The sequence below is a fragment of the Lactuca saligna genome, chromosome 1 (assembly GCF_052625555.1).
Source record: "Lactuca saligna cultivar CGN05327 chromosome 1, ASM5262555v1, whole genome shotgun sequence".
NCBI classification, from domain to species: Eukaryota; Viridiplantae; Streptophyta; class Magnoliopsida; order Asterales; family Asteraceae; genus Lactuca; species Lactuca saligna.
Genome location: NC_136417.1, coordinates 96,728,525 through 96,800,613, shown reverse-complemented (window position 1 = coordinate 96,800,613; position 72,089 = coordinate 96,728,525). Strand labels below are relative to the sequence as shown.

The following is a 72,089-nucleotide window of genomic DNA, read 5'->3' as shown; positions in this document are numbered from 1 at the left end:
CCAGGTTGTATGATTCCAAGTTTCTGTCCAACTGAAACTTGGGCGATGAGAAACTTTCCCTATTTGGTAAATTCTTGACTTTTCCACAAATAACATAATTAAGAATCAAATCCATTATTGCTAATAATAGAAACTTACAAACATCAATTTTTTCATACATGCCATTGCAAGGATAAATAAATAATATAAATCAAAATTTATTTTATTGTGGAAAAATTTATCCTTACAATGCAATTGAAAAACTATGTTGTTACATATTCCTAAGCAATCTATTCTAACTCCCAGTAGTAGCTTAAGAATCTAATCTTGAAGCAATGCGATCGAAATCCATTTCTTCATGATTAGATTCAACTCACTTCTTCCCTTAAGCTTCCTTTCATTTCTTCGATCCTACAAAACATCAAAATGTAATCTTATCACATCATGTATCAAGAATCTAGAGTAGGAACTTAAAAGAGTTAGTTGTTGGATCTTACCTAAAGTAGAGTCATACGTTTTGACTCTCCTATCTCTTAGATCTCTTAGGTAAATAGGGCAGCTTCGTCTCTAATGCCCCTTATGTTGGCAATAAAAGCAAATGGACTCTTTTGGAATGGCACAAGGAACTATCTCAGAATCTACCTTTTCTGGATCTCCAATGCCACCATTTCAATATCCATTGAAGTTTGGGAGTTTGATTTACCAGACAAATTTGCTCAACCAGCTCGCCAAATCATCGTTGATTCAGCAGCTATAAGAAAACAGGTCAAATCAATGAGGGTCAAGTCATGATCCATCATATAGTACGAACTTTACTATATGATTCAGGAAGCGACTGAAGAACCCAGTCAATAGCCAACTTACCTGAAATCTCGACACCCAACATCCTTAACCTATCAATGTGTGACTTCATCTCTAAGACGTGTACACACACAGGTTTCCCATGTTTACTTGCCAAAATGGCTTGAGTGAGCTTGAACTTTTCAAGCCTTCGAACTTGTGGGTTAGGGAGAATAATTGGAGGAGGAGGAGGAAGTGAAGCATGATCTCTTGTTCCTCGATCGAATCGTGGATCATCATCTTCATTTTGAAAGCTTGTTCCATGGAATTTGGGAAGACCATATTTGTCATACTTTGACATCTACAAAACGGGAGAAAATTCAAGTTAAGTTGATTAGAATACTCGATGTGACACCCAAATGATACATCAAGGCTAGGATCCAACACAATACTTTACAACCTAGAAGAGGGATGTCGTAATCTAGTTGCAGAATATTTGAAAGTAGGAAAATGATGATTTACCAATTTCCACCATGAAAAAGAAAAGGAAACTTAAGTTTTAAATGTATTGAAAACTCCTAGATCTTTGGAGATTCATTGAACTTTTCAATGGCATGTTTAAATCTCGACATGCCCATGGATTTGTGACTGGGATGCTGAGGATCACAAAACAGGGTATGAATAACCATGCAAATTTACATAGTGCCCCCAATGTTATAGTCACCTATTCGATGTGCTGGTTAACCACACACGCTCCACCGAACTATGACAAACATTGAGTCACCCTTTTCTACCTTTGCTTAGATCCATTTAGTGTGCCGGTTAACCATACGCGCTCCACTAACGTCTTCGCAAGGGCACAAAGTGTAATTTCATGGAATTGCATCAATTCACTTTTTCCTAAAGTAACTAAGATTGGGAATTTTGTAAAAACATTTAGTTACTTTATACTTCATTATACTTTTAATGGAAAGCGTTTGCTCTATCCTACTCGTTCGGCTAACGACCCTCCACCAATCAAGGAAGCGTTGGGTAAGAGTGGACACCCATTAAACGGCCATTTTATACGCCATAACCTTATACCCCCCTTATAGATCGGCTTCGTGAATGAGGCCTACTAACGGTAAGACTAGCATTTAAGTTATACATATATAATATTAGACTTTTAATGTTATACATAGTATAAGGGTGTGTTTTACACTTTTAAAATACTAGGTGGTTTAATTTTATAAATTACAATTTTAATTTAATTAAATATAAACCATATCATTATGGATTTATTAACTCTCTTTTAATTATACACTTAATTAATTTAATAAAACCATAAGGGTGTAATTTGAACTTTTCAAAATTAGGGTTTTAGAATTTAGACTTTTTCAAAATTAAACCTTTTAATCAAACAATTTAAATTCCAAAACTTGAGGGGAAGTTTTGAAACTTTTCAAAACATAAGCAAGAACATTCTAGACCAAATTTCAAATAATAATAATCAACCAATTAATTAGTAATTATCTAAATACGACCTAATTCAATTAAACAAATTTAAACATTTAAAAGATAATTACAAGATATGGCAATATCCAAATGCCTAAAATTTAGGATCTAATCATGTGGAAAGAGGCAATTTCGAAATTCTAGGGTTAGACAACCCTAAAATCGAAATCTTGGGGCCAAAGAAAAAGGTTTAGGAAATCTTACCAAAAATTTCGAAATCTAGGGTTTAGAAACCCTAATTTTGAAAATCAAGCCACCAGGGTTTATTAGCCATAAACCCTAGTATGTCAAGTTCATACATTTGAATAAAGCTAATTGAAAACAAAAACCAATGGCTTTGATACCACTGATGGGTTTATACAAACAATCCTATGTGTGCATGCAACCCTAGAGTTGGATCTATTTTTTCACTATTAGTTATACAACTTTATGAACACAAAAAGAAACCTGGTATGCTAGTACTATTTTTGAAATCCACATAGAAGAATAGAATACATACCTTTTGTTGTTATATAGCAATAATAACTAGTTCCTTGAATCTCCTTAGCTCTTGAAAGCAAGTACCACAAGTGTAGTACCTCTAATGGCTCATAAACACACTAGGTGAAAGGATGAATGTAGGAGAAAGGAGAGAAGGGTATCTTGCCCTAGATTTCGTCCCTTTTAGGGTTCCCCAAGGCTTGGACGAAATCTTAGTGACTTAGGGTGCTATTTATACTTAAGGCTAACTAGGGTTTCAAGGTGTAAACCCTAATCCCTTAGCTTAGGGCCTAAGCAAGTCCATGGACTACTTTCCTTAAGCCCTTGGACGAAAACTCTTAGATCCTTCTAGGATTTTCATTCAAGCCTTAATAAAGGTGATCCAATGGCCTAAAGCCTCAACTATTGAATAATTACAAAATAGCCCCTGCACTTTCAGTCAGTTCCTTTAATCCCAAAATTAATTCTAAATTAATTTCTGATTAAATACTAATTAATAATATGATTCCAAATTAATATATTATTCATATAATATATTAAAAAATCATACTTATACCCTAATTTATTATTCTTAACAATAAAACAGTCTCTCTCCTCAACAATCATCTTGTCTAGTCACCAGTGTAAAGGCAACCCAAAAGGACCATGCACAATCGGGTCAAGTACATACCAAAATAGTTATGGACTTAGACACTAATCCAACACATAAGCCATCAACAACCGAAAGGGTGGTTTCAGTCCATCACCCATCAACAACCGAAAGGGTGGTTTCGGTTCATCTTCCAACAACAACCGAAAGAAAAGTTTTAGTCCTCAAGCCTGCAAGTCTGATCTCAAAAATCAAGAACCTAACGTCTCTCCTAATTCTAAATCTCTTAATTCTAGTCCTTCTATCAAAAACTCCAGTTCTCCTAAGTCAACATAAATTAAAGTTTTCACCATTAAAAGAAAAGATGAAACCACTTTAATTAAACGTACATATATGTTTGATATTTCTCTTACTATACCATGTCCTATAAATGGCTCACAAGGACCCAAGAAACTTTGGGTTCCTAAATCTGCTTAATCTGTTGCAGGTTATAGGTGACGACCAGTTTGACGAAGAATGGTACATTGACAGTGGCTGCTCACGTCACATGACAGGAAGAAAGGAGGAACTAAGGGAGTTTCATTCTTTAAAAGATGGCAGCATTGTAAAGTATGGCAACAACTCGTTTGGAACTATTAAAGGCTGCGCAATGATCACTAATGGCGAATTCTCAATAAGGAAGGTAGCATACGTTGAAGGACTACAACACAATCTAATAAGTGTATTACAGTTGGTGGTTGGTACCGGGTTGAAAGTATCTTTCGACGATGAAGGATCAGAAATTGTCGAGAAGAAGTCAAGCAACGTTCTATTAAGATCCAAGCGAAAAGGAGAAATGTATCCACTGAACCTCAATCCAATACAACGTAAAACTGCAATCTGCTTACTCTCAAAGGCGCACTCCGACGAAAGCTGGTTATGGCACAGAACACTCTCACACCTGAGCTTTAAGGACATCAACAAATTAGTTCTAGGTGATCATGTTCGAGGGCTGCCAGTTCTGAAATTCGATAAAGAACATCTTTGTGCAGCATGTGAAATGGGAAAGCAGAGTCGACAGATCCATCCCTCAATAATCAACACCAAGGTAATAGAACCATTGGAGTTACTGCATATTGATCTATGTGGTCCATCATCCATCGAAAGCATTGGAGGAAACAAATATATTCTGGTTATAGTAGACGATTTCTCAAGATTCACACGGACCTTCTTTCTCAAGAAAAAGTATGAAGCAGTAAGAAAGCTCAATCTCTTCATTAAACAGATAGAAACGCAAATCAGAAAGGTTGTTCGAAATGTAAGGAGAGATAATGGCCTGGAATTCAAAAACAAAGATTTTGAAAGTTTTCTGGCTGAAAAGGGGACAACTCACAATTTATCAGCCCCCTATACTCCACAACAAAATGGCATTATTGAAAGGAGAAATCGATCCTTGTGTGAAGCTGCTCTTACCATGTTGTGCTTCGCATCCTTGCCATTTGTGACAACCCGAAATTTCCATTCTGAACAAACCATATCAATTCAATAGAAGTTAGAACAGTTACAGGGAAATTCCAGACTTAGGGTATAAGTTTGAGTATTTCAGGTTTAACACTTAAGGAGATATCAGGAGAGTGGATGCGCTAGGGTTTTGTGCAACACTTTTATTCTAGGAATAAAATATTTTCTGCCAAAAATCTCAGGACTATATATAGAAATCTGAGCCATATTCATTCATTAGTTACATTTTCAACTAGAGAAAAGCCATTTTCTCTCTCACGGATCTTCGGGTTTTAATCCCAAATCGTGAGTACCCCTCTCTAGTAGTTTTATATAGCTTAGATTGTGCTTATAACATCAAAATCATGACAGAACAGCAAGATTTGTGAGTTTACCGCCCAAGTACACCATGGGGAGTAAACTCCTTTTTAAGGGCCAAATGGTGCCTAGTCCTTCCTTAAGCCATGACATTAGTTTGGACTTGTACACTAATGAGTTTAGGGGTAGAAAACAACCTCAAAACACCAAGGAAATGGTGTTCACGGCCCAAGATCTTCTTGGACCGTGAACACTAAACTTAGGGCCAAAAGTGTGCCCAATGTCCCTCCAAACGTTAAAACTAAACCTAGAGACTACCCATTGATTGTTTAGACATCCAAAAGATATAGAATAAAGGGTTGAAAGTGAGTTCATAGCCAAGGAAGTTCTTGGGCCGTGAACTCCATTTTAGGGGTGCCAAAATGCCCTAAATGCCTTCCATAAGCCAAGAGACAAGCATAGCCCTTTACCATGATGTGTCTAGGACCCAAAAAAATCAAAATATCATCACCCATAAGTGTTTATGGCCGCAAACACATGACCAAATGGTCCATGGGCCATAAACTCAAGATAGAGGTGTTTTGATGCCACAAACACTTCCAAGGGCTTAGGCATGAATTTAGAATGCTTCTTTATGACCTTTAGGACCCTCATAAGTATATTTGCCCATGATTTTATGGTAGTAAACTTCTTTGGTCCGTGAACACCCCAAAAGTGCCAAAAGAAGTGGTCTTTCTCATCCTAGGCTAGAGCTAATGTCCCTAAATCATTCCCTAGCTTTCATACTTGCATTCCCACATGTGTAGCCATGAGTTTACGGCCGTAAACTCCCTTGGGCCGTGAACTCATGGTTGTAAACTCATGTGAGTGCCTTTATACCTTCCTATGTTGAATCACATGTGATTCCAACAATTGGTCAAGGTGTTACCTAGTCCCGGAAGGTGTTTCCTTTCATATAGATGTTATAAACACTATATTCATGTCAATATGTGTCCTTATATGTCATCTAGGACTTATCGTGTCTCGAGACTTCATTCGTGGAACTTCTCATCCCTACACGCGTACCTGCTAAAACCACTCACAACAAGTGAGTTCATACCCCTTAATCAATGTTTTAAATGATTTTAAATGCTTTAATGGGGGGGGGGAATACAAGTAGAAAACAGCATGTTATTAAATCATTCATATGTATTTTATAACTGTGTTTTCATCCAACATATTTTACATACTACAAAATGTGATGCATGAAATGGTTTTCTGTCTTAAAAATACTTTGTTATCAAATGTATTACTTTTGAAATGTTTAATTAAAATGACATCAATTCACTCTTTACTATTGTTCAAAACTCTTAGATATCTTACAAAACCATTTTAACCTTCTTGAACAAAACTATACTTATACACATATGATCTTGTATATGTATTGATGTTATAGTTTTCATCCTTCATTCAGTTTCCCACACTCTTGTGTAGCAAGGGTGTATAAACATACTTGAACAACCAATTACCTTTCAGTTAATTATCATAGGGATAGTTAGAAGATATAAAAGATTATTCCTATTACAAGGAATCACACAAGAGTCAGTTCATTCATGATTCTATACCAGTACATTACATGATACATGAGTACATTTACATAGATACATTTACCTGAATATGCTTACATGAATACCATACATGAGTACTATTACATAGATACATTTTCCTCTATACACTTACATGGATACTTGTACCTAGAGTTACGAGGAAGATTTATTAGTACCTTCTGTGTAAATTTTCCTGCCTATCCCAGTTCAACAGGATATCTAGACGGGACTAACCATTCCGAATCCCAGCTGATTAGCACTAGTGGTCGATGAACATCTACGGATGCCTAAGGTTACTACTTATATTAGGAGTCAATTACGGGCCTAACCATTCCTCGAGCCTACTGTTCTCTACAAAGGTTGATGACCATTTACGGAGGTCTAAGGTTAATACTTATATTAGGAAAACGTTTACGGGACTAACCCTTCCTCCCCCTGCTGCTGCTACAGAGGACAATTGGACAATCTTCGGATGTTCATTAGGTTATACAATTCTCTAATCGCGATGTCATGTTAGTCCTAGTACCAAAGGATGACACTTACATGATTATATTTTTCCTATTACTTTATTTTGTGATACATTCACATAAATGATGAGTTAGACTAAGTACTGTTTGTAATAGTCAAAAAGAAGGAAAAACTATCATTTTACTTACAAAACATTTGGGTCTTGGTAGAAGACTACATTGTCATCACAAAACATTCGGGTCTTGGTAGAAGACTACATTTCATACTAGTAGGAAACATGAGATTTTCTAGGGTTTTTCATACTTATATCAACTGTTTCATTTAAAGATTTACATGTCATTCATAACAGCTTTTCAAAACAAGACATGACACTTAAATACGTATGAATTCACCAGCTTTAGGCTGATACTCGCTTTCAAAATAACTTGTATTCTCATGTCACCGGTTAAACAGGTATGATGGTCAGGTTTTGAGAAGACGGAGCACAGACAAGACTCGTCTGATTTTGATTATTCATTTTATTGTTGTACATTATGAAAGAACACACATGTATTAAAACTTTACTTATAATACAATGGATGATGTTGTTTCTTGTTTACTACTTTGCACTGTTGTGATACTGTACATGACGTCCTCCACCCCGGAACGTTTCCGCCGTTCTTGGTTTTGGGGTGTGACAGATTGGTATCAGAGCATTGTTTATAGTTAATTAAGTATATCAACCTATAAACGATATACTAACTATAAATACGTTGGGATTAAAACACTCTGTCTAAGAGTTTATACTTCTAAAAATAATTAAATATTTAACAAAGTATATGTGCCTGCATTCATACTAAAATCCGTGTCACAATGACAAGAACAAAAGTATTGCGATTGTTGAATATAACAAGTAAACTCGGGGATGTATGGTCAGTCTTGGGAGTGGCATATCCTGATCAACTATGCTGTTCCGAGGAGTGATTAGCACATGCCCAAGAATGGTTGTGATATGGCAACAACTCTAAAAACATACCAACATTACCACAATGAGAATGTTATAACAGAACCTAAGTCTAAAATACCATAGGGGTGTTTTGTGTTACTATAAGTACTTTATACTTGAGAACTAAAATGGAATCTTCATTTCTAAGTTGATAATTGCTAAGTGGATACGCTAAAGTTATATGTAACTAGGATGTTATAGACTTAGAATCGGTGAAATTTTTGCTTTACCCCTATTCCTTGTGAATTTGGAGTTAAGGTCACTTATTCGAAGGCCTATCATATGTTGATTACATATAACTTGTATGCACTTTACAAATAGCAATGTAACTAATGAAGATTTCCTAAATAATTATATAGATAGTTCGTCTGATAATTATTTTCTTACCCCAATTCTCGCGTAGATAACATGGCTGGATTCCATCCCCACGATAACCTGTTCCTTCCGAACGAAGCGATTGCTGGAGGGTTTGGAGAAGAACCAGATAATGATCATCCGATCCCTCTGAATGATCACATGCTGACGACCTTTCAGACGATGCTATCTCCTAACCCGAGGTTGAGAACCTACCCCAGGAAGCTCCCTTTCTAATTCCTAACCCTCATCCGGCTTTTCATGGCCCAACGCCTCCATGGGTGGAATGTCTGGAAACATGGAGCGAAGATCAAGATCAACCTATGCCGTTCAATGGAGACCAAAGTTTCTACAACGTAAGTGAAGGGAGCTCAGCAGACAGATTTCTACCAATTCTGATCCGAAGAGTTACCCGAAATGAAATTCAAGGCAGGACAACTCTACAACATATCGCAGAAGTTGATACAAATGGAGGAATGCATATGCTTCGCACCAATCGCCTTGAACATACTCGTGAGAGGTCTGAGAGAAACCATGAAACCCTGCTGCAAGCACTGGCTGAATCACGAGCTGAAGTCATAGAGCTTCGAGTACGCCAGAGAGTGTACGAAAGAGACCTACTTGGTGTGGAACGCCAACTGGCTGAACTGAGAATTCACCAGAGGGATGATCGTCACCGGTAGTAGATGCCTTACTTTATCTTCCTTGTTAGAAGGGGATCGTTTTTCTATCTATGCCCGATGTGGCATTTTCTATGAAACTATCTTGTACTGTAAGTACTTTAGTTAGGTCTTTATACTGTCAGGAACTATCTTCTCTGGATATGATGTGAGACCTTTTTACAAGGTCATTTTCCCGAACTTGTACGTCATGAATATCCAAGATATTGATAGTCGGCTAATTACTGTGTCGTTCTTTATTCAAATACTCTTATCATACTTTCATTAGAGACTATTTGAAACATGCTCTAGTGAAGTCATTAGACTATAGCAATTTAACTCCAGAGACATCTCCACGTCTCTTTTAAATGGTTGGATCACGTTATTCGCCAACCAACGATACCTCAGTTCGAACGACAAACATCTTGAGACCATTTTACGAACTTACTTCCGATCCTTGCTAAGACTACATCATAGGGATGTAGGTCAAACCTTCGTGAACATACTTCCATTCCGTACTAAGACTACATCATAGGGATGTAGGTCGAACCTTAGAAAACATACTTCTATTCTTTTCATGAGCGATCGAACTACGTCTAGGTTCAACCATTTTCGCTCACAAATTCATTTTCTTTCCGTGTAACATAATCATGTCGCCGAAGAAAAACGATCAGCCCATCAACCACCCACCAACTCTTCAGATAGATGCAGCTACCTTTCAAGTTGCAGTCTTGGCTGTCGTGTCAGCTATTCTGACCCACCTGAACGCTAACAACGCAAGTGTTAGCGGGATTGTTAACCACAATTCCAATCCGAGTAACAATCAAGCACCTCAACGAGCAACAAACTACCACGATATCCCGAATTCCGAAGCCAAGAGTAACAAACGGAAGTCTTGGGCTAAATATAAGGACAAGTCGCTTCGAAGGGCGAACAGGAAACAACCACCAATAACAACTTTCACAGCCACGACATCCGTACCTCCTACTACCATCCCTTCGGGTATCTCAGTTGTCCCTAACCCAGCCAAGAAATATGCTGGAAATCTCCCAAAATACATCCAATACGGTTATCACCACCTTGGACCTTGTGGAGATATGTTGTACTCAAACCGCAACAGGAAGGGGCACACCAGACGTTACTGCAGGAGCCCGATAAGGCCGATCAACCAAGTGTCCAGCACCGGTGTGAACCAGGCCTGCTATGGTTGTGGCAAGGTAGGTCACTACAGAAGGAACTACCCAGGGGCAGCAAATGTTGGCATAGATAGAAGTATGCTACCGACCACCACCGCAGGAGAGTCTACTCCAGACCCACGTTAATGTAATGTAGGCGTTTCATTGGAACAGACTTATGAACCATCCCAATACTATTGCAACCAGAGTCTTATCTTTTGCAGGATCCCATCCGTTTAGGGATGCCCGTGCTGCGTATACTTGTCTTTTGTAGTATACCTTGTTCGCATCAATAGTCATGTAGTAAATCCTAAGTACAGTAACTCTGTTAAAAGTTGCACTGTTGTGTTTTGTCTGTAATGCCTTATATTCAAATATGATGTCTTTAGCTTCCATATGTTTCCGACTTTATCATACGACTCGAGTAAATTCGATCCTCGCAATACCAGCTTCATACGTACATCTCTTTCTCGGTAATCGTCTTTTAGCAAAGCCGTAATATCAAAACACCGAAGTACTGATACAAGGAGTATCTTATAGTTCTTTTCCTTTCCAAAAGAATCCCCACAGTATCACTCGTACAGTACGTCAAGTTCAATCCAAAGATTCATACGGTCGAGCTATCACTGAAGTATGTATACATGAGAGTATTATATAATCAAGGTTCTACAAGTTTAGAATTGATGATTCCACTTTAACTTCTTTTCCTCGATGGAATGAGAGCTTAAAGAAGAATCAGTTATTTGACTACTTTTTCACATTTTATTATATACGACTCGTATACACGAGATTGTGGTCGTTGAACCATGTATGAATTCTAATATGAACTTCAGGATGGAGACTGCCCAAGACTACGAGTAATTGCATTTGGCATGTGAACAAACTTAGAACCTAGTATGACTCTTATAACCAGATCGCCTTACCGTCTAAACAACTACGGAAATACAAGAACAACCCGGAAAACTCAGCGAACTACTCAACAATAGAATTGGAAGAATAGGTTTCTCACCCTTGAGAGCTCTGGTCTTATTCTTACCAGAAGTCGATGGAGTGCATCCTATGTACCTCGACGACCGGGGACTTCATTAAGATTTCCCTTAGAAATCATTGTCTCTACCTCACATAGATAAGTTGATTGAGCAAACGCAAGGACAGAATTACTTTCAGAAATGGACCTGAGATTCGAATATCACCAGTTCAAGTGTTAGGGAAGGATGTCCTAAAAACTACCCTCAAAACTCGATGCGGACACTTCGAGTCTGTAGTGATACCCCTCGGAGAGGACCAATAAGCCCATAGTATTCATGAGCTAAATGAGTGGGGTACGCCTTTCTTACTAGGATCAGTTCGTCATTTCTCCATATAATGACTTACTTATCTACCCTCGTAGTAAGAAAGAACCCATGGAAACATTACCCTCGGAGATACTTTTCGCAAAGTTCTCTGAATAAGAGTTTTGGAATCAAGAGTCAATTTCCTGAGACACTATTAGTGATGTGGAAATTCTTGAGTACTCTGTCAAATTATCCAAAACCATAGGGAAATTTGTCGGCACCGTAGTCACCGACGGAAAACTTGCCAAATTCTAGGTCTTACAGACCTACTATCATTGTCCATCCAGAACTCCTCGCAAATTTCAGAAACCCTTTCGACTTTGACCCAGCAAGGGGTGGCCCCTGACTGGGTAGTTAATCAATAGAAAGAACCTTTGGAATTCCAAGTGAGAGACCAAATTCTTCAAGAAACCTCACTCTGGGAATGGCTTAATACGCTTCGTAAAGCGTGGAAAGCTAAATCCAATATAGTTAGGACCTCCGAGATTCTTACCAGAATCGGTCCTGTGTCTCACAAACTAGTCCTACTCTGCGATCTCAGTAACGTACATTTTGATCTTCGCATCTCGAACTTGAAACAGTACCTTTCTGTTAGGACTATCTTAAGCCCACTCGACGAGATTGAGATTAACGAGATCCTCTCCTTCGTATTAGAATCATAGCGACCCTCGACTGAGTGGTCTAGCGGACGAAGCAACATCGTTGCCCGTTAGTGAAGGTTCGTTGGATTACCAACCGAGGACCCGATTTCACTTGGGAGCATGAGAACCAATCGATTAGGAAGTTCACCTAACGACTCGATCACTTCTACGTACTTCCTTTCCTAAATTCTAATTACGGAACGAAATTCCCTTTAACAGGGGGATGATGTGACAACCCGAAATTTCCATTCTGAACAAACCATATCAAGCCAATAGAAGTTAGAACATTTACAGGGAAATTCCAGACTTTGGGTATAAGTTTGAGTATTCTAGTTTTAACACTTAAGGAGATATCAGGAGAGTGGATGCGCTAGGGTTTTGTGCAACACTGTTATTCCAATACTCTATGATATTAGAGTTCATTCCGGGAATAAAATATTTTCTACCAAAAATCTCAGGACTATATATAGAAATCTGAGCCATATTCATTCAGTAGTTACATTTTCAACTAGAGAAAAGCCATTTTCTCTCTCACAGATCTTCGGGTTTTAATCCCAAATCGTGAGTACCCCTCTCTAGTTGTTTTATATAGCTTAGATTGTGCTTATAACATCAAAATGATGACAGAACAACAAGATTTGTGAGTTTACCGCCCAAGAACACCTTGGGGAGTAAACTCCTTTTTAAGGGCCAAATGGTGCCTAGTCCTTCCTTAATCCATGACACTAGTTTGGACTTGTACACGAATGAGTTTAGGGATAGAAAACAACCTCAAAACACCAAGGAAATGGTGTTCATGGCCCAAGATCTTCTTGGACCGTGAACACTAAATTTAGGGCCAAAAGTGTGCCCAATGTCCCTCCAAACGTTAAAATTAAACCTAGAGACTACCCATGGCTTGTTTAGACAGCCAAAACATATGGAATCAAGGGTTGAAAGTGAGTTAACGGCCAAGGAAGTTCTTGGGCCGTGAACTCCATTTTAGGGTGCCAAAATGCCCTAAATGCCTTCCATAAGCCAAAAGACAAGCATAGCCCTTTACCATGATCTGTCTAGGACCCAAAACAATCAAAATATCATCACCCATAAGTGTTTACGGCCGCGAACACATGACCAAATGGTCCATGGGCCGTAAACTCAAGATAGAGGTGTTTTGATGCCATAAACACTTCCAATGGCTTAGGCATGAATTTAGAATGCTTCTTTATGACCTTTAGGATCCTCATAAGTATATTTGGCCATGATTTTATGGTAGTAAACTCATTTGGGTTGTGAACACCCCAAAAGTGCCAAAAGAAGTGGTCTTTCTCATCCTAGGCTAGAGCTAATGTCCCTACATCATTCCCTAGCTTTCATACTTGCATTCCCACATGTGTAGCCATGAGTTTACGGCCGTAAACTCCCTTGGTCCGTGAACTCATGGTAGTAAACTCATGTGAGTGCCTTTATACCTTCCTATGTTGAATCACATGTGATTCCAACACTTGGTCAAGGTGTTACCTAGTCCCGGAAGGTGAATTCTTCAAAAGATTGAAGCTTATGATTCCTCAGCGTCTTCTAGGGCTCTTAATCGCAGATTGACCTTCAAAAATCGCCAGGAAAGTTCCCCCATTGGATAAAGACTCGGTTTTTATAGGTATCTCAAAACAGGGTGTACTCGGCGAGTAGCAGGACCAACTCGCCGAGTAGGTGCATAGTTATCCGTCTTGAATCAGGAATCGTAGCTATCTTCTGGAATATCCTCGTGTACTCGCCGAGTAGCAGCGTGTACTCGCCGAGTAGATGGGCTTTTGTCCCTTATCTTCATTCTTTGGTCTTCAATTGCTTTCCCTTGCTCCCTTTTCACTCCCAAGCATGTCTTCTGGACTAAAAACAAAATTCAAACCATTTTAAGTACCTTTTGTCCACATTATTCACATAGTTAATTAAAAATGATTAAGAATGTGTACTAAATAATTAACTAATTATGCACATATCAAAATACCCCACACTTGACTTTTGCTTGCCCCCAAGCAAAACTAAATTTTAAGCATATTAGAATCACATATAATAACTCCAATCTAACCCAGCCATTATGCCAAGACCGCAGCGCATGCATTTGTGTCTAAAATTTTCCTAAGGACCCCCCATACTTCAAATACTCACAATCCTCATAAACATTCGCCCACTCACCCCGAACTGTGCTCATTTTATGCAACCCTCCGAATCCATCCTCAGAAAACCTCTTACCCTCAAGGTGTTTTTAGTTGAGCAACCCAAGCATACATAATCTAGAAAATTACAATTTATGATACCACATAGGAGCTCTTTTGAATTCTTCACTTCCTTGATAATTTGATCTTTGATCTCTTTTAATTCACCACCTTGTATTGACTGATTTTTGGTATCTTCAACTTTTTGGATTTCTTGGAATTTTGATCTTTAGATCTTCACTTTATTTGCTCCAAAATTCTTACAACTTTTCTTGTAATTCTCTCTTTTTTTACATGTATTTCTCACTTTTTTTTCACTCAAATCCCTACATGCTTAAGCAGGGGTGCTCAACCTCAACCTTTATTGGCTAACGATAACAATTTTCCTGGATACATTTCAGGTTTAGGCTGCTAAACATATTGCATCTCTCAGGCTAAGCAAGGTCATGTTTTTGTCTCATGATTTCACTGAAATAAGGAAGCCACAAATGCACTAGAACGTATATAGGCTCAACTAAACATTTGGGTTTTCATGCAATTATCAACATAATTCTAACATGGAATCCTAATTGCTTTACCAAAATTTTCTAAATTAAATCCCTAAGTCATATTTTTGGTATGCAACAATTTTGAAAATTAGCCTAAATTAAGATTCTAAATTTTCTAAAATGTGACTAACCCCCTACCCCACACTTATTTTATGCAATGCCCTCATTGCATATTATGCAAAAAGAAAAATGCAAATATAGAGAAAGTTGGAACAAACTCCCCTGGGGTAGCAGTCGATAGTTTGACACTCTTTTCTTCAGCTCCTTCTTTTTCGACTTTAGCTATGGGAACAGCTCATCCATGGCACGGGTGTCATGTGTCTCGTGTGGGTGACAGCTCGAAAATTCCACGGAACAAGGTCGTTAGAAAGTCTCCAGTAGCAATCCCTCACAACAAGTGTATGAATGTTGCAGCGAAAGTTCTCAAAACAATTCTGGAAATCAAAAATTAGTAGGCTACTCGGCGAGTAGTATCGTGGACTCAGCGAGTAGGCCTTGATGCAAAATGATATCGTGTAACAGCTCATGTACTCGCCGAGTAGATTTTGTGCACTCGGCGAGTAGAAGTTATTTTTCCAAAAGTGATCTACTGCTGCTTCTCTCGACTTTGGTGTTGAAATTGGAAATGCAACTGACCCTCTCTCTAATTCCTTCAGCAGCAACACTCCCTATGACCCTCAACTCTCACGGACTCAATCCTAAGGACAAAACTACATAATTTTCTTGAAAATCTCTCATTCCTGTTGCGACCCTCACAAGTTAGTATGCTTCATTATCTTCTATACCTGAAAAATAAACAACTAACAGTGACAGTAATAATCAACCCACCATAAAAATCCAAAGTGTTTAACAATTGTTTGAAACAAAACATCATAAGCATAAAACATAAAAAGAAGAAAACAAATTCTTCAATCTTCTTCATCCATTCCAGCTCCTCCTGCTCCACTTCCTCCTTCTCCCTCTCTTCTTCTCATCCTCTCATCCTAATTCATGATATAGGGATAGCCGGGTCCGGGTCTCGGGGCAATGTGCATTTGTTGAAAGAGGTATTCAAAAGATTGATTAGTGTAATTCACCCTTTGCCCAATATCATCCAAGTAGTGTCGGTACTCCACTTGGTTCCATCCATCATTGTCCTCCACCGGAATAACCAGTGGATCTTCCCGCACTCGTTCACTCCTTTGTCGGACCCGCCTTCCCGGCTCCTCGGGGACTGCCGGCTCGTCTTCATGTGGAATAGTGAAGGAGTCGCCAAACTTCTCAACTATCCGTGCCCTCCTATATAGTGCAGTGTTAAATGGTGGAGGGTGGATAACCGTGAGTGCTTGAGCTTGTGGCAGATCCAGGATCCCGAATGACTTGGCCAGCCGAGTGATAAACATGCCTCCATTTATTTTTGAATTGATTTTCTCCTTGACCGCCCCTTCAGCAAGGAATTTTGCAATGCAGTAGGGAAGGTTGCAAAAAGCTTCAGGATTGATGATGCTCCATAAATAGAAGATGTCAAGGGTGGGGACCTTGTCTCCATCCTTCCGCATGTTTATTGTACTAGCCACAAACCGGTGAATGAGCCAGTGGATCGGAGAGCGAATGTGGCCTTCTTGCGCGGTGGAAGGAATATAGACTCAGTTAGCGATCGTATTCCACCATGTAGAAGCGACCACCTCCTCAGGAAGTTCTTTGTGACAATGCTCCAAGAAAGCTTCAAAGTAGTCCGTCATCATCATGTCTTGATCATAAATACCTAGCCTCCATGAGAACTCAACCATGCTGCATTGTCGCAGCTCCCCACCCAAAGAAAAAGAGATTATGTTAGGATTATAGTACTCACTACCACCTCGAAATGCAATGGTAGCAAAAAACTCCCAGCACAATTCCGCATAAACCGGCTCTTGGATCTTGAATAACTGCATCCACCCATCACATGTGATGGTGGCATATCCTAAATTGTAATCCTTTACCAAGTACGGGGTGAATTCCTCTTCCAACCCAACATTTCCCATCCACCCCCAATCCACTGCATTTGGAAGGTGAATTTCCTTCTGCCTTAGTGCCTCCAGTCTGTTTAGTGCCCTTGTTTTTGATGATTTGGAAGTAATTTGTTGAAAAGAAAGCCAAGGCATATCACCATGGCTTCCCCCACGCGAAGACTGACCTCTCCTTGCCATGATACCTGCATACAAACAACAAGAACACACAAACAAACAACACCCAGTAATTAAAAAGAAAGAATCGGGTCTGCATTGTTACCTACTCGCCGAGTACACAACCTACTCGGCGAGTAGGATGAACACCAAGACAGTTCGAGTACCGGATCTGTGTAGACTGTCCAAAAGACCAAATTTTTCATAGGGTTTTGTTGTAATCACTTATCTAACCATAGATCTTGAAGAAAATCCTCCTAACATTATCTAATATGTGACTAAATCAAAACCCTAGAGTTTGAGGAAAAACCCCCAAATCCGAAATCACTTAAAATCTGGACAAATCTATGATAAAAATCAAACCTTTCATGAGTTTAAAGTGTAAAGATGTTACCTTTTTGCTTGAATAGTGAGAATTGAGTAGAAAATTGAAGAAACTCGAAAGAAAACTTGTGGATGTTTGAGAGGTTGTTGCACGGCGAGTAATGGGTTGGAATGGTGAAAAACCCTTTTTTTACAGATTTATGTTTCACTCTTTTTAAACTGGCTACTCGCCGAGTAGAAAGGGTCTACTCGCCGAGTAGAAATGCTGCTTATCATTATATTAGCCTAACCGGGCATCTACTCGCCGAGTACACGTTCCTACTCGGCGAGTAAATGTCACAGATTGAAAAATTTGTGTAAATTAATGTATTAATTCATGTTTTTAAACCATCCACCCCACAATTTAAGCATGGCTTGTCCTCAAGCAGTTATGTGCATAAAATTAGATGAAGAAAAAAAATAAATAAAAAATAATGAAAATAAAGAAAAGGAAAGAAAATGCAAACTTGAGGCTTGGGTTGCCTCCCGAGAAGTGCTTCTTTTTATGGAGTCATTAGCTGGACTCCTCCCCTTCTACGTAGTTGCAATCCCTTCCAGCAGCAACTCTTCCATTCCTTCATTCCGGAGGACTCCTTTTTCATACTTTTTTACTCTATGACCATTGACCTTGAAGGGCGTGCCATCTCTTGATAACAACTCTATAGCACCATGTGGAAACACGGTCTTGACCAGAAAAGGACCATCCCACCTTGATTTGAGTTTTCCCGAGAAAAGCTTTAATCGTAAATTGAACAGCAACACTTTTTGGCCTTCATGGATTTGTTTATCTTTAATCCTTTTATCATGCCATTTCTTGGTCTTCTCTTTATAAAGCCATGAACTAGAGTATGCATCATTCCTTAGCTCTTCAAGGGCATTCATTTGCATCAACCGGTTGCTCTTTAGTTCCTCCATGTCGAAGTTACACCTCTTCAAAGCCCAAAACGCCTTATGCTCTAGCTCTATTGGTAAATGGCATTGCTTTCCATAAACTATCCTATAGGGTGTAGTACCAATAGGTGTTTTGAAAGCTATACGAAAAGCCCATAATGCATCATCCAGCTTATCCGACCATTCCTTTCGGTTGCTTCCCACCGATTTCTCTAAAATTCGCTTTAAGGCTCAATTTGTCACTTCGGTTTGTCCACTAGTTTGTGGATGGTATGATGTGGAAAACTTATGGGTAACCCCATATTTCTTTAACACTTTTTCCAATTTATCATTGGCAAAATGTGTGCCTAGGTCACTTATTAGGGCGTTCGGAACGCCAAAATGTGAAAATAGTTTCTTCAAGAATCGCACCACTACCCGACCGTCATTTGTTGGTAACGCTTGTGTCTCCGCCCATTTTTATACATAATCAACCGCTACTAATATGTATTTGTTTCCCTTGGACATGGGAAATGGTCCCATGAAGTCAATTCCCCACACATCAAACACCTCGCACACTTGGATACTATGTTGTGGCATTTCATTTCGAGATGAAATGTTTCCCTCTCTTTGACAAGCATCACATTCTTTGACAAATTGGGCTGCATCTTTAAAGATTGTGGGCCAATAAAACCCAATGTCAGAGATCTTCTTTGCAGTGTAGTGTGCTCCATGATGTCCTCCCATGGGCCCACTATGACAATGCTCTAGTATTCTCCGGCTTTCTTTCCCGAATACACATCTTCGTATGATACCATCCGCACAGCTCCGGAAGAGGTATGGGTCGTCCCAAAAGTAATATTTCAATTCAGCAAAGAATTTCTTCTTTTGTTGACTGCTATAGTCCTTTGGGATGTATTTTGTAGCTAAATAATTAGCTATGTCTGCGAACCATGGCTCTTCTCCCACTGACACCATAATGTATTCGTCCGGAAAGTCGTCTCCATCTTTATCTTCTTGCAATTGTGGGTTCTCCAGCCTTGACAAGTGGTCAGCTGCGACATTCTCCATTCCCTTGTTGTCTCGTATCTCTATGTCGATTTCATGAAGAAGTAGCACCCATCGTATCAGTCTTGGCTTAGAATCCTGTTTGGAAAACAAATACTTGATAGCCGAGTGGTCAGTAAAAACAATAGTTTTAGATAAAACCAAGTAAGGGCGAAATTCGTCAAAAGCATATACCACAGCTAACAACTCTTTTTTAGTGGTGGTGTAGTTTTCTTGGGCTGAGTTTGAAGTCTTGCTAGCATAATATATGGGTTGAAGGTGCTTATCAACCCTTTGACCAAGGACAACTCCTAATGCATAGTCACTAGCATCACACATAATCTCAAAGGGTAAGTTCCAATTAGGTGCAATAATGATCGGGGCATTAGTTAATTTTTTCTTTAAAAATTCAAATGCCTCTAAACATTCTTTAGTAAAATTAAATGGTGCATCTTTTAGTAGTAATTGTGTTAGAGGTCTAGTTTTGGAAAAATCTTTTATGAAACGTCGGTAAAAACCCGCGTGTCCTAGAAAACTCCTAATGCCCTTCACATTAGTTGGTGGGGGTAATTTGGCAATGGTGTCAATCTTTTCCCGATCCAATTCAATTCCCTTTTTGGAAACTTTGTGGCCCAAAACTATACCCTCCTTGACCATGAAGTGACATTTTTCCCAATTGAGGACCAAGTCGGTTTTTTCACATCTAGCAAGCATTGAGTCAAGATTTATGAGACAGTCATGGAAAGAAGATCCAAAAACGGAAAAGTCATCCATAAAAACTTCCATGAATTTTTCCACCATATCGTGGAATATAGCTGTCATACACCTTTGAAAAGTCGCGGGTGCATTGCATAGCCCAAAAGGCATGCGTCTATAGGCAAAAGTCCCACTTGGGCAAGTGAAGGTGGTCTTTTCTTGGTCCATTGGGTCTATGGGTATTTGAAAATAACCCGAGAATCCATCTAGAAAGCAATAATAGCTATGGCCCGATAGTCTTTCTAACATTTGATCAATAAAAGGTAAGGGAAAATGGTCTTTACGAGTGGCATCGTCTAGATTTCGATAATCGATGCACACTCTCCAACCGGTTACCGTTCGTGTCGGGATTAGCTCGTTCTTTTCGTTGGTTATGACCGTCATCCCTCCTTTCTTGGGCACCACTTGGACCGGACTCACCCATGGACTATCGGAAATGGAGTAAATGATTCCTGCATCTAAGATTTTGACCACTTCCTTCTTGACTACTTCTTGCATGTTCGGGTTCAACCTTCTTTGGTGTTGCACAACCGGCTTTGCTCCTTCTTCCAGATTGATCTTGTGGGAGCAATAGGATGGGCTTATTCCCTTGATGTCGGTGATGCTCCATGCTATGGCCCGTTTCCACTTCTTCAACACTTGCACGAGCTCTTCCGTTTCAGACTTGGACAGATCAGAGGCTATGATTATTGGCTTTTGATTGCCTTCTTCCAGAAAAGCATACTCCAAATGGTCTGGCAATGTTTTGAGATCCATTCCTTTGTTCTGAGCGATGGACTCGCCGAGTGCAGGTAAGGTACTCGGCGAGTTGGTGGCTGCATTCACGAATTCTGACTTTTCTTCAGAGAAACTCGGCAAGTAAATCGGTCCTACTTGGTGAGTAGGACTGTCAGTTTGCTTCATTAACTCTTCATACTCTGCTTCTTCCAACAGTCTTTCAATTTCCATTAAATCTTTTTCTGGATCAAATGCTTCACAAAAGGCTGTAGACTTGCTGGAATCTTCAGTTATGTCTTCCTCCAATAATTCGTCAAGCATATCTATTGAGAATGTCGTGTCTTCACTGCTCCTAGAATACTTCATAGCTTGGTCCACCCCGAATGTAACTGAATCTTCTCCGACCCGCGAGGTGAGCTTTGAGTCTCTCATGTCTACTATAGCGCTGGCCGTGTTGAGGAAGGGTCTTCCAAGGATGATTGGAACTTGCGGATCCGCCTCCATGTCTAGAATGATGAAATCAGCAGGAAAGACAAATTTATCCACTTTCACTAGTAAGTCTTCGCATATGCCTCTTGGGAAGGTGACTGTCTTGTTTGCCAAGTGTATTGCCATGCGAATTGGCCTTGGCTCCGGGAGGTCCAGCTTCTTAAAAAATGAGTATGGCATTAGGTTCACACTTTCTCTAGAATCAGCTAAGGCATGAATAGCAGCCAAGTTGCCAAATTGGCAAGGTAAAGTAAAGCTTCCCGGATCGCCCTTCTTCTTTAGTAGCTTATTTAGCATCGCAGCAGAGCAGTTTTCATTGAGTACTACCTTCTTCACTTCTTCCATCTTCCTTCTATTGGTGAGAAGTTCCTTAAGGAACTTTGCATATTTGGGCATTTGCATAACGGCTTCAATGAAGGGTATGTATATTTGAAGAGTCTTGATGTGGTCTAGAAACTTCTGATACTCTTCTTCCTGCTTCTCCTTTTTAGCTCGAGCTGGGTATGGAATTGGAGGCTGGTAAGGCTTTTCACGGACCTGCTCATTGGATTTTGATGGTGTACTCGCTGAGTCCATATGAGGTACTCGGCGAGTAGGACTATCAGATTGTAAATTTTGGTTTTCTGCATGCTTTTCTGCCTCATCCTTCTGTGAATCCTTGGGTGCTTCAGTCCGAATAGGTGCCAGGGGGTGATTATCTTCCCACTTCTTGTTGTGACAATGTTTATGTGCGCGCCTCGTGGGTTATTTTCGGTTTTGCTAGGAAGTTCGCCCGGTGACCTTTGGTTAATTTGTTGAGCAAGTTGCCCAAGCTGTGTTTCTATATTGTGGATAGATGCTTGCTGGTTCCTGAGCATGGTTCTTGTTTCTTGAATTGCAGCATCATGATCACTATGCCTTTTTTCTGAAGCAGCTACAAATTTAGTGAGCATTTCTTCCAAGCTTGGCTTCCTTTCTTGCACCGGCTCCTCCTTTTGGTAGAACCCTCTCCCTTTTTGTCTATACTTCTCCTCCTTGGCTTTCTTGTACTCGTCATAAGGGAGCCACTCTTTCTTTTGTTTGCGCCAGTCTTCATCATATCGGTCTCTACTTGAGTAACACGCTTGCGCCTTCTTGTTGCCATTCGCATCTAAATCGCAGTCTCTAGTGAGGTGAGGCCCATTGCAGTTTTCACAACCCACCCGAATAGCATGGATCGTTTGATCCATTTTATCCATTTTCCTATCCATGGTTTTTAGCATAGCCATGACCGCGGATAAGTCTTCAGTAGCAGCATAAGCGGCTCCCCTAGCGACATCATGTCTAGGGTTATGGTATTCTCTAGAATGTTTAGAGAATTCTTCAACCAATTCTTTAATCACCGGGGGCGGCTTCTTTGTAAGTGGGCCTTGCGAGTCTAGTAACTGCCTGGTTGTGACATTGACTCCATCATAGAAGATGGAGACTTCTTGCTGGCTGTTTAGATCATGGTGTGGGCAATTTCTTAGTAAGCTCTTGTACCTCTCCCATGCTTCATATAGCGACTCTCCAGCTTGTTGTTCAAAGTTTGCAATGGCCTTCTTCAACTTGGCTATCTTAGAAGGTGGGCAAAAGTGATCAATGAATTCCTCCTTCATTTTGGCCCAAGTAGTGACTGATCCGGGGGGAAGTGACTTGAGCCAGTCTTTTGCAGCACCCTTTAATGTCACCGGAAGCATACGAAGTAGTTGAGTCTCGCGGGTTACATTTGGAATATTGAAGTAATTAGCTACATCATTTACTTCATCCAAATGCTTGTAGGCATCTTCATGATCTTTTCCATAAAAAGGTATTTCTTTGAGTGAGGCTAGGATATGACCCTTTAGCTCGAAGGTAGCAGTCGCGGGAATTGCGGGTTGCACAAGTCCCGGGCCAGTGTCTTCGCGCATCCTCTTCTTCCATTCTCCCATGGGGATTTCATCAATGTTAGCCATTGTGAAAGCTAACTCTTCCTCGGACTCGGTTTTGTGCTCGTATGTAGGCTCCTCTTCTTCCTCGGTCTCGTACTTGATATCTTCTTGAATTGGATCTTCGATTATCAAAGAGGCACTGGATGCTCCGGATTTACTGTTCTTCTTTTTCCCAAAAACAGTTTTCAAATTGGACAAAGGCGACTTCTTTGGTGTACTTGAACTCTCCATGTCCTTTCCTTTGTTCCTTTTTAATGCGGATTCGAGATCTTCAAACGGGGCTACCAGTGGGGTGTTTGATCCTCTGGTCATGAAAGTCCTGAAATAAATAGAATAAAAGCGTAAAAAGAACAAAAGAAATGTACTAAAAAAATGAAAATTAAATGCTAAATAAACTGGTACTCGCCGAGTAGGTGTGACTGCACTCGGCGAGTATCAGTGAAATTTTGAAAAATTCTAAACTTAATATTAAAACTAAAACAGATGCTAAAACCTAATTACTAAATACTAAATTGCAATAGATGAACTTTATGCAAGTAAACTCATACAAAGGATCGAAAAAATTAGGAATTAGATTAATTATTTAGAACCGTTCCCCGGCAACGGCGCCAAAAACTTGATGTGTGTAAAATGCACTTGTTTTATCCCTACTTTTTATTAATAAAATTAGCACACAAAGGCAGTGAACCTGTCTTTTAGTGGTATAGATTAGTAAGTAAGGTGTCGAACTCAAGGAACGGAAAATTAAGCTAATAACTAATTTTAAGTAAAACAATTAATAAAAGTAAAAGGGGTTTCTTCTAGTTCGCAAGACTAGAAACTTAGGCACACTTAATCAACTAAATAACTAAAGCAAACAACTAATTCACCAAATTTGATAAAGATGTTTCTATTTAGGTTCAACCAATTCACTCCTATGGTTATTTGTATTTATGATAGATTAATTGCTATTGGCTACCAAATGTAGTGGTTAGCTTCATGTTCATTACTCCTAACCCTTAGACAATTAACTAATTTAAGAGGTGATCAAGTGTTTAAACTAATTAATTCCCTAGATTAAAGAGTTGGATTAAATAAGATTTGTAGTGGTTAATTAAGTTACTAATTCAATTAACCTCTTGTTTGATGGTTTCTCAAACAAGCTCACACATTAATCTTCCTATTATGTTATTAATCTTAGTTTCATAATCATTACTCCTAAGCATACGATTTAATGTTCACATAGACATATGAGGTTAACAACTAAGAGATGTTCATGCAGCCTAATTGTCTTCCAATTAACAGAAAATAGTAGTGATTAATGCATAAGGTTCTTTAACAAACTTAATTTAATAGATCACCAATAAACAATCAAACAAAAACTAAAAATTAAACCATAGGAGTTCCTTGGTATTCCCCAAACAGAAACAAAAAAGAATTTAGTTCATAGTTGCAGTAGAAACAAACACAAAAACAAGTTTAACTAGATCAAACATATTCAATTCCTAAATCTAAGTGGTAGGATTAACCTAGTTGCTTGAATTCTTCAAAAGATTGAAGCTTATGATTCCTCAGCATCTTCTAGGGCTCTTAATCGCAGATTGACCTTCAAAAATCGCCAGGAAAGTTCCCCCATTGGATAAAGACTCGGTTTTTATAAGTATCTCAAAACAGGGTGTACTCGGCGAGTAGCAGGACCAACTCGCCGAGTAGGTGCATAGTTATCCGTCTTGAATCAGGAATCGTAGCTATCTTCTGGAATATCCTTGTGTACTCGCCGAGTAGCAGCGAGTAGATGGGCTTTTGTCCCTTATCTTCATTCTTTGGTCTTCAATTGCTTTCCCTTGCTCCCTTTTCACTCCCAAGCATGTCTTCTGGACTAAAAACAAAATTCAAACCATTTTAAGTACCTTTTGTCCACATTATTCACATAATTAATTAAAAATGATTAAGAATGTGTACTAAATAATTAACTAATTATGCACATATCAACCCCTTAATCAATGTTTTAAATGATTTTAAATGATTTAATGGGGGGAATACAACTAGAAAACAACATGTTATTAAATCATTCATATGTATTTTATAACTGTGTTTTCATCTAACAGATTTCACATACTAAAAAATGTGATGCATGAAATGGTTTTCTGTCTTAAAAATACTTTGTTATCAAATGTATTACTTTTGAAATATTTAATTAAAATGACATCAAGTCACTCTTTACTATTGTTCAAAACTCTTAGATATCTTACAAAACCATTTTAACCTTCTTGAACAAAACTATACTTATACACATATGATCTTGTATATGTATTGATGTTATAGTTTTTCATCCTTCATTCAGTTTCCCACACTCTTGTGTAGCAAGGGTGTATAAACATACTTGAACAACCAACTACCTTTCAGTTAATTATCATAGGGATAGTTAGAAGATATAAAACATTATTCCTATTACAAGGAATCACATAAGAGTCAGTTCATTCATGAGTCTATACCAGTACATTACATGATACATGAGTACACTTACATATGCTTACATGATACATGAGCACATTTACCTAGGCTTACATGATACATGAGTACTTTTACATAGATACATTTACCCGAATACGCTTACATGAATACCATACATGAGTACTATTACATAGATACATTTTCCTGTATACACTTACATGGATACTTGTACCTAGAGTTACTAGGAAGATTTATTAGTACCTTTTATGTAAATTTTCCTGCCTATCCCAGTTCAACAGGATATCTAGATGTGACTAACCATTCCGAATCCCATCTGATTAGCACCAGTGGTCGATGAACATCTACGGATGCCTAAGGTTACTACTTATATTAGGAGTCAATTACGAGCCTAACCATTCCTCGACCCTAATGTTTGCTACAAAGGTTGATGACCATCTACGGAGGTCTAAGGTTAATACTTTTATTAGGAAAACGTTTACAGGACTAACCCTTCCTCCCCCTGCTGCTGCTACAGAGGACAATTGGACAATCTTCGGATGTTCATTAGGTTATACATTTCGCTAATCGTGATTTCGTGTTAGTCCTAGTACCAAAGGATGACACTTACATGATTATATTTTTCCTATTACTTTATTTTGTGATACATTCACATAAACGATGAGTTAGACTAAGTACTGTTTGTAATAGTCCAAAAGAAGGGAAAACTATCATTTTACTTACAAAACATTCGGGTCTTGGTAGAATACTACATTGTCATAACAAAACATTCGGGTATTGGTAGAAGACTACATTATCATAACAAAACATTCGGGTCTTGGTAGAAGACTACATTTCATACTAGTAGGAAACATGAGATTTTCTAGGGTTTTTCATAATTATATCAATTGTTTCATTTAAAGATTTACATGGCATTCATAACAGCTTTTCAAAACAAGACATGACACTTAAATACTTATGAATTCACCAGCTTTAGGCTGATACTCGCTTTCAAAATAACTTGCAGGTCACCGGTTAGATAGGTATGATGGCCAGGTTTTGAGAAGATGGAGCACAAACAAGACTCATCTTATTTTGATTATTCATTTTATTGTTATACATTATGAAAGAACACACATGTATTAAAACTTTACTTATAATGCAATGGATGATGTTGTTGCTTGTTACTACTTTGCACTGTTGTGATACTGTACATGACGTCCTCCACCCCAGAACGTTTCCGCCGTTCTTGGTTTTGGGGTGTGACACCATTATACTTCTGGGCTAATGCAATTGCGGCTACATGCTATACCTAGAATCGATCCTACTTAATTGAATGGTTCTCCATTACTCCTTATGAAATTTTGAACAATCAAAAACCAAACGTGAAATTTTTTTCATGTGTTCAGTTCTAGATGCTTCATTTTCAACTCCAAGGAGAATCGAAACAAGTTCGATGCCAAGGCGGACGAAGGAATTTTCTTGGGCTATTCCTTGAACTCCAAGGCATATAGAGTTCTCAATAAACGCTCGAAGAAAATTGAAGAAACATACTATGTCACCTTTGACGATAGTTATGTTAAGAAGTTAAGAGCAACCAAAGATGTATCACAAGACATATTTCCAAAGAATGGTCAGGTTACTATTTCCATCTCAAATCTTTTCGATCAATTCATGCTCTTGTTTGAAGAGCCTCAGAAAGCAATTGACTCAGAATCAACTGCAAAAGACAACAATGTTGACAACTTAAAACAAGTTGTAGATGATGTTGCTAGAAAAATGGCTGATGATCAATCCAAAGGAACTGAAAGTATAGACGGAAGCGAACCTTCTGGTGACCATCCTACTATTGAGGGGGAGGGTTCTTCTCCCCATCATGATCAAGGTTCTTCGTTCCAGGGGGAGAACTCATCGCTAAATACAACAGCCTCCACTGAAATTCCAACCAATGAAGGAGGTACAAATGCTGGTCCTGAACAGGAATCATTCTTCGAGGGGGAGAAAACAGTTAGTGAAGATGACAATTTGTCTGAACTCGAAGAAGAAATCAATACTGAATTGGATCCCATCTATGATTCAAAATTTCCTCCACTTGTGAAATGGACCAAAGATCATCCCTAGACTCAAATTATTGGGCAATCCTCTGAAAAGGTGTTGACACGATCCCAAATCAAAGCGAGACAGGCTGCTCTATTTTCAAAAGTTGAGTTTTGTATGTTCAATTCATTCGTGTCCAAAATCGAGCCAAAGACTGTTAATTCGGCTCTTGATCATTCAGACTGGGTTCAAGCCATGCAGGATGAGCTAAATAAGTTTGAAAGAAACAAGGTATGGCGTCTTATTCCAACACCAAAGGATGCTTCGGTTGTCGGTCTCAAATGGGTGTTCAGAAATAGGATGGACAAAGAAGGAAATGTTATTCGTAATAAAGCTAGGCTAGTAGTCAAAGGATATTGTCAGGAAGAAGGAATCGATTATGAAGAAACCTTTGCTCTAGTGGCTAGACTGGAATCTGTTCGTATCTTTCTAGCGTACGCTGCTCACAAGAACTTTGAAGTCTATCAGATGGACGTCAAATGTGCCTTCCTCAACGGTGAACTTGAAGAAACCATATATGTTGAGCAACCACCGAGATTTGTGAACAAGAAGTATCCTGATCACTGTTATATCCTTGACAAAGCTGTCTATGGCTTGAAACAAGCTCCCAGAGCATGATAGGGACCCGAAGGCATTTTTATTAATCAGGAAGCATATACCAAGACTTTGCTCACCAAGTTTGGAATGACGGGACACTCCAAGGCCAACCGACGAGAATCTCATCTTCAAGCAGTGAAGAACATCTTTCGCTATCTAAAGAGAACTTCCTCTCTAGGTCTATGGTATCCAGCCAACTCTGGATTCTTCGTGCAAACATTTTCAGATGCTGATCTGGGTGGCTGTGGATTGGATCGAAAAAGCACCACAGGAGGATGCCAATTTATGGATGGCAAATTAGTCAGTTGGCAATCCAAGAAACAAACTTGTGTTTCGTTATCCACTGCAGAAGCCGAATACATTGTTGCGGCATCTTGTACATCTCAATTCGTATGGATACAGAGTCAGCTTCAGGATTATGGCTTAAACATGAAGAAAATCCCCCTATACTGTGACTCTGAAAGCACAATCAAAATTTTTCACAACCCAGTGCAACACTCGAAGACAAAGCATATCGCACTGAGATATCATTTCATCAAGGATCACGTCGAAGATTGCAACGTAGAAATTCACTTCGTAAGAACGATTGATCAACTGGCAGACTTTTTCACAAAGGCTTTACCTGAAGCAAGCTTCAATAAGATCTTACAAGGCCTTGGAATGATGCAAGCCGAGTCAGTACCAATATCGCCTTCTCTCTCTTAAAGGTAACAAGCGAAATAGAGCGAACCTATATGAACCGAAATGAATCGAGCGTTCGGTCTATTTCGGGTTCGGTTTATTTCGGGTGAAGTTGGTCCATGAACCGAAATGAACCAAGCTTTCAGTCTATTTCGGGTTCAGTCCTTCTGAACTTGTTCATTTTTTTTGGCGTTTTCAAGTGTTTACTTATGTACATCTTTTCTCTATTTTTTTTCTCTCTTATTAAAAAAAATTATTTATTTTTTCGCTCTCAATGGCTTTGCTTAGACAAGTAAATAGTTTTCCTAGTTAGGAGTCCCTAGAAGCATGTTGCTGTATGTTGACTAAAGCCTCGATAGATTTTGAGTGAGGCCTTAATAACATGATATATACCAATCATGCTTTCCCAATCTAGGCTATGTTATTCACTCTAATCATGAGCTACCTTACTCTACTCACATTGAGCTTAGAGTTTTCTGCTTGGTCCTTCTTTTCTTTAATGCAGAGGTACTTTCGCTTCTTATACCATCTCTATTACCTTTCTCCATTATAATTCATTTCATCAATATAACCCTTGAGACTCTCAGTCTTAACCACTGAGGTTTATGGTTATACAAAATTTGCGTTCATGATCTTAGTTTCATGCCACTATGTACTAAGTGAAACCCAAAATTCAACACCATTAATGAATTGACGGTGAATTCAATAATTCAAGATATTACTTGTTACCCAATGAAATCTCTTTTTGTTTTTGAGTAATCTTTCTGAGATTACCTTTCACCAAGGTGTCTCTAACCCTAAAAGATTCAGTTTTTTTTTTTTTTTTTGAGATTTCTTAAACTTACTTGTCACTGTAAATTATTTCTCACCTACTTGTTCAACAGATCACAATGATCTCACAAGTACTTCGTTCTATTTTGATCTTATGTTAAGTATCGAAATTATGAATTGAAGTGAAAGCCACCCACTTTACCCTTTAAAAAGATGCCTTTCAAGACTTCTGAACAAGTTATTGATTGTTATTTCATGGGAAACGAAGCAAGCACTTCAATGTCTCTCTTGACTTTGAAGGAAGTGATTTTTTCCCAAAATCAATTGATTTATGTCTATCTACGACATCACAGTCAATCACAAAATACTCGTTTTATTTCTTTATCTCTTACACACTTTGCACGAAAATTTTTAATTTTCCAAAATTCTAAGCTTTACATAGATTATCAAGGCACAAATACTCAAGCGTTATACGGTGAAACGATTGGGTTGAAAGGTCGTTGACTCAGCAGAAATTCAAACGGTTTGGCGATTTGAAAAAGGTGAGTTTTTATCAAAAGGCGTGAAAAAGGGGAAACATTTTTCTCTCTCCTACGTCACCTTTGGCATGCCAACTGTTCCCACATCAAGTCAGGCGCGTTTTTAGAGATACTCCAGGATTACATCCGGATTCTTCTCTCTCATCCTTGTACGTATAAAAGGAATTGGAACGATACTCTCTCAACCTTTATCACTTCCAAAAAGCTCTCAAAGAAACTCGACTATTTTCTGCACTGTTCATCATCATTCTCAAGCTCCAATAATTGTAGAATCTTCATTTGTTCATGATACCTCAATTCGTCAACCCCTCCTCACAATAAAACCCCAGCAAAACCTAATCATCGATCTTACTCCTTCGTTTATGAGTCGTATATGCTTTATGTGGTTGAGTGTCTCAAATACTCACCACTTGTAGATGCACTGACAAAGGTTGAAATTGTGCCAATGTCGCTCTTATCCCATGTCTAGTCCACGGCGTTCTATGACAAAGCCAATGAGCGTATCCACTTCTAGCTTCACGATGAGAAGGTCGCTATCTCCAAGAGCCGATTTTGTGCCCTAATCAGTCTCTCACAAGACCCATCTCTGGTAAACCCTAACTCTATTACTACTGGCCAACTGTTTACCATGTTTTATCAAATGGGGTATACTGAAACCCTAACAACCATCACAAAGTTCAAGAATTCCTGCCTTCCTCCTCAATGGAATGGCCTATTCACACTCCTGTTCAAGGGTTTATCTGAGTGAAGTGCTGGTTCTGACGGTGCTAGAAAGGCCTTCATGACGGTGATGTATGGGTTGTACAGTGGGCTCAATCTTGACTATGGATCTATCATTTGGCAGCAGTTGGTTCAATGTTTACTTTCTTCATCAAAGCACTCCGAAATTTCCTGTGGGCGTTTCTGGACCATTATCACCAAGTGGGCAATGGATCGCAATCGCATCCCAATAATGGCGAATTCCTTACTTTCTTCAATCACCACTTTTCATACGATGAAGATCATCGTCACTGACCCCACAAAGTTTTCGTACATCGGCTCCATTCCTGAAACAATGCTTGGTTGTATCTCAGCATCAAGCAATCTTCTTCATCTATATAGAAAACGCAAGTTTGTTGGTCCACGTGAGCTTACTCCTACAATTCTTTGTTCTATTGAAGAAGATGATAAACCAGCCAAAAGGGGCAAGAAACCTGAATCGCAAAAGGAGGGACCTATAGCAAAACCATCCAACGGGCAGACCCCCAAGAAGAGGAAAACTGATCAAGCAGCTCCTTCTCAACCACAACCCAAAAAGCAGAAGAAGCCTGATAGGAGACTTATTCTTCAATCCTCAAGTGATTCAGATTCAGAATATGTTCCTCCTAAGCATAAGAGCGCTCCAACTACAGATTCTGAGAACGAAAGTTCAGATGAAGAGGCTTCGGGCCGCGGTGATACTCCACCTCGCTCCCCATCTCCAGAAATTCTGGTTCGTTCATTGCCTCCTTCACCTCCATCTGTTACCATTCCTGCTTCTATCCCTCCTATCTCTCAAACAACCACTTCTCAACCCTTTACTTCCATACCTATCCCCACTCCCATTTTCACAGATACAACCTCTACCACCACTACAAAACCTACCTTCACTATTCTCAAACCTCCTGTAACCGAACCTACTCAAACAACCGAACCTCCTAAAACAACCGAACCTTCAACTTCCTCAAAACCCCTATCTCCAACACCTTCTACAGAAACAACCCCAATTTTAGGCGGTGAGGACTTGGAGTTTGACTCTACAGACTTCAGTTCTTATCGAGTACAAAGTGAGGATGATGACGACGAGCCTATCACCAAACGTCATCTCAAAGCGGTAAACGAAAAACTGGATGAATTGCTTTCCTCCTCTTCCTCAGGCGCTTATTTAGATGCGGCATTAAAGGCTCTGTTCTCCTCAATTGTTGTTGAACATTCAGCCTCCTTAACTGTTGCATCCAAGGCTATTTGAAGCCTCCACTTCTTAGTGTCAACAGGCTTCTCAAGCTGTTGATGTGTCTACAAAAGAGTGCAAGGATGGGACCGCAAAAGTCGATAAACTAGTTTCTCAGGCTCATATCTTTTTAGATTCTTTGCAGGATGCTGCTGTCAAGAACGCTGCTATAGTTACCTCTTCTGTAGAAACTCTTCAACAAACTCTTCAATCTGAGTGCTCGAAGGTTGAAGCAGCATGCCATGCTATTCAGCAGGCGAATGAAGCGTTCCATGCTAATGTTAACGAATGCTTATCTCAACTACAAGCGGACTTAGCTATGGAGAATGGGCTTATGGATAAGCTTGTCAGACACACAAATCAGCTTAAATTGCAAACTCATAAGCTGCGATCTGCTCATGCTGAGATTGATGACCTCAAATCAGAGAAGGAAGTTATAAGGAGTTCAGCTGTAGAGGTTCACTGCATTCTTCTTCATCTCATTGAAGGTCATGATCCCCTTGTCACTATCACCACCCGACGACATTTAGCAGATAAGCTCCGACCGGCCCTAGACGTCCTCAGTCGTATCGAGGGTGTTCCGGTGGTTGGGGTCCAACCGCAACAAGGGGGAGAGAAAGAGTTCAAGCAAGAGAAACAAGAGACGAATCAACCTCTTCCATCTAGCCCCAAGCCAGCTGCTGAACCGAAGGGTAATGAAGCTTCGTTCAGCATCAAGGAAAAGAAAAAGAAGAAAATCGGTGAAGATGATACTGACAACGAAGATGATGTCTACGTTGAAGTTCCAAGAAAGCCTGTCCCAAAGGTTGCTTCTTCACAAAAACAAACTGAAGAAATTTCAATGAAGGAGCGATCTGAGCTAGAATAGAAGCGAAAGGAGGCGGAGCTCCTTGAAAAGAAAAAGGCCATGTTCCCTGAATGGACCAAAAACTCGCTTCAGAGGTGTGCGATCGATGAGCTAGCTGTTCTATGGCTCAAGCCAACAATGTCTTTCAGCCTTGACAACTCCAGGGATGCGCAGTTCGACATGTCAATCACTAGAAAGGCATTCGTCTTCCACTGTTTCAATTCGACTGCTGCAATTCCATCTCCAAACCCGAAGGTAGATAGGGATATGTTAGATTTTTATTTGGAGTTTGCTCAACCTCAATACCAGACATGGAGTTCGAAGAAGATAACCACCATCAAGGTGATGAAACCCTATTCAGCAGGGAAATTCATCAATGTCAAGTTTAGGGTGACTAGAGGAACCGAAGGCTCTGTTCACCACTTTACCCTTGCTGATCTACCGAACCTTAACCCCCATGACTGGATACTCCTCAACAACATTCTTTTGTCAAATCCTTAGGAGTATCAACTGATTATTGATCATGTCAAGCGTATGCTTGTCTGCTACATACACGAGGTAGCAAAAATGGACCAGGAAATTGCATCTGCTATACACAAGTGACCAACGATCAAACCGATGGGCAGAGCTGGCAATGTTAATTCCATGATCAAGGGGAAGATAGATTCCAAGTATCACACAGTCATGTTTCTCAGGGGCGAAGGTCAGAAATGTATGTTCGCTCTTGTTGACAAACACCTCTTCTCGATGTCTTGTCTCGAGCATATCTTGGAGATCATACAGAGGTGCGACCAGAACAGTGCATCAGATAAAAAGTTGTTTGTCGACATGCTGAGGTGGTACATTCTATTTCGACAGACTCTTCTCGCCATTATTCCTAAACTATTTAAAGTTATCAAGACAGTGAGGCCTGCTCAGAAGAAATAATCTCTCACCTCATTTGACGCAAAGGGGGAGATGGTTGAGTCTGGTGGATTGCGTCATGGGCTCGATCCATAGCCTAGTTTAGTTGCTAGTATTGGGCCTATCCAGTCGTGCATAATTTTGTTTTAGGGTTAAAGTATATAAGCTGCATGCATGCAGACTTAGAAAACGACGCTTTTATTATTTTCATTTACATTGCTTGTAAACCTTAGCTTGCCTCTACAACGGAAAGTTCTTCATCGAGCTCTGCTGAGGCGTGACTCAGTTTTGAATCATAAGCTCTTATTTGATTCTGATCTGTGTTCGTTCATAATTTGTTTTTATCTGTTATAATTCTTTTATCGTACTTGTGAAAGATCTAAACGATCAAAGAGTCTTGAACTCATCAAAGGGGCTAGTTCATTCGGATGTAGCATGCCCGGATGGATGGTAAAGCTTGTAACATTGTATGTTGGTAACCTAGTTCGAACCCCACCCAAGTTTTTTTAGTCCAGTTTTATTTTAGCCCCGATTTTTTTTGTTACGTTTAATAAAACTTCATCTTAGGGCAAAAACGCGTTCCGACTTCTCCTCCTTTCTTCTCCCTTTTCTGCCTCCGACTTCTCCTCCATTTTTTCCCGTCCTCCGCTCCTCAAACGCGACCACCGCTCGTCCGGTCGATTTGCTGCCTCCATCTCCGAAGAACAGTCGCCATCGCAGGGAGACGATTTCGAAGACGCACACGAACACATACCCTTGTTCGATGAAGACACAGTTGCGTTCGTCAACCCTGCTTCTCCGTTTTTCTAACCGGCAATCCGTGTCGCCGTCTCCATCTGCCCTCCCCATCTCGCCGGCGCATCTGCCCTCCTAATCTCACCGCCTCCTTGCTCGATTTGTTCCCAAAGAAAGGTAAAACCCTAGTTTTGTTTTGATATTACTTCGTGTATAAGATGCTTAATTCATTGATAATGTTGATTTGCTTTGTTGAATGTGAGGTTTTAGATTATATTTTAGGTCGAATTTGAGGTTTTAGGTTAAATTTTGGTTAAATTTATTGAAATTCTGGTAACTAGTGAAGCTGATCATGGCTTGGTTAGATTCATTAGGTTAAAATTTGGTTGAATTTAGCTTAATTCATTGGTTAAAATTTTCATTTTTTTAGAGCCGAGCAAACCACCTCGTTATCTTTCCTTGGCCCTTCCCATTGCAGAAATTGATGTTTTGTTACTAATATTTGTTTCTTTTTGTTACAGATGTTCTATTATTAACCACTACACAATCTATGTTAGAAGTTTAATTAAACGGTTAGCTTTGTCCATTCTTCCTCTACTAGGTAAGTCTTGAACACATTAAGGTAAATTGACGACTCTTTGTTTAACATCCTTTTTTAGCTAGCATGTTACATGGTTTTTTTGTTCGTGGCATTATTGAATACAATTTTAGAATAATTAGGGTATATATGTTTTGAAAAAGTAGCCATTAGGGGCATTCCAACTGATATTAAATTTTTGATGTTGTAGAATGACAGTAATCTATGAATAATTAATAAACAATGAATAAAAGTAGGTTGTTATTTTGGCAGGTGCTTCCTTTAGCCCGTGAGTTTTTGCAGCTGCTTCTTCGTGCCAAACTAATGTTCTTTTATTTTGAAGGTGAGTATACAATGGTTCATTATTTTTTACAATAGTTTATTATTTTTTACAATCTACCAAGCAATTTTATTATATATTTGGCAGGTTTATATTAACATATATTAAAGCATGCAGCAAGCATTCTATGAATCAAAGACTGAGGTATATCTTAACATTCTCTTAAATAAATTAAAAACTTCAAGTGAACTGTGTCTTGTGTTGTAGGTGGTTACAATTCATCATTATCGAAACAAAAGGCAAATGAAGGTTGGAGATTAAAAGTTAAGTATATTGCTATAAGTATTATAAAAAAATGCATTGTTATAATAAACTAAAGTACATTGCTATTATTGTTTAAGTATTGAATTGTGTTACAATTTTTTTGGGTTGATAGGTTATGTGCAGAAGTTTCTACCATGGAACAACAACAACAAATGAAAGAACAAATGGAAATGGTTATGCGGATGCTGAATATGTATAGAAATCAACCCTATGCTCCCCTCGATAATCCACCTTAGGACAATTGATAAGTATTTTGGAACAACTGAATTTGTCAACACTTGATATTGTTTGTTTGTGCTTATTTTTGTATGGTATTTTGGACAATGGAATGAAATGTGTCAAACTTGGTATTAGGGATGTTTTTTGATGTATTGTATATGGTTTTTGGGACAAATTTGAATTGAATGTGGTATTTGACAAAAAAATTGGAAGATTTTAAATTAATTTTTTTTAAATAAAAACGAAGCTAGCTACGGATTTCCGTAGCTATTTAGGTCCGTAGCTATTCCGTAGCTATGTGCATCCGTAGCTATTCCGTAGCTATTTAGGTGCGTAGCTATTCCGTAGCTATTTAGCTCCGTAGCGATTCCGTAGGAATTCCGTAGCTATTTTTTTCCGTAGCTATTCTGTAGCTATGGTAGCTACGGAATTTTCCGTAGCTATTCAGTAGCGGTTCCGTAGCTAATCCGTAGCTATAATTTAGCCACGAGCCATTATGCTACATCCATTTTTCCATAGCAATTTCGTAGCTATCCGTTTATTGCAATGGAATAGCTACAGATTGTGTCGTAGCTATTGATCAAGTTTTCTAGTAGTGTTAGAGTAACCCATTCTTTAAGAATGTGATAACGATAAATACTTCTTTTAACATATTTTCTTATTCGGATTTGAAATACTTTCAAAATTATTTAAATGTACATATATGTTAATAATGCTTAAAGAAATTTCTTCTAAATTGTTAAAAATTTGTTGTCCTTTTATTTTCCAAGCAGTACGACAATTCTTTAAAAATTATCATATCAAATTGAATAATTAAGTAGTTTTTTCAGGATATTATATATAAATAGATATTCTGTAAGAATATGTGATGTTCATCACTTCATATGATTTGAGATGACTCTTGCAAACACTTATCAATTTCTACAAGATTTTTTTTAATTAAGTTAATTTTTTGTCTATTCTAGAAGATATGGAAACTTAATGTATTTTTTTGTGCAAGTGTTAATGTCAAATACTAGTTATGTAATAAACATTTTGTGGTGCTAACTGTTTGGTTTTTTATTAACATTTTTTTTAGAATTATGGATGCCGTTTTATTTCTCGTTAGAAATCTAACATTCAAATATATTATAGTATGCGATTCCATTGAAGAGTACGGAAGTCATATTTGATGATGGTGGTTTTAAGCCTTTCATTTGACATAAGAAAGTAGAGCATGAGAAGTTGGTTGTGGGTATAGAGAAACCCTATTATAATTAGGTCAAAGGATGTGTGACACCAGAGTATAAGAATCTGGTTATTCATTGATATGCAGTTGACTGATCATGATATGAGGAGATAGATTTGCAAGCAGTTGACTGATCATGATATGAGGAGTTATCCTCATACAAATATATAATATCATCATTTGTTTATTTTCATTTGAGAGTGGTTTTCAATTTTTTGTTTATGCGCGTTATGTTTTATTAGATATCAGAATAATTATTTACATTTAATAAGATTTGGATTACTACATTAGAGTATTTATAATTTCAATAATATATCAAATTCTTAAATAATTTGTGTATTTTCATTTATTATTACAGCATAAGGTTAATTACTACAATAACATGTTTGATTCTGCAAGAATATTTTAAATAACATGTTAGATTTTTCAAGAATTTTATATTTTCCCTTTATTCTTAATCTTCTGTATGTAGAAAGGAAGTTACAATGTAAATAATTTTTAATACTAGTAGTAGACATTCTTCAAGAATTAAGCAAAACAAGACGTTGTATTAAATTTAAAAATATTAATTGTAATTCAAATGTTAATTTCAATTAAGCAAAATAATAATTGTAATTCAAATGTTAATTTAAAAATTAGTTACAATGTAAATAATTTTTAAGCAATACAAGCTTAAAAATTATTTGAGTATCTGTTGCAGTTACCAAGAAAACCAGGAAACATCAACACGTTTAACAAAATGCAACAATTGTTATAACAACATTCTGAAAGAATGCATTACAAAAATCACCCCTTTTGACAAAAGCTTATTCCACTATCTGTTTTTATACATATAAAGAATACTCAAATTAAATTCTATAAGTGTACATTCATACAGAATACATGATAATAAACATTTTTTTTTCAAAATAACCCATTACTACTATGAAAACAAGCAACATTCAAAGTATTGGCCAAAGAAAGCTTAAAATTCAAAAAGAATACTTATCTTCTATAACCCTAACTACTTAATAACCATTTTACAAGCATTTAACAAGAATCAATTGAAAAAATAAACTTAGTGGTGGTGGAGCGAGACAATCATCGTCCTCTTCATTGTCGCCTCCAATACGCACCTGCTATGTTTTGAACTTTGATTTGAAGTTCTTTTGTAATCTTGAACTTGAATGTCGTTTCCTTCTTGGTTGCTGATTCTATACTTCAAATCTAAAATATTGGTCAACACCTGATCTAGGTTTACAAGTTATAAAGAATGGTAAGTACACTATCGTTTACAGTGGATAATAGATTATTTTGGTGAAAATTGTACCTGCAGATGATTATATCATCACCATTCTTCTGTACCGATATGGAATGATATTAACCATTCGAACGAAATAATTGGGTTGTACGCATATAATATGTTGACTTCCCTTTTTAAAAAAGATGAATAATGACTCAATTGCCCATTTCAACGTTTTTATTAGCAATTTAATTAAAAATTTAATCATAAATTCAAAAAAATAAGCATCCATTCTTAGCCAATTGATTTTCTAATCCAAGAGTCCAAATTAAGTCATACATTCACACTATATTTAACTTTCACATTTAATCCTAACCATATATATATATATATATATATATATATATATATATATATATATATATATATATATATATATATATATATATTAGCAGTTACCCGCGCCAAGCGAATAGTGTGAATAATTTTTTCAGATGTTCATTTGCAAAAATAATTAGGTGTTTTACCTTGCTTAAATCCTTGTTTCCAAGGTTTCCAACGATGTGAGCTCGGATTCCACGTAACTTTTTTTTGGAAAATCTTCGTATCTATATTGTCTTCTGTCTTGCGCTATATCTCTTAGCGAGATATATTCTGTATATGTATTTATGTAATTGATGGTGTATATAATTTCCTTAGTATTAGGGATCCTTTTGTATTTATACGTATCATTGTTTAATGAGAAGGGCAACATTTAAATCATAATTGTCTTTATGGTATCAAAGTCACTTTTAGCCTAACCCTAAGCCGTCACACCCTCCACAACAGTCGACCTTTGTTCTTTTTCCCTCCATATCTCCTTCTCATCTCATCGACATGCCAGACGATGTAGAAACCACCAAATCCACCTTCCACTCGGTGTTCACAGTGAGCAACATCAAGAATGTCATACCTCTCATTCTCAATCGATCTGATGATCACTATCCTTCATGGGTGGAATTCTTCAACATTCACGTATGTGCTTACAACGTGAAAGATCACATCGATAACAAAACCCCTACACCCACCGATGTTGATAAAGCCACATGGGATTGACTTGATGCCCTTGTCAAATCATGGATCTACAGCACCATAACACCGGATCTCGCTTACACCATCATGAAACCTGGTGCATCATACCTTGACCATTGGAAGCATCTTCACGAAATATTTCTTGATAATAAAAACACTCGTGCAGTTTACCTCGAGGAACAATTTAACAACATCCATCTCTATGCCTTCTCTAACATCACTGAATATTGCGCATGCCTCAAGAACCTAGCCGATCAACTAGAAAACGTTGGACACCCGGTGTCAGAAACGAAGATGGTCCTCCCACTCATCTCTAGTCTCACAAAAGGGGACTACGATACCGTCACTACCATTATACAACAAACCAACCCCCTTCCCAGCTTCACAAAAGCGCAATCCTCCCTTCTCCTTGAAGAAGCCCGCCGCGAAACTGGAACTCGATGGCCATTGCCAACCAAAATATAAATGCACAGTTCATCTTATTGCTTAAATCAATAAACATTAAACAATAACCAAAAAAATATGCAAAATACAAACCTTCTCATTGCTTAAATTGCATCTTCATTTTATTTCATTTTTAATCTTAAATCTCATCTTCGTGTTTTTCTAATTGCATTCTAAGTCCATAATCACTACGTAAATAAATTTACAAACAAATATATCTAAAAAAAATAACAATTGAAAATTCTAAATTTCCATTCAAACATAATCATCTTCAATTTATACCGACAAATATATATATATAAAAATAACCAATTGAAAATTTGTTTGTTTAGGTTAGCGAATGAAAGTTTTTATGGAAATTAGACTATATAAACACTATGGGGGATAAACATTGCAGTTTAAAAAATAGAGGGTTACATAAAATAATTTTTGTTCAGTAACTTTAAAAAAATTACGTACTTATTTTTATGTATGTTTTGATATATATTCATAGTGATAAACGTTTTGAAATATTCGATGTAAATTTCGAACTTTGTTCATTAATTTTAAAAAAACTTAGTTTCCTTTTTATATGTATATGCTAGTTTAATTTGATTTCGTTTATGTTTCAATGTATTTTTTATGTTTTCGTGCTTATTTTATGTATAAAAAAACACGTACTTAAATGAATGACGAAAACATAACAACAATCTATTTCTGTAAATTTAGTTGATATATTAGAAAAAATTTCAAATCTGATAAATAAAATGTTCATAATCAACATGAAAAAAAAGAAAGTTAAATGTGTTTCATAATGTTTTGGAGTATAAATATGTAACTTTTTGTATATATTCAGTTAGTTAACCAGGAAACTCATTTTCTTTTATTATGAAAAATATTATAAGTTTAGTTAGTTAATCAGTAATTTTCTTTTTTGTTTTCGTACTTAATTTTATATATGTTCTTATTTTTTCATATATGAAAATAAGTACGGAAAATATAAAAAAAATTATGTTAAAACGTAGACGAACTTAAATTGATATCGACATGTATGTAAAAAAAAGCAAGTAACCTTTTTTCCGTTGAATTAATGAATGAGAGTTCTAAATTTACGTCGAACACTTCAAAAGGTTGACCATCTTGAATTTTTACTGACACATACATAAAAAGAAACACGTACAAAAATATTTTTTTAAGTTAATGAACAAAATTTATCATACACGACCCGACTCATAAGTCGAAAACATACATAAACGTAAGCACTAAAACATAAAAAAAATATAATAAAAAAAATAAAAAATAATTACGTTGAACTATAAACAAACTCGAATAATATAATATGTAGCTTACGAAAGTTACTATATGTGATCGACTTATATATAAGAAGTGTATACTAAATTAAGCATGAAAACATAAAAACCAAAATACATACAAAACATAGACAAACTTGCATTTAAACCCATACGAGCATAAAAAACAAGTTAGTTTTTTTTTTTTAAAAAAAAAAAATAACGATCGAAAATTCTAAATTTCCGTTAAAACATTGATTATCTTCAAATTATAGCGACAAATATATAAAAATAACCACATAAAAATTAGTTTTTTTAGGTTAGCGTACGAAAGTTATTAGGAAAATTAAACTATATAAACACTATGTGAGATAAACATGGTAGTTTAAAAATTAGAGGGTTGAAAAGAGCATTTAACGAAGTTGAAAGTCAAGGATCAAAGTGAAGTTTTAAAAAGTAAAAAAATTAAAAGTCATAAACTCATAAACATAAAATGTAAATCAAATTAATAATAAGTGAGTTTGTGGCCTTTGGTAAACATAAAAACTAAATCTTGTTTGTAAAACAATCATTCATGCAAGTTTGGAAACCACAAAAACCATATTTGCTTAAAAGAATTAATAATAAGTGAGTTTGTGGCCTTTGGTAATCTACGGAGATGTTAACAAAAACAACACGCTTTTTATTACAGTTTACAGCTGTTTGGTTTACCTTTTTTGCTGCAAAGGTTTGCAGAAGTTGTCAGTATACTTTATGAATTTTTTTTTTCTAGAAAAACAAACAGCAGTAACTTTGTCTTGATTTTATAATATATATTATTAATTTAAGACTATTACCCATCGCTGAATTCTTTATGTATTCGGTGGTGAAGAAAATATTAAAATAAAGGAAAATTAACAAAAACAAGCGACCAATGCTTTTGTATCAAACAAGGTTTGGTTTATATTTTAATATTTAAAGGATCAAGTGGCAGTTTTCTATAAGTTTAATTATTTTAACTTTTATAATCTATCGGTGTATATGAAAAAATTGTTTTGACTATACTTCAATATGCAATTCGTATAGAAAATTTTATTATAATTTTTATATTCTACCATGGAATGGAATGATAAGTAATTATGATTTAGGATAGGATAAAAAATTGGCTTAAATATCTTTTCATTTTATATATTTTGTCATAAAGAATGTGATGTTGCTCAAGATATCGTTGTAATGTCATCCAGGTGTATTGCTAGGCAATAAATGGCATGTTGTTGATAATAATACTTCTAATCAGTTTTATTGAATAAAAAAGAAATAAAGTTATATTTATTTAATAAAAAATGATTTCCGTTTGGATGTTAATGAGAGTGAAAGTTTGGATTTGATTGAGTTATGATGAAAGAAAGAAAAAATTAGTTTTTTAATGAATCACTATGTTGGGTTGGGTTACCAATATAGATAGTGTAAATGTTAACAAACTAAACTTAATAATATATTATTAATTATTTTATAAAGTCTTTAAAAGACTCTAAGAAAAAAGAATAAAGAAAAATGGAAAAATGGTTGATTCAATCCAGAAGATTATTAATTTGATATGAAAAAAATAATAATAATGAATAATGAAAATGTAAAAAAAAATCTTTAAGTAATAAGGTAAATTTTTAACTTCATTTAGTACAAAAATAAACTTTCAAGTTATGGTATTTTTGATAAAGAGATATTGTTTACATTATAATCATTTTCGGATATCATTCATTTCGAATAAAACTTGTTTTTAATATAGATAAACATTTTCGTAATATTTTAAACTTTAAAATATGTGAAATAGTTGTAAAAATAGATATAATTGATTTAATCCAAAACATAATCTAAATAATAAAAATCTTTTCATAATAAGTTAAATTTAAATACAAATAATCTAAATAAATAATTTAGTAAAAAATAACAAGAATTGAAAACTAATTTATAGAAAAAAAAATCATAACAATTAGAAGGTGCGATTAAAAAAGTATTGTGTCCTGTTTTTTTAGAAAAAATTGGGATATTTTCTAAGAACGCAAAATAAAAAAATATATTCATAAATGAACCAATCTTGCTATTTGCTGGAATTTCAAAGAAACAAGGTCATCTTATGGGTCATCATACTACGTACGTAAGATGTGTATGTATTTGTCCTATAAGTAGACCACTTCAAAATAACATTCAAACATCTCATCCTCCAATGTGTTGGCCAAAACCCCTCTCGAAGAGTTCAAAGAGTAAGGGTAAAGCAAATTTTGCCGGAGAACCTCCACCCCAGATGAAAAAAAAAAAAACAATCAACATCATCGCCTAAATCCAACCTATCCCCATGGGGGAAGGGGCGTTCGAGTGGCCAACCTCCTGCGATGGAAGATGTGCATCATCGCCCAAAAAGTTCATCTACAGACTTCGGATCTCATCCTCGAATGTCTTGGCCAACAACCCTCGAAGAGCTCCAGAGAAATAATGATGTTGGTTTCCAGGAAGCAAATTTTGGCGGAGGACCTCATGCCGACGACATGTTGTCGCCATATCTTTTGAAACTTTTGACCAATTTCCTTTGACCACTATATCTGTGCCGACGACGTATCGTCACCATAGGTTTGGCGGGAACGACGAAAATGTTGGCGGTAATCTGAAAATTTGTGCCGACGACATGTCGTTGGTATAGGTATAAAAAAAAACTATTTTCCATTTATTTTTATTCCATGTGCCAGAAAAACTGAACGACGTAGTTTTGGGAAATGGTATCCCGACGACTTGTCATCGGCACAGGGTTTTTCATTTATATATATATATATATATATATATATATATATATATATATATATATATATATATATATATATATATATATATATATATATATATATATTTCAGGAATAAATGATACGTTGTCGCTAATGGAGACCCTATACCGATGACATGTCGTCGGTATAGGGGTATACCCTAAAACAGATACGCAGACTTCTTTCATTTGCACGCAACGACTTTTTCCTTCATCCCTTTCCTCCCAGGCGACGAGTGTAACTCCGGGCGGACGTACCGATTTGTGGGGGACAACGGGCAAATGTTTGTCAGACTAATCTCAAATCTGGTGGGATCAAAGGTACCGTTGCATTATCATACTTGGCGTCGTGTTCCTATTGATTCCAAAAATGATTTATATCCCGAGCTAGAGGTAAGTATACAATATATTTTATATGTATTGAATTTTACACTTATTAAATATTTTTTTACTAATCAAATATGTTTTTCCTTTTGCAGACTTATTTTGATATTAATAGGTACCGGGGCACAGACTTGTGGGAACCCCTTCGAGCGGGTATCCAAGCAGACATGCAAAGAGCTTATCGAGACCGCAAGCATGATATGAAAAACCATTTTGATAGAGTTGGCGGATATCATGATGTGGAAAGGGCAAGAAGATGTCCACCGACTGATTGGTCCGCCGAAGCTTGGAACAAAATGATTGATTTGTTATTTTTGACCGATAAATACAGACGCACGTCGGACAAAAATAAAATTTGTAGGTCGAAACTTCCGCACACAAGTGCTCACGGATGTAGACCCTATGCTCAACGACGTTATTTAGAGGTAATAAAATATTATACTATTAGTTAAAAGTGTTATTAACATTTGTATAAATATATTTATTGATTTCACTTATTATAGGAAAAAATGGGAATGAACCCCGCAACATATTGAGGGTCGGGGACAAATTTGCTACAAAGAAGGTTCAGGTTGGTGTACAAGTCGAGCATAAGAAGATTGGATAAGTGATAAACGAAATGAATGTGTTGTTTAAATATATTATTATTATTATTAATTATAGTTTTTTGTTTAAGGAATATTATTATTATTTTAATTTTAAGTTTAGTTGTTTGTTTTAATTAACGTATGTTTATTATTTTCTTTATTTTAGGACAAAATTCAAGAAGAATATGAGAAAATGCAAAGCGAGGTTGGGGAAAGCGGAATAGTAGACGAGGAAGAATGTTTAGAACGTGCCCTTGGGACGAGACGCGGGTATGCTCGCGGGGTGGGTAGGAGACCAACCGCCAACTTCGGTTTAATTCCAAATGAACGATGTTCCACTTCAAAATCGTCCCAATCTCAACCCCAATCTCAATCCCAATCTCAATCCCAATTTGATGCACAACAAATGCAAGAATACTTGCAACAATATAATGCGTCATTGGCGGCATGTATTCCGGGCTTCCAACCACCTCCATTTCCTAACTTTCTATTCAAGTCTAACGCACAAGCAAGTACCTCTCAACAAGTTGCTGAAAGGATGGAAGAACAAGGAGAAGAAGGAGAAGAAGAAGTAGGATATGATTATGATAATGATGTTTGATGTTTTTTTTAGTGATTTGAACAATGTTAGTTAACTACTAGACTTCAATTTGAACTTGAATTTGATGTTTTGAATTTGAACAATGGTACTTAGTTAATGCATTTTAAGTGATATATGTTGGAATGTGTTTTGGATTTGTTAAAAATGCAGCAATGATAATGTACTAAATTTGTAAAATAGAAAAAAAAAAAGAAACAGTACCTATCCCGACATGTCGTCGCAATAGGTATGTTATTGGCTCCTGTTAAAACCCTATAGCGACGACTTGTCATCGTAATAGATTAAACCTGTGGTGACGAGTCGTCGTCGCTAAAGGTTTGCCGACGACAAGTCGTCGCTATAGGTAATTAATAAAACTTTATTTTTTAACCCCGAAAATATGATTGACAAACTCTACCTCGACGACGAGTCCTCGGAATAAGTAACGCTATCGCGACGACATCTATACCGACAACTCTATTGACCTATGCAGACATGACTACGCTGACGACTCTATACCGACGACAAGTCGTCGGGATAGGGTCCGAAATTGTCGTCACTATAGGGTTTTATTGTTGTAGTGCATGGTATCATTTGATAAATGTAGAAAAAAAATTGTAAAACATGATGCAGATTTTGGAAATTTAGACAATTTTGACTTTGGAATTAATGTCAAAATAGTTGTTCAATTATTGATGGATTTTTATGTGCGGGAAAAATAGAAGAAAGCAAACTTAGAGCGCAGAAAGTCCGCTGCCATAGTCCTTAAGAGCATACAGTACGGGAACATAATGCCATGGAGGTGCCTATGTGGCACCTCCATAATGCCGTCTTAACGCCACAAATACCGCCCCTGCTTCTCGTTTTGGTGTTGCTCGTTGCTTCTTGTTGCCAGCATAACGCCCCATAACGCCATACTCTTTGTTTCTTTCCTATGTTTTTCTTCATTTTTTGCCTCACTTCAACGAGGTTAAGAATGAGAATACCACCCCCTCTGGAAGTCATGAAGAGTTGGTGATGATGTGGACATGTTGTGAATGGATATGGGTGTGACCCATACCCAATACTCTAAAAAAACTACAAGGGATGAGAAGCTATAAAGTTGGTGTGAAAAATAAAAATAAAAAGTAATTTTTGCCTTTACTTCATTTTAATTTACTCATTATATTATATAACCCTTACATTTATAAAGTTTGATGCAAATAGTAATTTTTAGATTGTTTATCAAATTTTTGTCCTCGTTACGGAAATTAAATACATTTTAGTTCGGTGGTAAAGAAGTTTTCGTCACATCGTGCTACCTGCGTTAGATCCCTAACTGGACGACACGACAACCCGACAAACGCATAAATTACCCCAAACCATAGGGACTATTCATGTAATTTACTCTTTGTTTTGAGTAAATTACACGAATGGTCCCTATGGTTTAGGGTCATTTGCACGTTTGGTCCCTAACTTATTTTTTTAACTCGGAAGGAACCTACAGTTTGTTTTTGTTACACGTTTGGTCCCTGTCTTACTTAAAAAGACTATTTTGCCATTGATTTTTTAATTTATTTAAATAAACACACCCCCAACTCCATTCCTCTCACTTTACCTTACCTACCTCATTATTTTTCCCTATTTAAATAATAGTCTTTTTAGGTAAGATAGGGACCAAGCGAGTAACAAAAACAAATAGTAGGGACCAAACGCGTAACAAAAACAAACAGTAGAGACTTTCCGAGTTAAAAAAATTAGTTAGGACCAAACGCATAAATTACCCCAAACCATAGGGACCATTCATGTAATTTACTCTTTGTTTTGAGTAAATTACACGAATGGTCCCTATGGTTTAGGGTCATTTGCACGTTTGGTCCCTAACTTATTTTTTTAACTCGGAAGGTCCCTACAGTTTTTTTTGTTACAGGTTTGGTCCCTGTCTTACTTAAAAAGACTATTTTGCCATTGATTTTTTAATTTATTTAAATAAACACACCCCCAACTCCATTCCTCTCACTTTACCTTACCTACCTCATTATTTTTCCCTATTTAAATAATAGTCTTTTTAGGTAAGATAGGGACCAAGCGAGTAACAAAAACAAATAGTAGGGACCAAACGCGTAACAAAAACAAACAGTTGGGACTTTCCGAGTTAAAAAATTAGTTAGGACCAAACGCGTAAATTACCCCAAACCATAGGGACCATTCATGTAATTTACTCTTTTGTTTTTTCATTGACATCAAACTCAAAACTTACCCTTTTATACTTTCTAACTAGACGTGGCAAAACCTGACACGACACGACAACCCGACACGAACCCGACACGACAACCCGACACGAAGTTAGCGGGTTAGGGTTAGAGATTTCGACCCGTTTATGTACACGAGTTGACACGACATGACACGATAATTAAACGGGTAGGGTTAGGGTCAAAACTTTCAACTCGAAGACGACCCGATTAATTATATATATATATATATATATATATATATATATATATATATATATATATATATATATATATATTCATATTTTTATAAATATTTTCAATATTATATATTTGTAGTGGCCCAAATTCAAGAATTAAAAGTAAAAGGGTAAATTACTGTCCCTATGGTTTGGTCAAAATTGCATGTTTGGTCCCTAAATTTTTTTTGCACTCGGATTGTCCCTGTGGTTTGATTTTGTTGCGTTTTTCGTCCCTTACATACATAATGTTAGGGATCAAACATGTAATTTTGACCAAACCATAGGGACAAAAAACGCAACAAAATCAAACCATAGGGACGACCCGAGTGTAAAAAAAAGGTTAGGGACCAAACGTGTAATTTTGACCAAACCATAGGGACGATTTCAGTAATTTACTCAAAGTAAAATTCAAACTTTCAAAGTGACTTAATTTTACTCTTCCTCACTAACTATCTTATTTGCTTCCTAACTCTAACTCTTTACATTTTACTTTAAACTTAGTACTACCTCCGTCTCATATTTATTGTCCAATTTTGACTTTTGAAGTCTTTATTCTTCAAATTTGACCTTAAATATTTTTTGTTTTTCATATATAACACTTAATGCAAAATATATGAATGAATTGTATTTTAAATGTCTTTTCATTTTTATAATTTTTTTTAAGTAATTTATAACACAAATAAAAATATTTAGGGCCAAAATAAAAAAATAAAAACTTCAAAAGTTAAAAATGGATAACAAATATGGGACCGAGGGAGTATAATTTTTTTTTCCGTTCCACCTCCCAACTCCACCATTTCACTTTTTCATTTTTTTCCTCTATCACTCTTACTTTTCAACCATTAAAATTTTCAACCCGACATGACACAACATATTTATAAGGTTTAAACATTAACCCGAAACCCGATACGGAAATAAACGGGTTGACACGAACCGACACGATAATTAAACGGGTCAGGATAGGGTCAAGCACTCTCAACCCGTTTAATGTATTGACACGACACGAACCCGACACAACACGACACGATTGTCAGGTCTATTTTTACGCTCCAACTTTCATTATTTTATGATTTTGATCATCTATAGCCAAAAAAAAATAAAAAATCTCTACTCACAATTACACTTATACTAAGGGTGTGTATGGGGCGGTTTGGTTCGGTTATTGGTCAAAACCGAACCATAACCATTATGATTGGTTAATGCATTTTGGTAACCATTGAGTATGGTTAATATTGGTTATGGTTAATGGTTTTTGTTGGTTAACGGTTTTGGTTAATGGTTAATATTGGTTAACCACAATGTTCAAAATAATATAAATGACGAAAGTATATGGGCTTAAAAAATGAAAAGAGAATACAAAAGTCATCAGCACCAATGTTTGTAACCTAGCTTATAGTAATATAATAAAATGTCTATCTTTGATACTCAAAGTGAGATAACACATAGTCACATTCAAAATAAAAAATATTTAATAAAAAGTATAAAACATTAAAAAAAATTGACATTAATAACTTCATATATTGATAATCGATATTAACATTAAAATAAAGCCAAACATTTATAGACGTTCAATGTGATTAAATAAAAAACTATAAAATAAAATAGCTAAACATTTATATTACGTGTTATCTGGATATAAAAAAACAATCACTCATATACATTCAATGTGATTAAGTCAAAACAGTAAATAAAAAAAGAAAATTTAAAAAAAAAAATAATACATTCTTAATATATCACAAAGTGAAGAAGAACCAAAAACTTAACTTACCTAGAAGTTTTGATAATAAATTAAAAAAATCCTTCGGATAGAACTATAAAGTCAAAACAATCTTTGATTAGGATTAACGGTGTGAGAAACCTCCGATTAGGATTATGAATGTGATGATTAAACCATTGGTGATTAATGTTTACAAATTATAGAATTAGCCGGTTAAGAATTACAACATTAATCAATAATCTAACTCAATGCATGGTTGGAAAATTATGAGTGTCTGCATGATCATCCTTTGATGGTTTGATTGCACGTTCGTCTCCTATTAAGTGGGGATTAATGAATTATATTTTGAAATTTTAATAGGTCTTAAATAAGTTTGACTATATTATTTTATATATTGTCCATAATTTTTATGTATTAAAATATAAAGTTAGCGGTTCGGTTAATAATGGTTCGGTTAACCTATAAAACCATAACCGAACCATTTGTTATCGGTTAACAAAAATTAGAAACCGAACCAACGGTTTTTAAAACGGTTCAGTTATATCGGTTAATTTGGTTATGGTTCGGTTTTTCGGTTATTATGCTCACCCCTAACTTATACATAACTAGTAAAAAGCCCACATGTTGCCGTAGGTTTGTAGATGTTTCCTAAAATAGCGATTTTACATTGACAAATCCAAGGGAATCATAAAATAACCATTACATTGTAGTGTGTAATTAACGTGGGTTGGAGAGTTGATAGTAGAAAATGTGTTAACTCATGCCATTGATATTTGAATATATATATATATATATATATATATATATATATATATATATATATATATATATAGAGAGAGAGAGAGAGAGAGAGAGAGAAAGAGAGAGAGATAGGTTCTGATGTTTAATCTATCTATTGTGTTATTGTGTTCACAATTGTGGGCCAATCATTCTTTAATAGAAAAAACAATAATTAAAAAAATCAATAAGGGTAAGTAGGTAATTTGAGAAATAACTTCCCCAAATACTCCCTATAATTTTGCTAGTTACGTTTGATTTTAACCTAATCCCCTTTTATATAAGACTGATCTGATCAATCGTTGTAGGATCAATTTTAACCTAATCCCTCTTTATGTCAACTAATCATTGGCGCAACTCTGATCCGACTCCATTGCGCAACTTCAATCAGCAACGCGTCAATTTTTGGTAATATTGTTTTTGGCGCAATTGATCATCGGTGCATCTCCATCTCGTGATTCTCTTATGATCATCAGGTGATTGTCAAGAGTTCGAGATTAACTTCAGCCCTAGTTCTTAAGTTTTTTTCCCTTGATACCATATACTTGTATCACGTTCCTTTTTAGTTGTCAATTTTTTTTGTTAGTCAGATAGTCAGATCTGATCTAAGTATATGATCAGATTTATGAATCATGTTTTTGTGAGCATCATCTTGTCTGATCATCAACCTCCCTAGTTGTGAAGTTTTTCTTTTTGGTCATGATCTTTAGCTTAATTCTTTTTTGTGCATTTGATACAATGTCTCTAATCCTCACATTTTTATTTTTATTTTTTTTGTGTGTGTTTTGATGATATTCAAATCAGTGTATATGAGCAGTTTTCTTTTTAGAGAGTCATCACTTGTGAATCTTACAACATCATCTGTTAATCTACAAACCTTAGGTAAGATTCATGTTAATTTTTTTTTCATATGCATGCTTGAGTGAAGGTCTCTCATTATTGATATATTGTGTTTCGTGTTGTGCAAACAAATTCGAAGGTTGTTTCTATTGATAGTTATGAAGATGTTCCAGTAAACGATGAGTCAGCATTGCTAAAGGCTGCTGCAAACCAACCTGTCACTATAACTGTTGCTATTGAAGCTGGTGGCAAGGATTTCCAGTTCTACACTTCGGTAATCCTGATTATTTTTAATCATAATCTTTAATTTTAGTTAAACCAATTTGTAAAATAATCTCCTAATCCTTTTATGAACAATAGATATAAGGCATAACAAGAAGATTCTAGCCAATGATTATAGAATGCACAAATTAGAATCTTTTAATTATAAATCTTTTTGTGTCTCCATGTAATCTTGGTGGTTGAGGCCTAAGGGTTGTGATTTTGTGGGGTGGGTATAAATTAATATCACATTATATTATTATATTTAAAGAGTAGGTATTCCTTTTGTCTTTGTGAATTTCGTCAGGGCATCTTTACGGGACAATGTGGGACCGATTTGGATCACGGTGTGGTTGTGGTTGTGTATGGCACCGAAGATGGGAAGGACTACTGGCTAGTGAGAAACTCATGGGCTGCAGATTGGGGTGACGAAGGATACATAAGAATGGAAAGAAAGCATTATTCATCGTTATATCCTGGCAGAATAGTCCATAATAAAATGATCAAGTGCATTCGTTCAAGAATTCTATATTTAAGAATTCCATGCTTTTTAAGATTTGTATTTATTTTTTATGACATTCTGTTAGGATATGTGTATTTGTATTAAAATGTACAATTTCATAGCAGTTATTCCCATAGAATGCGTGAAGGAGACATGTTGATCAAGGGCGTGAACGTTGGAATGAAATGACGAATTCCAATTCTGTTGGAATCACAGAAGTTGATGCTTGAAGAACGGACCATATTATTCTTTTAGAATGTATTAGTCGTTGTTAGATTTTGATGTTTCTTCCCCGTTTTGATTGTTTTTTTAGTTTTCTTCCATAACAATAAATGTAATTTTTAACAATTCTTATTCGTATTGTATAAGAAATAATGTATTTTTTGTTTTTATTGTTCAAGGTTTTGTTATAGAAGTTGTTACTCTTTAAGAAGTTTTATTTTTGAATATACTCATAAACATATTCTGTCAGAATGTCCGAATTAAAATGATTAAAATTCGTAAAATCAGATTTTTAAAATTAATAGAATATATGATCCCTTAAAAATGCAATCTTCCTTTATTAAATCTATATTAATTAACTAAATTACCCTTGTAATTAATTAAGATGATTTTTTCAATTATATTTAATTCAATAATGTATATTATTCACTTTCTTAAAATAAGTATATTTGATTGGCCCATATTTATGAATACAATAACATAATAGATACTCTAAACAAAATAACCTAAGCCTATATATATATATATATATATATATATATATATATATATATATATATATATATATAGAAAAGTTCAGTAGAGAACCATAATTATTGGTTATTCAAGGAACCAAATCTTTTTTCAAGTTCTAAAACTTATTCTTTATCGAAAAAAAATCTAAAAATATCTAAATTCTTATATTAACATTGTGAATATGAAAAATATTTTCGGATTCACCGTGTGAATCCGGATTCACATTGTGAATTTTCAAAGATTCACTTTGTGAATTTGACAAATTTTTTTCGAATTTGATATCATTGGAAAAAGGATAAAAATTTATGAATTTCTGTATTTTTAGTTTTTTTTTGATAAAAAATAAGTTGTAAAAGTTGAAAAAAAGATTGGGTTGGTTCCTTGGTTCCTTGGTTAATTAGATATATATATATATATATATATATATATATATATATATATATATATATATAGAGAGAGAGAGAGAGAGAGAGAGAGAGAGAGAGTTAGATTCAAATATTCCAAAATTTATGTCAGCATGTCAGTTTGTATAATAGAAATTATGTAAGGGTATATGTTAAGTGCAGAAAAAGGATCAGGGCTACAAATAAAGTATATGTAACATACCATTTATGTTTTTGGACATGTGAGTAATGTATTATGGTTAATGAATTTCTAATTTCTATTACCCATTTTTGGTTCAATATTTGACACCATTATTTAATATTTTTGTTGGGTCGTATTTTGTGTTGCGTCTATTGGGCTCGTTAGTTAGTTCAATATGTATCTCCGGTATGGGCCTGTACATCCGTGAGTTTTGTAGGGTTTATTATAAATAGATGCTTGCATGCATCCTAGAACAAGGGATATTTTAGTAACGATTAGAAAAGTTTTATCGTTCTTGTTTTGTAACCCTAGTATCCTCTTCAGCGGAAGTTTTTAATCAAGCTCTGCTGAGGATTGAGTAATCTAATCATTTGACTTATTCATATCCATTCTTGTGTTTTATTTAACTGTTTTTACAATCCATTATTCACCTGTTTCAAGGATCTAATCGATCAAAGAGTTTTAATAACTCATCAATTGGTATCAGAGTAGGAGGCTGTGTAATTCATACACATCTTTTCTGTGAAAGAGTTTGCGATTAGGGTTATTCCGCATTAACTAATATTTATTGAGCCGTCATTCCATAATTGACGTAACTCAACATTTATTTGTGTTGCCCTAATTTTACATATTACAAGTCTGATCTTTCAAACAGGTTAAACGATCAATTATGGACGAGTCACAATCTAATCCCATCAACATCTCAAACAACATTGGATCAACGACGAAGATTCCTATTCTTTACACCCAGGATTACGAAGTTTGGGCACATCACTTCGAAGATTATGTCATCGGATCTGAAGACAATGGATATCTTATTTGGGAAGCAATCGTATCTGGACCCTTTGCTCACTCAACAACGTCAAAAATCATTAAAACTCAGAAAGAGTATAATGATCTGTTAAAGGACGTAAAGGATGTTGCTCAAGACGAAAAGGATAAGTTTCAGTGCAACATTAAAGCATTGAGACTGATTCGATTCGCTCTTCAATCCGATACATTCAGGCTAGTGAGTTCATGCAGCACTGCTAAAGAAATATGGGATAGGCTGCGAGAGCTATATTCCACAGATGAAGATCTGGAACATTCCATTCAGACCTTAATTTTGTCTGAGATTGGCGAATTTAAGCAGAATCCCAATGAAACTGTTACTCAGACGTTCGATCGCTTCAATGATCTTCTCAGTAAGATGATCAAACACGATATAGAAAGGAAGCTGATTGAACAAAAAGTTACTTTTTTGAATGACCTTAGATCTGAGTGGAGAGCAGTTGTGTCCACTATTAAAGCTCATGAGCAATTTAAATCTTATTCATTGGCAAAGCTGGTGGGGATTTTGAAATCCCAAGAAAAGATTGTTTTGCAAGAGAAAAATGTGGTCTCAAGCTTGGGATCCTTGGCCCTTTTGTCTAAAAGCAAAAGTATGGTAGAAGATGAAGACCTTAACTTAGAAGACTATGATCTTACCTCTGAAGATTATGCAATGATGGTGTCGAATCCAAAGAGGTTCATTAAGAAAAGGTTCCCTACCAATAAAAACCGCAATTGGCAGGGAAGCTATAGTTCTGAAAAGGTTAGGGAGGAACCGAAGGCAGAAGAACCAAAGAAAGAGGCGAAAGTTGAAGGAGATTTTGGTGTGAACTGCTACTACTGTGGAGGAAAGAACCACTATGCCAAAGATTGTGTCCTAAAGAAAATGGTAGAGAAGGATGAGGAAAATGATGAAGAAGCTGTGTTGATGAAAAAGCTTGAAGAGATCAAGAGAAAGAAAGCTGTCACTAATCCTTCGATGAATGCTTTAATTGTGCAGGGTTCGGCAGCGGAGGATGAGTTCGGTGGCGTGGAGGTCTGGTCAACCGACTCAGAGGATGATGAAGTCAGGAAGCCATCTCATGGAAAGGTGTATGTTGCAAAAGGTGAAGAAAGCGGTGGAAAGTGTTTGATGGTGACAGATGTATCTTAAATGAGGGGATACAATACAGACGGTGGGAATAAAGACACGAAGGAGCGAGAGGACTTATGCTTCACGGCAAAACCTCTCAGCGTGCAGTTCAATGAGCTTGATGAATTGATCAAGAAGGTACAATCCATTTTTGTTTCATTCAAAGTCCCACAAAATTCATATGAAAAAAAATTAAAAAGTGTAAATTCAAGAATCTCATATCTAGACAGCAGTTTAACTCAAACACGGGTCACCAATTCTAACCTAACTGACCAAATAAGCAGGGTGTCATCAAAGAGTGAGGAACGGAGGATGTGGGTAGAGCTGAAGGAGTCGGAGCTGATCAAATCTAAGGACAAAAACATTTACTTACAAAGAGACAATTTGAAACTTTTGAAACAAAGAAATGTTTTTTGTTTAATTGCTAAGCGTCTTTATTCTAACATCACTCAACTTCATTTGAACTGTGAAATAGGGCAGAAAATTCATCGCATGATTTTGCCCTTCCTTGAGTTTAAGGAGGACGAAATCGATGCTGAAGCATATAATTGCAAAAGTGTAGTTTCGTCTGATGATGTGAATCCGACTTATATGTATGGACTGGACAATATCGAATCTTTTATAAAGTCCAAAGACCATAAGGACATGCTGAAAAATCTTTTGGATGAAAACGAGAAACTGAAACTTAGGACCGAAACCGTACAAAAATTTGATTCATTGAATGCCAATTTAAGTTCAAAAAATAAAATTGATGTTGAAAACGCATCTGAACTTAATGAGGACGATGATATGAGTGAAATTTCTGTAGAGGATGAAGTAGATTGTTCTGAGTTTGCCAGGAGCGAACCCGAAAACCACAAAAATCTTATTTCTGAAATTCTATGGAGTTTGCTCGTTTGTCCCAAGATAAGTCCCCGAAACTTGAAGAAAAGGATGTAGTATACCAAAAGGTGAGAACAACACCAAACCAAGTGTATAAAGTTACAGGTGTAACCGAACACCAAACAGCCGAACTCACTGCCATAGTGAATGAAGACAATGCAGATGGCTGTGATGAATTTTTCTGGTCTGCTCCTATAGATAATGCCGACGAAACTGTTGGTCTATCTGAGCGAACGTCCTGGAAAACCATAGGCAGATATGTTCCAGAGCCACTGAACAAGCCTGACAACTTTGACGTGCCAAGCACTAGTGGTACAAAAGAAATTCCTGTAGAAGAAGTCACTCATACAAGCGAAACATCATCTGTTAAAAGTGAACCGACTGACAGGAAGCAAAAGCAAAAAGCCAACATTCACCGACAGCCGAAGCAAGTGAAGGATCAAAAACAGCAAAGAAATCAGCGATACAAGAAGAATCTCTCAGAGTGAAAACAGTTTTGGCGATCTCAAAACGCCCATTTCTCTTATCATAACAAAAATTCAAAGTCAGAGAAAAGTGCTTTCAGGCTGCAAGAGGGCACGAACAACCGAAAGGACAGGTTCGGTTCAGAGAACGACAGCAACCGAAAGCACAGGTTCGGTTCAGAGAACACTAACAACTGAAAGGACAGGTTCGGTTCAGAGAACGACAGCAACCGAAAGCACATGTTCGGTCCCTCAAATGACCAAAAACAAAAGGGTCACATAAAACCTCAAGTTAGGCAAAATTCTCTGTCCAAACTCTCTCGATCTTAACTCAATTCTGCTCAAACTCAAAATTCAAAATCTTCAACAGATTTGAAAGGAAAATCGAAGGTTTCCTCAGATAAGAATGATCAAAAGCAGTCCAAGGCACAAATGCCAAAACCTGAATCCAAACCAACTGTAACAAATCCTAACAAAATTAAAGTTTTCACCATTAAGAAGAAAGATGAAACAACTCTAATAAAAACAACATACCTTGTTGATATCTCTCTTACTATTCCCGTTCCTATGAAAGGCTCACGTGGACCCAAGAAACTTTGGGTTCCTAAATCTACTTGATTTTTGCAGGTTATTAGTGACGAGCAGTTCGACGAAGAATGGTATATTGACAGTGGCTGCTCACGTCACATGACAGGAAGGAAGGAAGAGTTAAGGGAATTTCGATCTCTTCCAAATGGCGGAAATGTTAAGTTTGGCAACAACTCTTATGGGACGATAAAGGGTTACGGAATGATAACCAATGGTGACTTCACTATAAGAAAGGTGGCGTATGTTGAAGGGCTACAACATAACCTCATCAGTGTATCTCAACTAGTAGGAGGTACTGGTCTTAAAGTATCATTTGACGATGAAGGCTCAGAAATCATCGACAAGAACACAAAAAGAGTGATTCTCAAATCAGAACGCAAAGGCGAAATGTTTCCTCTCAATCTCAAACCTATCAAAGGAAATCCAGCTATCTGTTTGTTATCCAAAGCTCATTCTGACGAAAGCTAGCTGTGGCACCGAAGGCTCTCCCATCTCAATTTCAAGGATATCAACAAACTTGTCACCGGAGGTCATGTTCGGGGTCTTCCATTGCTCAAGTTCGACCGAGAACATTTGTGTGCTGCGTGTGAAATGGGGAAGCAGAGTCGTCAAAGTCACCCATCCATTATAAACGCTAAAGTTGTTGAACCACTTGAGTTAATTCACATTGACTTATGTGGTCCTTCATCTATCGAAAGCATTGGCGGTAGCAAGTTTATTCTTGTTATTGTTGATGACTTTTCACGTTTTACATGGGTGTTCTTTCTGAAGCACAAATCTGAGGCAACTCTCAAGCTAAAGATGTTTATCAAGCAGGTTGAAGTGCAACTGAGTAAAGTCGTTCGCAATATCAGGAGCGATAATGGACTAGAGTTCAAGAACAAAGAATTTGAAGACTTTTTGATAGAAAAAGGAACCAGTCACAACTTCTCAGCCCCCTACACGCCTCAACAGAATGGAATTGTCGAAAGACGAAACCGATCCTTGTGTGAGGCGGCCCGAACCATGCTAATTTTCACTTCTATACCTTTATATTTTTGGGCTGATGCTATTGCTGCAGCGTGTTTTACACAGAACAAGTCCTATCTTAATAAGCGTTTCACTCTCACACCTTATGAGATCATCAACAACAGGAAGCCAAATGTTAAATTCTTCCATGTATTTGGCTCTCGGTGCTTCATCTTCAACTCTAAGGAACATCGTAACAAGTTTGATGTTAAAGCCGATGAAGGAATTTTTCTGGGATACTCTCTAACTTCAAAAGCATACCGGGTTTTGAATAAGCTTTCGAGGAAGATCGAAGAAACATATTATGTGACTTTCGATGACAACTACGTCAAAAAGCTAACGACTGCTAAAGAAACAATTGGAGAAATTTTCACCCAAACCGGTCAAGTTTCGACCTCAATTGCTAATTTGTTTGAGTAGTTTGTGGAGTTATTCGATGAACCTGAGAAAGCTACACTCTCAGAAGCAAAGGCAACAGATAGCAAAGTCAACCTTCTGAAGCAAATCGTCGATGATGCCGCCAAACGAATGGGTGAAGGAGTATCAGTATCAAACGAACCTCCTCAGCAAGGCGCTTTAGTTGAGGGGGAGAATCCATCTTCTTCAAAACAACCGAGCTCACAAGTTGAGGGGGAGAGCACTATTCCTGTTGCACCCGAAAGCTCTACTACACCCGAAAGCTCAACACCACCCGAAAGTCCTGTAGCACCAGAAAGTCCAACTACACCTGGAATCCCATCAGTCGAGGGGGAGAATACCGATATGTTTTATGATGACGATAGCCAATCTGAAGTAGAAGAAATGGTGAATGCTGAATTGGATCCATCCTATGATCCAAATTACCCTCCTCTGGTTAAGTGGACCAGAGATCATCCTGTATCCCAGGTTGTGGGTAATGTCTCTGAAAAGGTTCTGACCCGATCTCAACTGAAGGCAAAGCAAACATCTTTATTTTCCAAAGAAGAGTTCTGCATGTACAACTCTTTCGTATCAAAGATTGAACCGAAGACAGTAAATACTGCTCTTGATCACTCTGACTGGGTTTAAGCTATGCAAGACGAACTTAATGAATTCGAAAGAAATAAGGTTTGGCGTCTCATTCCAACTCCTAAAGATGCCTCGGTTGTTGGTCTCAAATGGGTATTCAGAAATAAAATGGACAAAGAAGGCAATGTGATAAGAAACAAAGCTCGTCTAGTGGTGAAAGGATACTGCCAGGAGGAAGGAATCGATTATGAAGAAACTTTTGCTCCTGTAGCTAGGCTGGAATCTGTTCGAATATTTCTTGCCTATGCTGCACACAAGAACTTTGAGGTCTACCAAATGGACGTAAAGTGCGCATTTCTGAATGGAGAACTTGAAGAAATGGTGTACGTGGAGCAACCTCCGGGATTTGTCAATGAAAAGTACCCCAATCACTGCTATATTCTGGACAAAGCGGTTTACGGTCTGAAACAAGCACCTAGGGCCTGGTATGAAACGCTAACCAAGTTCTTAAAGATGTCCAAATTCAAACAAGGTTCGGTTGACCCAACCTTCTTTCGTAAGAAAGAGGGTAACCACCTTATGATTGTTCAAATCTATGTCGATGATATCATCTTTGGCTCAACGAATTCTAGCTTAAGAGCTGAATTCAGAAAACTGATGGAGACTAAATTTGAAATGAGCTCAATGGGTCCGATTAACTTTTTCCTTGGTTTAAATATTAGACAGGGACCCAAAGGCATCTTTATCAACCAGGAAGCATACACCAAGACTCTCATTGCTAAATTTGGCATGATGGGAGATTCAAAGGTTAAAGTCCCAATGACATTCGACACCAAGCTCACACCATCCTTGGAAAAACCGGCAGTCGACATTACGTTATATCGACATATGATAGGTTCTTTAATGCATCTCACTGCTAGCAGGGCTAATATAATGTTTTCTGTGTGTTATTGTGCTAGATTTCAGGCAAATCCTCGTGAACCACATATGCTCGCTGTAAAGAACATACTCCGGTATCTGAAACGAACTACCTCTCTCAGTTTATGGTATCCATCAAACTCAGGTTTCTTCGTTCAAGCCTACTCAGATGCAAACCTTGGAGGTTGTGGTTTAGACAGGAAAAGCACCACTGGAGGCTGCCAATTTCTAGATGGGAAGTTGGTTAGCTGGCAATCAAAGAAACAGACATGTGTATCTCTGTCTACAGCCGAAACAGAATACATTGCAGCTGCCTCCTGTACATCTCAAGTGATTTGGATCCAAAGCCAGCTCCGGGACTATGGACTAAATATGAAGAAGATCCCACTATATTGCAACTCAGAAAGTGCAATTAGGATCTGTCATAACCCAGTGCAACATTCAAAGACGAAGCATATAGCACTGAGGTATCACTTTATTAAGGATCATGTGGAAGATGGAAACGTCGAAATACACTTTGTTCGAACCACTGATCAACTGGCTGACATCTTTACCAAAGCTCTCCCTGAAGCATCTTTCAACAAAATTCTACAAGGGCTGGGAATGATGGAATCAGAGTCAGTACCAAAGACTACCTCTCAAAATTAACCGTTCGAAGCGAAATAGACCGAATGTTCGGGTTCGGGTCTCATATGTGCCGAAATGAACCGAACGCTCGGGTTCGGGTGCTGTCAGGTATACCGAATTAGACCGAACGCTCGGGTTTGGTTGTGTCATCTGCAGTTCGCTTATTGCTCAAGGGTAGTTTCTTTGTTTGTAAACCATTTGTATACTTTTCTCATATCTCATCTCTCTTATTTTCAAAGTTCATTTTTTTTTCAAACTTATTTTTTTTACAACCGAAATGAACCGAACGCTCGGGTTCGGGTCCAAAAATTTCTCACTCGAAATGAACCGAACGCTCGAGTTTGGGTCCAAAAATTTCTCACCCGAAATCGACCGAACGCTCGGGTTCGGTTCCAAAAATTTCTCACCCGAAATAGACCGAACGCTCGGGTTCGGTTCCAAAATTTTTCTCAACCGAAATAGACCGAACGCTCGGGTTCGGTTCCCACATTTTTTATTCTTTTTTTTATGTCGTTTTTTTATTATGAAAAATTCCAAAAATATTTTTCTTTTTCTTTCGTAAATTCAAAAACTCCAAAAATATTTTTTTACTTTATTTATTTCATTTTCTTTTGACTCTTATCTTTTTATGTCTATTTGTGGGTAAATCATTTCACTAGCTAAGTGTCTCTAGAAGCATGCTGCTGTATGTGTTCAAAGCCTCACTTGATTCTGAATAATAGCCTTACTGACTTGGTACATACAAACCTCATCTTCCCAACTAGGCTCTCATATTTATTCTAATCATGAGCTACCTAACTCTCTTCTCACATGAGATAAGAGTTTTCTGCTTGGTCCTTATCTTCACAGCAGAGGTACTTTGGTTTCTTTACACCATCTACATTACATTTCTCCATCTTATTCGTTTCACCAACATAACCCTTGAGACTCTCAGAAATTACCACTGAGGTTTATGGTTACACAATTTATGCGTTTATGATCTTAGCTTCGTGCTACTACGTGCTAAGTGAAACCCAAAATTCAATACCCAATACGAATTGATGGTGAATAATTATTTTGCTCTAGCTTTCACTAATGAATTAACGGACTAAAATCTCTAATTTTTTTTTGATTCCTATGAAATCGTTAAATGCAATAACATTTCTTCCCTTGGAATCCAGTTTTATTTTTTTATGAGATTTTACATATTTCCTTACCACTAAAATCATTTCAAACCTACTTGTTCAACAGACTACACCGGTCTCACAAGTACTTCGTTTGATTTCTGTCTTATATCAACATCAGGAATTCTGAATTGAAGCGAAAGCCACCCACATAAACCTAATCAAAAGAAGCCTTTCAACACTTCTCAATAAGTGTATGATCGTTATTCAACGGGAAACCACACAAGCACTTTAAAGTCTCTCTTGAATTTGAAGGAAGAGATTTGTGCCCGGGATCCATTGTTTCATGTCTTTAATGACATCACAAATATCCCTCATATGTGTTACTTTATTTCTTTTTCTTTTACACACTAAGCATGAAAATCCTTTTGATTTTCCGAAATTCTGGTTTCATTAATTTCAAGGCATTTTAATTGGATTGGTTCTTACATAAGGTTGTGGTTAATATTGATCCACGTGGGAGATTTTATTTTAAAGATGCCGTTAAACTCTAAACAGATAAGATTACAAAATGCTGACTCAGGCGGGAGTTCAATCGGTTTGATTTTAACCGGTGCCAGAAGGCCAAGCGTGTGATTTTGAATCGTTTCATCTCCAAACGGCGCCTGATGGGAAGGCGTGTAATTAGGGACTGACACTCTCTCTCATACGTGATCATCGGCAATACCAACTATCACGCGTCAATCGCCTCCGAAAAACTCTTCGTTTTTCAATCGAAGATTTGGGAAAGATTCTTCTCTCTCCTTTACCCACAATATAAATTGCAATGTAAACCATCGTTTACCTCTTTACTACACCCATATTTCCAGAGAGCAAGAAAATCCTCCAACCTCTACTGTTCATCATCTCTCCCATCTTCATGACAGCAATGGCGGATTCTTCATCAGTTCATGCAACTTCTCACATCTTGCCTATTCGCCCGCAACAGAGTTTGATCATTGATCTTACTCCTCAGGCATACGACTCTTTCATGTTTCCTATTATCGAATGCTTGAAGTTCTTGCCAATTGCTCCTGCTCTTACCAGAGCTGAAGCAGTTCCCATGGAGTTTCTGTCTCAAATTTTTGCCACAGCTCACTACGACAAGGTCGTCGATAGTATTTTCTTCGATGTCTTCGACCACAAGGCATCGATTTCCAAGCAGAGGTTTTGTATGCTGTTAGGGTTTCAACCTGATTCATCGAGGGTTAACCCAGAAACCATTCCGATGGGTCATCTTTTCAGTATGTTCTACAACATGGGGTACACTGAGGTGCTCACTACAGTCACGAAATTCAAGAAGTCGTGTCTGCCTCCTCAATGGAACGGTTTGTTTACAGTGCTTTTTAAGGGGCTGTCTGAAAGAAGTGCTGGATCAGACGGGGCTAGTCGTCTATTTCTCTCGCTCATGTATGGGATCTATAATGGAATCAATTTGGACTACGGGTCGGTCCTCTGGCAACAACTCATTCAGAGTCTTTCTTCCACTTCTCGTCATTTAGAGATATCATATGCCAGGTTCTGGACACTTGTCACTAAATGGGTGAATGTCTTCGATCGGTACTTACCATACCACGAAGATCATTGTTTCTGATGCTTCTAAATTCCCGTTCAACGGTTCAATTCCGGAAACGATGTATGGCGATGTTCCCGCTGACAGCTGGATTATAAGGACGTACAAGGAGTTCAAACACTCTGGACCAAGGGAGCTCACTCCTGAAATGTTAAAGTCCATCCACGAGGCTGACAAGCCTGCCTTAAGGGGAAAGAAGGCTGACAAGGCCAAAGAGAAACAGGTAGCTAAGGGAGTCAAAGGCCCATCTCCCAGGAAAAGAAAAACTACCAGGACTGTCCAATCCCCACCGATGAAGAGGAGAAAAACCCAACCGAGGCAAAAGCTTATTATCGCTTCATCCTCAAGAGAATCTGAGGACGAGAGTTCTAGCTCTGAAGGCTCTCTTCGTGGTCACACTCCACCACGATCACCTACCCCTGAAGCTCAATTTCCCACTTCTCCTATCTCCTCTCCACCAATCACTATTTTTATTTCTATTCCCCCCATAACTTCCACAACTGAAATACCTCCTACCTCTATCCCAGTACCACCTCCCATATTTACCGAAGCAACCACCACTACCACTGCAGAAGTCAGAACCAACGTATCTGATACGGGGGTTCATACTAACGCACCCAAATCCACCTCAACACCCGAACCCACACCAACAACCGAACATACCACCCAACCCGAACCTACTACTACTACCGAGCCTCCAGCTTCACCACCACTATCCTCTCCTGCTCATGCCTCAGAGGGTGAGGAACCATTCCTTGGCGGGGAGGACATGACCTTCGACTCGGTCTATTACAGTCCGTTTCAAGTTCAAAGTGACAATGATGACGACGCTTCAGTCACAAAGAGGCATCTCAAGGAGCTCCATGACAAAATCAATTCGCTCATTGCCTCATCTTCCACTTCTCAGTCCTCCATATCTGAAGCTGCTATTCAGAAAATTGTTGACGCTTTTTCCAAAGCTCATCAAGTTTCCCTTGATTCTGCCACTGCAGCCATTGACGCCTCAACCAAAGCTTGTCAAGCAGCGACCGAAAAAGTCAATAAACTATTTACTGATGGTTCTTCTTTGTTGAAATCTTTATAGGAAAGCGCTGAAGCCACCAAGACTACACTGGAACCAATTATCAACTAGCTGGCTACATCAGTCGCATCCGAGCTGAAGTTGTTCGCTTCGCTTCGTCAAACAATTTCTGACGACAACTCAGCTTTCAGAACAACCATTGAGGAGCGTCTCTCCAAGCTTCAAGAAGACTTAGCTACCGAGAACTCTCTGATGGATGCTCTCGCAAGGAAGACTACCGTTCTGAAGGCCAAGAGTATTCAACTATCCAACTCTCAACAGGAGATTGCGTCTCTTCGATCTGAACGAGAGGTGATTAAATCGTGTGTTTCGGATGTCCACTCTGCTATATCAAACATCCTTGAAGCACATGATCCAATCCTTAATTATTTTGTGAGGCGTGACCTTGCAGAGAAGCTTGCTCCCGCTCTCTCTCTACTCAGCAAAATTGAAGGGCTCCTTGATTTCGTGTCTATTCCGAAACAAGGGGGAGAAAAAGAAAGTATGTCTCAACCACCTCCTACTTCAACAGCAACACACACAACCGAACCTCCTCCAGTGGGCCAAGCCTCCGGTTCCGGTGTAAAAGACAAGGGAAAGAAGATTGCTAAGGAGAGTGATGAAGATGATAAGGAGACAATAGCCGACCTCCTGAAGCGACAAGGTCGAGATAAAGAGGCTGATATCAGTGCTCGTGTGGCTAGAGAAGCTGAAGAAGCTGAAAGGAAACAGAAAGAAGCCCACGACCTTCTTGAGAGCCGGAAAACTCTTTTTCCTCCTTGGACTCTTGAGAGGCTGATTAAAGAAGCCATTAAAACACCAAGTATCTTGTGGCTAGAACCTGTGATCTCTTTAGATCGTTCTAACACTGTCGACTCATAGTTCGACATGCCACTGACCCGAAAGGCGTTTATTTTTCATGCATTTTCCAACATTGCTGAGTTCCCTCATCCTCATCTGAAGATTGATCGGGACTTAATCGAATTTTATATGAAGGCAGCTCAACCTCAATACCAAACTTGGAGCGCTCAGAAAATTATCAATGTTAGGGTCCTGAAGCCGTACAGGGAAGGTAACTTCACCAACGTTCGGTTCAAGATACTGAGGGGATCTGCCAAGACCGAACATGCCATCTCACTTGCAGATCTTCCCAACCTTTATCCCCATGATTGGATTATCTTGCACAACATCCTTCTTACAAACGAAGCTGAATATGGTCCGATCATCGACCATTTTAAGAGGATGCTCGTGTGCTATATCATGGAAGTTGCTTTGATGGATCAGGAGGTAGCGAGCGTATTCAAGAAAAAGCCTACCATATCTCCTGTTGGCTCAGCCAGTGATCTCAACGTGATGCAGATGGGGAAAATCGACCCGAAGAGAAATTCTGTGATGTTTACCCGAAATGAAGGCCTGAAATGTCTTTTTGCTTTGGCAGATAAACATCTCTACACCACTGCATGTTTGGAGCATGTCTTAGGGATCATCCATCGATGCAAGCAGAACACAACAGATGATGTAAAGTACTTTGATGATATGATTCAATGGTACATTCGGTTCAGACAGACTATCCTTGCACTTATCTCACGTCTGTTTGATACAACAAAGAAGGTTCCCGCTGCTGGCCCAAGCAAGAAGAAAAAGTAGTCTCGCTCCAAATTGACGCAAAGAGGGAGATTGTTGGGTCGTATTTTGTGTTGCGTCTATTGGGCTCGTTAGTTAGTTCAATATGTATCTCCGGTATGGGCCTGTCCATCCGTGAGTTTTGTAGGGTTTATTATAAATAGATGCTTGCATGCATCCTAGAATAAGGGATATTTTAGTAATGATTAGAAAAGTTTTATCGTTCTTGTTTTGTAACCCTAGAATCCTCTACAACGGAAGTTTTTAATCAAGCTCTGCTGAGGATTGAGTAATCTAATCATTCAACTTATTCATATCCATTCTTGTGTTTTACTTAACTGTTTTTACAATCCATTATTCACCTGTTTCAAGGATCTAATCGATCAAAGATTTTTAATAACTCATCAATTTTCTTGGGTGGGAAGGACCGATTTTCTCCGAGTTAGACCTGAGTTTTGACTTAGTTGGACCAGATTTTGATTGAGGTTAACCAATTCTAACCTCGGTTGACCAACTCTAAGTATTTTGTCCTATTCCTAATAAAGTGTCTCGGTACATGTCCGAGTAGGCCGGTTTTACCACAACAGTTTTATGTACACACATCCAAACAAACATAAAACCGACAAAGAAGCATATATGTCGGTCTGTGTGCTTTTTGGAATACAATATTTTTCCGAAGACACACTAAATCCCTCCCCTTACCTCCCACAATGGGTAACCGCCCACTAATTTAAATAATGAAACTAATAACTGAAATAAAGCCAAACATTAATGGATACTCCGAAAAACAGAAGACAAAAAAAGTGGTGTGAAGGAGAGTACATTGCTAATATAGGAACGAATGACAGAAATATGCTATTAAACCAGCTAAAATCATTATATTGTTTATATATTTATCAACCTATCCACCAAATGAGTATAACACTAGTTATTACATGATTTTTTGTTGCGAACAAACTAAAAACATAAATAAACAATTAGTCTAAAAATCGGTGTTTGTTTTCATAATATATCTATCTTATTTTTTAATATTGCACATCGTTAAAAGTAACTGCTCCACCAGTACTTTCAAAATGATACATAATAGTTTTTTTTATCTAATTATTTTTAGATCCACATGACGTACATTTTTTCTTTCATCAAAAAGATAATAAATTATTTTGTATATGAATCATATTATCTTACTGTTTTCTAATCCAATTTATGTTATAAAGAATACAACAAAATAAATTGTGTACCATATAAAAAAATCAAACCCAACATCTTATTTGCAAGGTAAATTACAAATCAAAAATGAATAAAACGATAAACATTAAACAATAACAAAAAAAAATATGCAAAATACAAACCTTCTCATTGCTTAAATTCATCTTCATTTTTATTTCATTTTTAATCTTAAATCTCATCTGTGTTTTTCTAATTGCATTCTAAGTCCATAATCACTACGCAAATAAAATTTACAAACAAATATATCTATAAAATACATTTATTTAAAACATAAAAGGATCTATAACATATAAAAACCATCTCCTTATTAAATTGTAATTTTGTTATGCCCTTTGCGAATTGTTGTTTGGAGTTGTTTTTCGTTTCCTTATTTCACTTTCCTCTAATGACATAGATAAGTCAACTCTCAAGTATTTCAATCAAATGTTTACACAGGTAACAAACCATGATCTTGATATCATCTAGCATTGAATGAACCATATGTGACATCCCCACTTTTACAACCAGAAAAGACCGATTTTGTTTATATTTATATAAAAATCAGAGTATCTTTTTAAGAAAAATGTTGCAGAATTTGTTCCTAGAAACACATGGTAAATATATTATCAAAGCATTTCCGAAGAAATATATTTTATTCCTTTCAAAACAATGGGATGCCATCGTCAATACATCATAAACAGACATTACATTCATTTACTCTAGTGATCTACATCTCCTTAATCTCTCAGTGTAATGTAGTTTCATATCGACACCTATGATACAAATAAACTTGAGTGGGTCAGGTTGGGAAACCTGGTGAGTAAATAGGGTTTTCAACCCACAATAATAAAGTTATTATGTTTCATCATCAAACAATTAACCCAATTAACCATCCCCATTATCTTCTTTATTCTTAAGTATCTTCCCTATGAATCATCTATTCCTCATTATTTGTTCATAAGGATTGTCCTAAAGAATAGGCACAAAGTCCATCGTTGCCACAGTTTATATAACAGACACTAAGTCCATAGTCGTCAGGGTTTATCTCGTTTATTGACAATATTATTTTTGAGAGTCCACTCCCAATACATGTCAATGGGTTTTTAGAGTACACCTGGTGAAAATATCGTTCACAACACCTACAGGTTGCGAGCCTGCTAGTGTTCCACTAGACCGTCTAGAATAGTCCATGGTTGTCATTCATACTCTGCTAGATGATGGGGACATTGCTTGGGTAAAGGATTTACTTATTTTTCACCTCTCACTCTTATCTCATGATTTATATCACTTTTCATCTCATCATCCAACTCATATTTCATCTACCAATCTTTACCCATTGTAATTTATAGGTATAAAATACGTACACAATTTAAATAATTTAAAACATGTATAAAATCATTCATCCAACATAGATATCAAGAACACAAATAATATGTACACATAACACATAATTTATATTAAACACTTTATAACTGTGTGTAAGATGAAAGTAACTATGCACTCACATGTTAAAGTGATGACTCCAAACTCGGACAATGCTCTGCTTCTTAACAATACAATTTCGTTCAACGAAACCTAGTATTATTACCACTAGATTTTAGTATAATATTTACCATGACTAATTATTAGTCTTATTATTATTATTATTATTATTATTATTATTATTATTATTATTATTATTACATAAATGTTTAAACAATACTTCTCAACCACTATGTATAGACAGGGCCAGACATGAAACACCAGAGGGCATGACGATTTTGGTATTAAAGCACTTCTAAAAACAAACAACCTAGGCGGCCCTTCAAACCGAATTTCCTGTACCACGAGTATTTAAAAAGATACTATAATGACACTTATATAAGTCATAATACTAGTTTATATATTGATTATAAGTTCATAATAACAATAGTAAATTTAAACATAAGCTATACTTAAAGTAGGGTAAACATATCTCACTTACCGGGGGTTTGGCTAGGAATCGGGTTCTGTGGGGGAAAAACTTATGAGCCGAAAGCTCTTTTTCTCGGAGCCTTCTGGCGTTTCAGGACTCGGCACTAGCACTGGGAAGTTGCTAGGGATTGGGAGGGAGAGATTGGGAGTGTTGAGAGAGAAAGAAGGGTAAAGGTGTGAAGAATATGGATGATTTGCGCCTCTATTTATAGGCTATTTGGGGCCAATTAACTTCGTAAAACATAAATTCACGTCGTGGACTTGCGTGGGCACCAAAGCTTCGCCTGGTGCTGACACGTGGTGCTAGACGCAAGTGAAATAGCCAATTTTAAAAAAATCATAAGTTTCTCATAAGAGCTCCGTTTTCAACGTTCTTGATATCCACGCGTAGGTAGTGACAAGATCTACAACTTTCTTTTTTACTCCATCGGATAATTCTCAACTGATTTTAAATTTAGCAGTATGAGAAAATTACACTATTAAATGACTGTGTAAGATTCATAACTTCTACATGTGAAATCCGTTTTTGTCTGTCTTTTTATCGTTGAGCTCCTATTAATGAGATCCTCAATTCTCATTTAGATTGCGTTGGCCAAAAATCAAGCGATCTAAAATTCGAATTCCATGTTGTACACTGTTATGCCAAATCTTAAAAAGAAAATCATAACTTGCTTATACGAAGTCAGGTTTGGACGTTCTTTTTATGCATGTTCTCGGTTTAATGTATACTACGTCTTTCATTTAGATTGATAAGTATAAAAAGTATTTTTATTAAAAATTCACTTTTTACGTTACACAGTGTCGTGCCAGTTTAGCCGTAAAACATCAACAGGTCATAACTTCTTTGTTATAACTCGGATATCGACGTTCTTTATATGTATGAAAACCTTGTAAAGTATACTATAACTTGGTTAAGATTATTCATTCTAAATAATATTCCATAAAAAAACATATTTTCATGCTTAGTGTCTCTAAATTGACTAGTCCGAATCTGCAGGTGTTACATCATATGATATTAAAACCTCAATATTGGTGTTTCTTTTGAGTTTTCTAAATATTGAAGTTTTTTCCCCTAGCCACTATTTCATAAAGACCATGATCATAGGACTTGAGTCCCCCTTACAAATTTTAATATATGTGTCGTTGGCATTTTATCATGTTAGCTAGCATATATATAAACAAAATTCAAGTTTGCGGAACATGAGTACATGTTAAGAAGGTAATATGAGAATGTATGATCAAAATAAGATCTTGAATGCTTTATGGTTTTCTATTAGCCTACCTTTAGTAGAGTGGAAAAACAAAATCGCATTAGATTAGTGCAATCTGGTTAAGAAGATATCTATAAATTGCAATCATGAATTTGTCAAAGTTATTTTCAATACAGTAACAAACCAATTTAACAAAAAATGGATGAAAATTGATCTGGCAATATAAAGAAAACATGAATAATGTAATAGAAGCTACTTTGCTTTTATTACTTCATGCCACACAAGAAATCTTGATAGGAATCTGTAAAACATCACATAAAGAGAGAAAAAGAAACCCAACAAATTGAGACATTTTAAATGTGATGGAACATAGCCTCAAACTTTATAAAAGACATAAAAAGTTTTAGTTGAGTGTTTTTACAGAGTAAAAATACTCAAATCCAGATCTAGACTACAACTGAAGATGTCATCCTTTCTTTTGCAGGGCATGGCAAAAAACTGAATAAACATGTGTTTGGACACACATTATACTATGACTACTAACATTAATTAAATAAAAACTGCAATTTATTCTCTATTTTAAAAGGTGGTACACAAATCTCTAATATGTGTTGCACTTGACAATGCTAAGAAAATTACCTATACTATTCGCATCAGCTCCATGATGTTACATGATGGAGTACACAAGAACTTTCAGTTAACCCATTAGCCTTTGTAAATGAACAATCTAAGTACCCATTAAAATGATCCACAAGTTAGAATTGAAAATAATCACACAAAAAGAAATTTACAACTATTGATAGATTTCAAATTATTATTGACAACAATCACACCAAAAAATTACAACTATAGATATATGTTGAGATCTTTGCAAATTCTTGCAAATTTAGATAAGGCATTTGAACTATGACATGGTACTCTTCTTCAGGTTTGCCAAGATGCTCACTATCAATGTCCATAATTTTCATCTCAAACTCAATAGTCTTACTGCGGAGTCCACGGGTTCATTTTCCAAGATCTAGATATGAAGATGCTACATAATATCAAATAATCAAGCTTCTCTCAAAATTAAAATTTAAGGAAGCATTTCTTCTCAAAACCCAATAATTTGAAA

At 36.9% G+C, this 72,089-nt stretch overlaps 1 protein-coding gene, 1 long non-coding RNA gene and 1 other non-coding gene across 3 annotated transcripts; all 3 read left to right on the top strand.

The window, feature by feature from the left end:
- The first annotated feature begins 22,908 nt into the window (after positions 1 to 22,908).
- LOC145027961 (small nucleolar RNA R71) lies at positions 22,909 to 23,015 on the top strand. Its single transcript, XR_013675721.1, has one exon. It is a non-coding gene; the product is annotated as a small nucleolar RNA R71 (small nucleolar RNA).
- Positions 23,016 to 26,969: 3,954 nt separating this feature from the next.
- Positions 26,970 to 27,926, top strand: LOC145009941 (uncharacterized). Its single transcript, XM_078968553.1, has 2 exons — positions 26,970 to 27,007; positions 27,215 to 27,926. Exons 1-2 carry the CDS (start codon positions 26,970 to 26,972, stop codon positions 27,924 to 27,926), a joined length of 750 nt encoding a protein of 249 aa, XP_078824679.1.
- A 23,218-nt stretch (positions 27,927 to 51,144) lies between these two features.
- LOC145000264 (uncharacterized) lies at positions 51,145 to 52,868 on the top strand. Its single transcript, XR_013661174.1, has 4 exons — positions 51,145 to 51,341; positions 51,670 to 51,747; positions 51,845 to 51,979; positions 52,274 to 52,868. It is a non-coding gene; the product is annotated as an uncharacterized LOC145000264 (long non-coding RNA).
- Positions 52,869 to 72,089: the final 19,221 nt, after the last annotated feature.

What these genes read in the sequence shown, in the direction of transcription:
- LOC145009941 (XM_078968553.1), top strand. Translation starts at nt 26,970, where the DNA reads ATGGATGATGTTGTTGCTTGTTACTACTTTGCACTGTT. An exon ending in TGTTACTACTTTGCACTGTT is followed by an intron (nt 27,008 to 27,214) that starts GTGATACTGTAC and finishes TCATGTGTTCAG; the next exon opens with TTCTAGATGCTTCATTTTCA.